The sequence below is a fragment of the Pleurodeles waltl genome, chromosome 4_1 (assembly GCF_031143425.1).
Source record: "Pleurodeles waltl isolate 20211129_DDA chromosome 4_1, aPleWal1.hap1.20221129, whole genome shotgun sequence".
Taxonomy (NCBI): Eukaryota; Metazoa; Chordata; class Amphibia; order Caudata; family Salamandridae; genus Pleurodeles; species Pleurodeles waltl.
This window is the reverse complement of record NC_090442.1, coordinates 596,421,045-596,493,133: the sequence shown is the minus strand read 5'-3', so window position 1 is coordinate 596,493,133 and position 72,089 is coordinate 596,421,045.

Here is a 72,089-nt window from a genome sequence, read left to right as displayed (position 1 = left end):
GAGGAACATCACAGCATTCTCTTCCTCTCACAGCACAGAAAAAACACAGGTAGCAAGCACACTAGAGTGAGTGAGAGGCATGAAAGGTCTGCTGTATGATTTCAAAAAGCAGACAAAACATACATGAGGAACAAAACTCCTGAAAGAAACAGCCAAACCTCTTATGGAATTAACACACATTAATGTACTCACATAGGATGATGAACACTCACCTACCTACTATGGTATGCTTCATAAGTGGGTTACATATCTTGTACTGGGAAGCATTCAAGAGTACTACTGTTCACTCTTTGTACATTTTCCAGGCTCTGGGTTCTCTAGTTTGGGTGAGATCAAGTCACTTATGTCGACATCTATTTTCTCCCTTTGTTTAACTTTCCGACATATTAAAATTGTATGTGGGTGATCCAAAAATACATTTTACTGGTGTCTCCCCACCACAAATGTGAAAACACAACAGCCAATCAATAGACCCTACTTATCTTTTCCATTAACATGTTTCGGTGCTTGAATATTGCCCTTCTGGGCCCAGGCGTCTTCCCCAGGAATACAGGTATTTCACCTCAAATATTGTGAAATAATCTATGCTTCATAGGGCATGTTCACCAGCTATAGAAGAGAGGTGGGGGTAATAGAGCACATTTCATCAGGGCCTATTCCTTGGAAAGGTCTTACAACATGATGTTGGTGACACTGTTGGCACATGCACCATGTTTCACAGGGCGAGTCAGTGTAGTCATAGCCTGCTTTATGAAGCAGGCCATGCCCACGTCATACTCACAGCTGACTGTGTATGGACAGAAGGAGAACTTAGGCCTTAAGAATGTGTACTATGTGCCCAACACCAAAGCATCCTCTAACTTGCTACTAGCACTAATAGAGCAATGGAAGTGAGCCAGTGACAGCCAGGCCCCATAATTCTCCACAGCCCCATCTATGTTGTAGCCTGTCTGGAAAAAATAGCAGTATGAAAGCTGATGAGAACAGCACTTTTGTCAGCCTGGATCACCTGCCCTGCTACAATTGTCATTGACTGCCAAATTATTTGTAACATTTACATATAAAAAAGTGCCGTTAGGATTGTTTCACTTTAGTAAAATTTGTGAACCACACCTCTCTACAGGGCCAATTTATCATTAACTCAAACGGCAAGTCAATTGACTTGTTTCTTCTATATAAGCCTATTTATTTTATATAGATGGAGCATCATTATGGGCTGCTAAACCATACACAAGAGAGGTTGTTGGACAGAGTGCAACTTGATCTATTTCAACGTGCTCTCAAATGTGGGGATCATGGAAAAGTATGTACTGTGAAGAAGAGTAAGAGCCTAGGGTGACACTGTTTGGCCAAGCCAGGATGTTTGTGGTTACCCGCCACTATGAAAACAATTAAACAAACTAACATACTCATTGGATGATGTCATCAGTGATGTCATCAGTAATGTCATCATGATGTCACTTGAGATGTCATCCGCAGTGTCATGAATGATGTCATAGAACATGTCAGGAGTTATGTAATATGTGAGGTCATAAGCAGTGCATGGAGGGTGCGCAAGTTATAGTTAGCTCTGCTAACTATGGGCCTGATTCTAACCCTGGCGGTCGGTGATAAAGCGGCGGCCAACCCGCCAACAGGCCGGCGGTAAAAAAAATGGAATTCTGACCCTGGCGGGAACCGCAACACAGCCCGCCGCTTTAACACTCCGACCGCCACGGCGGAACAAACAAACAGCGCGGCGGTCACCGCCAACAGCCAGGCGGCAGACAATGTACCGCCCACCCTATCACGACCCACCAATCCGCCACCTTTTCCGGGGCGGGAGCACTGCCGATAAAAACACGGCGGAAACAGACATTTTCAATGGAAAACGCTCACCTCGAGACACTCCACGCGGAAGGAGGACAGCATGGAACCCGAATTGAACATCATACCGGCTCTCGTCTACCTGCTCATCTACCACGAGTACGAACTCCGGTGCAGACGTCAACGGTGAGTACTGCACCTACGACACAGGGGAGGGGGGAGGACGAAAGGTTACGGGCACACACATATGCGTCCGCCCCCACCCCCCCAATATGTACACACCAATGCAGAGCAACAAGTCACAGTGACACCACACAAACACCCGTAAAAAATACAATGACACAACCAAATTTAGAATAAATATTTATGTACAAAAAAAGCTCCTGGAAATTATTGACCAACCGTGATAAATATATACAAAAACTAAAAATATATACACATCAGTGTATAACTAGAGTAACAAGTCCTGCACATCCTACGAATCTAGCATGTCCGTGGGCCAATGTTCTGCGAAACAAGGGCAAAGCCCACACACGAGATCTGAGTCCTTTGGAGAGAACACTGCAGGGGCATCTGATGACAAAACTACAGGCACCTCAGGGGGAAGGGAAGGGGGGGCCACCACAGCCACATGAGTCCACGACGCCAGATCCACGAGGAGCCACGCTGCCCACTGGACCATCCTGGGGAGTGCAAAGCCACAGTCTCTCAATGTCTCTACAGTGGGTGGGCTGCCCACTGGACCATCCTGGGGAGTGCAAAGCCACAGTCTCTCAATGTCTCTACAGTGGGTGGGCTGCCCACTGGACCATCCTGGGGAGTGCAAAGCCACAGTCTCTCAATGTCTCTACAGTGGGTGGGCTGCCCACTGGACCATCCTGGGGAGTGCAAAGCCACAGTCCATCCGGTGGATGACAGTCTCCACTGGTCAAGGAGGAGGCATGGTGGGCACAGTGACCATAAACAGTGCCTGAGACGGCGGTTCCCAGCGGAGCGGTGCTTGACAGGAATGGCCCAGCGGAGCGGTGCTTGACAGGAAGGGCCCAGCGGAGCGGTGCTTGACAGGAAGGGCCCAGCGGAGCGGTGCTTGAGACGGCGGTGCCCTGTTCAGCGGTGCTTGAGACGAAGGGCCCAGCGGAGCGGTGCTTGAGACGGCGGTGACCTGTTCAGCGGTGCTTGAGATGAAGGGCCCAGCGGAGCGGTGCTTGAGATGAAGGGCCCAGCGGAGCGGTGCTTGAGATGAAGGGCCCAGCGGAGCGGTGCTTGAGACGGCGGTGCCCTGTTCAGCGGTGCTTGAGACGAAGGGCCCAGCGGAGCGGTGCTTGAGACGGCGGTGCCCTGTTCAGCGGTGCTTGAGATGAAGGGCCCAGTGGAGCGGTGCTTGAGATGAAGGGCCCAGCGGAGCGGTGCCTGAGACGAAGGGCCCAGCGGAGCGGTGCTTGACAGGAAGGGCCCAGCGGAGCGGTGCTTGACAGGAATGGCCCAGCGGAGCGGTGCTTGAGATGAAGGGCCCAGCGGAGCGGTGCTTGAGATGAAGGGCCCAGCAGAGCAGTGCTTGAGACGGCGGTGCCCTGTTCAGTGGTGCTTGAGATGAAGGGCCCAGCGGAGCGGTGCTTGAGATGAAGGGCCCAGCGGAGCGGTGCTTGAGACGGCGGTGCCCTGGTCAGCGGTGCTTGAGATGAAGGGCCCAGCGGAGCGGTGCTTGACAGGAAGGGCCCAGCAGAGCGGTGCTTGACAGGAAGGGCCCAGCGGAGCGGTGCTTGAGACGGCGGTTCCCTGTTCAGCGGTGCTTGAGATGAAGGGCCCAGCGGAGCGGTGCTTGACAGGAAGGGCCCAGCGGAGCGGTGCTTGAGACGGCGGTGCCCTGTTCAGCGGTGCTTGAGATGAAGGGCCCAGCGGAGCGGTGCTTGAGACGGCGGTGCCCTGTTCAGCGGTGCTTGAGATGAAGGGCCCAGCGGAGCGGTGCTTGAGACGAAGGGCCCAGCGGAGCGGTGCTTGACAGGAAGGGCCCAGCGGAGCGGTGCTTGAGACGGCGGTGCCCTGTTCAGCGGTACCTGTCTTCACGGCGGGGCCCTCTTCAGCGGTGCTCTTCTGCACGGCGGGCCCTGTTCAGCGGTACCTGTCTTCAGGGCGGGGCCCTCTTCAGCGATGCTCTTCTGCACGGCGGGCCCTGTTCAGCGGTACCTGTCTTCACGGCGGGGCCCTCTTCAGCGGTGCTCTTCTGCACGGCGGGCCCTGTTCAGCGGTACCTGTCTTCACGGCGGGGCCATCTTCAGCGGTGCTCTTGCAGCATATCAAGGGAGTCAGACCTGGCCTGGACACCCTGCTCACTCGCCCTCCGAACGTGCAGGGTCAGGCCCCTTCGGGGACGGAGTCCTGGGCCCTTTGGTGTCGTCTCTTGCAGCCGGGATGGGGCTTGTGGGGCCCTCCTGCTCCGCGCTCCTGGTGGCTGTCCTCTCCGCCCTGCTGTCCTTCCGCTCCTTAGATGGGGCTCTCGGGCCCTTGCCTCCCCTGGCTGTTGTGGCAGGTGAAGTGGCCGGAGTTACCTCCTTGGGGGCAGCCGTCTCTGTCCGCTCACGGCGGCCCTTAACTTTCCGGGTCCTCTTGCCTGGGGGGGGCTGGCTGTCCCCTTGCTGCTCACCGAAGTGTCACTGCCGCCAAAGGGTGGACTCCACATGCCATGCACCACTTGCACTTTAGAAGCTGGGCTGGTGGTGGCTGAGGTGACCTTGGGACTTTTCCCAGTTGGAGGGGGTGGGTCAGGGGAGGGAAAGAGGTCAAGATTGGAGAGGTAATATTTCTTGGGACCAAGGTAAGGGGTAGGAGTAGTGGTGAGAGAAGTGGAGGAAGAGGATGTGGTTGTAGGAGAGTCAGGTGTGCTGTCCTTGGGTGCAGGTGACTGGGACGTAGGCTGTCGTGAGGTGGTTGGCTGTTGTTTGGGTGTCTGCCTGCGTTTATGTGTCTTGGAAGAGGGGGTGACAGACACAGTGGGTGAGGACACAGGGGACGTGTAAATGCCAGTGGGGGTGGTGACTGCAGGTGTGCGGACTGTAGTGGAGGGTGTGCTGGTGGTGGAAGAACTGGCTGATGTTGGTGTGCATGCAGGTGTGAGTGTAGACGTCACAGGGAGGGAGGAGGGAGACGAGGAGGACGGGGACACAGAGGTGGTAGTGACTGTTGATACGTCTGCATCTGTGTGTTGCTTGGGTGAATGCTTGTGTTTTCTGTGGTGCTTATGTTTGGATGAGCTGGCCTTGGGTGTTGAGGTGTGTGCAGGCTGGTCTGATGGTGTGGATGGGATAGGCTGAGGTACAGGAGACAGAGACAGGCTGGAGGCAGATAGAAGAGGGAGACTGGAGACAGGAACAATGGCTGCCGTCAGTGCTGAGGCCAGAGCAGTGAACGCTCGTTGATGGGCAGCCTGACCCGAATGAATGCCCTCCGATGCACCTCCCTTTCCACCCCCTGGATGGCATTCAGAAGGGTAGTCTGCCCAACAATGACCGTCCTCACCAGGTCAATGAGCTCCGCACTGAGGGCAGCAGGGGTAACAGAGGCAGGGGCTGAGGTGCCTGGGGCGAAGGAGACGCGCGCCTTCCTGGCCGAGCGGCCACGGAGCAAAGACTGAGGGGCTGCTGGGAGGGCGGTGCTGGTGCGCTGGGTGGCGGCTGTACCTGTTGTTGCGGGGGGCACAGATGTTGCCGCCACCGCTAGGGAGCTCCCAAATGAGGACGTGTCCGTGTCGCTGGTGTCTCCACCGGCCCCCGTTGTGGTGCTCCCCTCGCCCTCCGGATCACTGGTGCCCTCGGTGTCTGTGTCAGTGCCCACCGGGGCCTGGTGACCTGCAGCTCCCTCTTGCTCCGACGCCAAATCTCCTCCGCCTGATGATGCTAAAGCACAAGAAAACAAAGATTTAGGGTGGGGGGAGAAATAAAACAAAGTTGAGTGCATGCCTTATCAATGCCCTTTGCGGAGAGGACAGACACAGGTGCCTCATGCACTAAGTCGCGACCTAGGGGTACACTACTCAGTACTTCTGACTAGGCCAACAGGTCTAGGGCCAACAGACGCGCAAATGGGTGATGCTGGACCATGGGTAGCTGCGCTTGGCACCCTACAGAGGTGGGGGGCGGGGGCACAGGGCCATGCCTAAGGGAGAGGACTACACTACAGAAAGCGCCCTGGCCTAATGTCACCCACAGCCCTCCTCCCCCACCCAGACGCCTCCACTGCGCATACAGATAGGAGAATGTGCAGATGCTCACCCCCTTGTGTCTGCTGTGCTGTCCTCAAGCGCCCATCCAAAGCAGGGTAGGCCACCGCCAGGATCCGGGACATCAGGGGGGTCATGGTGCGACTGGCACCCCTCCTAGGTCGGGAGGCCATCCCCAGCAGTGTTTCTGCGGTCTTCCTCGTTCCGCGGCGGATGTCCTCCCACCTCTTGCGGCAGTGGGTGCCACGTCTGTTGTGGACCCCCAAGTTCCGGACCTCCTTGGCGATGGCACGCCAAATATCGATTTTCTGATGGGCGCTCACCTGTTTGACATGTACAGGGTGGGAAAGAGAAAAAGTCACATATCTGTCTGTTTGGAGTACATGCCCCCCCCTCCCCAACCTTGCCATGGGTCCCATTCTCTCATCTGTCGTGCGTTGCACTCCTCATTTCCTCCCCACCCCACCAACTTGCATCCCCCCCACACCACACAGGCATAACCCATTCAATGTGCACTGAGTGTACTCACCTGTTGGTCTGGAGGACCGTAGAGTAGCGCATACTGGGGGAGGACCCCGTCCACGAGCTTCTCCAACTCTTCTGAACTGAAGGCGGGGGCCCTTTCACCAGTAGCAGCAGCCGTTGTCACTTCCAGACCGAGTTCACAGCAGCATTTGCAGTATAGGTCCTCTCCTGTGGATGATCAGGTCTCGAGTGATTAAGCAGATAAGAAATGGCGGTCATGCCCGCGGCGGTGCGTACCGCGACCGCCGGCGCACATCGTCATTGGCTCCTGAAACCCATAGGCTTCAATGTTAACCAATGCGTCTTCGCACAGCGGTCTTCGACCGCCTACCGCCACGGTGTGTCCCGCCAGCGCAGTGACCTCACATCCCATTGTCCCACTTCACAGGTCAGGCAGCCGCCATTTCAAGGGCCCACATGGCTTAATTTCTACTGCGTCACACAGGCCTAGGCCTTGCTATGGCACACATACAAACATAGCAACCCATACATTTACCTGTACTGTGCAAGCTGTGTTGTACGTACCTGTGAGTGGATTGACTCTGTACTCCATATTCTCCTTCCTAGGCACCGTCCGCTGGGACTTGCGATGAGAAGGAGGAATCCTCGCGTGTACCGGCCGCTGGTAGACCTGTCGACAATGGAAGAACGCAATATAATACTACGATACCGACTTGACCGAGCCACCATCCATGAACTGTGTGGCCAGCTGGAGCCAGCCCTGATGTCCCCCATCCGCCAACCCACAGGAATTCCCCCTCTAGTGCAGGTTCTGTCAGTCCTCCATTTTTTTGCAACTGGCTCATTCCAGACAACAGTGGCCATGTCATCTGGGATGTCTCAGCCTATGTTTTCAAAGATCTTGTCCAGAGTGTTGTCTGCCCTGATGAAACTCATGCGGAGCTACATCATTTTCCCAGAGGAGGGTGATTTGCCTACAGTGAAAGCTGATTTCTATGCCCTTGGACACATCCCCAACATCATTGGTGCAATTGATGGAACCCATGTGGCTTTAGTCCCCCCAAATGACGATGAACAGGTGTACAGGAACAGGAAGAATTACCATTCTATGAATGTGCAGGTGGTCTGTTTGGCTGACCAGTACATCTCCCATGTAAATGCCAAGTTCCCAGGGTCAGTGCATGACACGTATGTTATGCGAAATAGCAGCATTCCCTATGTGATGGAACAGCTACAGAGACAGCGTGTGTGGCTAATAGGTGACTCTGGTTACCCCAACCTGCCGTGGCTATTGACCCCAGTGAGGAATCCCCGGACCAGGGCAGAGGAACGGTACAATGAGGCCCATGGGCGTACTAGGAGGGTGATTGAGCGAACCTTTGGGCTCCTGAAGGCCAGATTTAGGTGCCTGCATATGACTGGTGGATCCCTAATGTACTCACCAAAGAAGGTGTGCCATATCATCGTGGCGTGCTGTATGCTTCACAACCTGGCTTTGCGACGCTAGGTGCCTGTCCTGCAGGAGGATGGTCCAGATGGTGGTGTTGTAGAAGCCGTGGAGCCTGTGGAGAGTGAAGAGGAGGAAGACTCAGAGGACGACACAGACAATAGGGACAGAGTGATACAACAGTATTTCCAGTAACACACAGGTAAGAATCACCCACGCCATTTCACAATTGCTTATAGCCTCCTGCATCTGTACTTTCTGTAGTTCCCCCCAGATCTTTATCATTAATTTTTGCCTTTCCCTTCCCTTCTCAGTGCTGTCTGACTCAGTACCTGACTTCTGCTTGGTTTGCCCATGAACTACATCGTATTGACATTGGTATGTTGTCATCAGTAATTGACAGAACAGATATTGAACAGTAATATGTAATACATTTGTTAATAATACAGCATGACTCCAAACAGATTTGTGTGCAATATGTGATTTATTTACAGTGCTTGATATCGGTACATGTGATTCTAAGGGTGATGGGTGGGGGTGGAGGAATATCCATGGCAGAGTCCAGTTCTCAGTCTCACAGGTGCATTGTCCTTTTGCCTGTGGAAGGATGGAGCATAGGCAGTTCATGGTTGGACAGGGTGGCAATGTGGGACAGTGGGAAGACTTGAGGGGGTATGTCCTGCTGGTGGGGGTCTTGACATCCTACTCTGTCTTTTTTTTTGGTCTCAGGCTCCTCTTACGGGGTGGTTGTTCTTCAGCAGGAGGTGGGGTTCTGGGGGGCTGTCGTGGTGTTGGGGCCTCCTGTCCACTAGCGCCGGCGGAGGTGGTAGGCTGTTCCTGGTCCGGGCTAGTGACAGGGGCCCTGTGTGGTGCAACATGGTCCCGCAACGCGTCCTCTATCCTGTTGAGGGCCAGGACGATGGTCCCCATTGTGGTCCCGATGATTCTCAGCTCCTCCCTGAACCCCATGTAGCGTTCCTCCTGCTGTGCCTGGATCTCAGTGAACCTGGCCAGTACCGTCGCCATCGTTTCTTGGGAGTGGTGGTAGGCCCCCATGAGGGTGGTGAGAGCCTCTTGGAGAGTGGGTTCCCTGGGCCTCTCCTCCCCCCCCTGTCGCACAGCAGCCCTCCGAGCTGCCCGGTTTCCCCCGGCCTCTGTCCCCTGGACGGTGTGCCCGCTACCACTGCCCCCAGGTCCCTGTTGTTGTTGGGGTGTTGGGTTAGCCTGGGTGCCCTGTAGTGGCAGACACACTGCTGATTGACGTGTCCTAGAGACAGAGGCATGGGCCCGCTGGGTGGGAGCTGTGCTGGTGTTGGCAGAGGGGGTCGGGTCTGGTGTGGCCTGTGGCTGCCTGAGGGGAACCGACTGCCCAGAGGTCCCCGATGGTCCGGGCTGGTCATCAGGTTCACTGTTGACAGAGCTGCTATCCTCAGTGTGGGCCTGTTCCGGTGGTGGGATGGACACTTCTGGACCCTCCTGGCTGGTGTGTTGTCGTTCGGGTCCTGCATGGGGTAAGAGAGTTTGGTTATTGTTTCTGTGTGTGCAATAGCGTGCGTGTTATGGGTGCCCTTGTCCCCCAGTGCAGGCATTCCCTTGAGGGAGGTGTTGTGAGGGTAGTTGGTGGGGGGGGGGGTTAGTGCAGTGGTCATGCTTAGGTGATGGGTGTCCATGGTTTGTGTTGGCATGCAGCGGTTGGTGTTGGGATGGGTGGGTTGTGCTGGTGAGACATTGTCAGGGAGGATGTGTGCTGGGGGGGTGGGGGTGAGGGTGGGGGTGTGGGTTGGCATGCTGGTGGCGTGGGGGGGATATAGTAGTTGAGATTGGACTTACCAGAGTCCATTCCTCCGGCTACTCCAGCGAGGCCCTGAGGATGCAGGATGTTCAAGACGTCTTGCTCCCACGATGTAAAATCGGGAGGGGTGGGTGGGGGTCCGCCGCCAGTCTTCTGGACCGCGATGTTGTGCCTGGAGACCATCGATCGAACCTTCCCCCGTAGGTCGTTCCATCTTTTGCGGATGTCCTCCCTATTCCTGGGATGCTGTCCCACCGCGTTGACCCTGTCCACGATCCGCTGCCATAGCTCCGCCTTCCTAGCTATACTGGTGTGCTGCACCTGCGAGCCGAAGAGCTGGGGTTCCACTCTTAGGATTTCCTCCACCATGACCCGGAGTTCGTGGTCCGAAAAGCGTGGGTGCCTTTGGGGTGCCATGGGGTGGTGTGGGTGAGGTGTGGGGTGGTGTATGTGATGATGACTATGTTGGTGTGTGGTGCTTTGTGCTTCTATGTGATGTGTGTGATGGTGTAGTGTGCCTCAGTGTGTCTTGCTATGGTTTGTCTGCTGTGTCTCTCTCTCCTTCTCTCAATAATTGTGGTCGCAGGGGTTTGTGGGTGATGTGGGTGTGTGTTTTATAGTTGGTTGATTGTGTGGGAGTGGTGTGTGTATGTGTATCAGGTGTGTGTATTTTGAATTGTCCAATGTGGCTGTGTTTTGGTGCTGTGTGTGTATTTTGACCGCGGCGGTGTGTAGCGCCAATGGAATACCGCGTTTGAAAGACCGCCGTGTGGATTCGTGGGTCAGAATGGCATGGGCGTATTTCTGTTGGCGTGACGGTGGAGGTTTGGTCATCTCCAGTTTATCGCTGCCCGCTGATGTGGCGGACTGCAGTGGAGGTCGGATTTTTGGAGGTTTGGCCGTTGTGGGTCAGAATGACCGTGGCGGCTTTCCGCGGCCGCGGCGGTGTTATGGCGGTCTTCTGACCGGCGGTAAGCGCCTTTTACCGCCGAGGTCAGAATGACCCCCTATGTCTGGTGAATTTCTGTGTTTTTTTTTGTTCAAAAATGTAATGTTGTCACTGACATGTTCACCCAACTATAACATTATTTAAATCTTAGTTTTTTTCAGTGAATTTCTAAAGCCAACCCCCCACTACACACAAGCCTTATTAGGCCTTGGGAACCCCATCCCTCTGGACCACTACTTAAAATAAAGGGGAGGCCGTTGCGCAGTCCCCTTCTCGTGCCTCGTTAGACTGTGGGCACCTCATTCTCCAGGGCCACTACTAAAAGGAAAGGGGATGGGGGCATGTGCCCCCCTCACCAAGCATTGTATGCCCTGGGTACCCATGCCCCAGGGCTGTTTTTTACATTAAAGGGGAGGGGGCCAAGTGGCCCCTCTACCCAATCCTTGTTAGGACCCTGGGACCCCATCCCCCAGGGCCACTACTAAATTTAAAGGGGAGGGGGACATGTAACCCCCTCTCCCCAAGCCTTTTCAACCCTGGGGACCACATCCTTGGTGCACACTTTACTTATAGGTGGATGGGCTGGTGCCCACCTAGAGTACCCAACATATACTCGTTGGGGCCATGCGAGAGCCCCAGGGCCCCGGCGCCCCATGTGGACTCCCCGCGTACAGCAGGAACCAGCCTTTCTCCCGCCCAGAAAGAGCAGCTACTAATTCTAATCACTCTGGGAGGAGTGATCTCTTGATCTGGTTCCCTACCTACATCGTTGCGGGCAGCGAAACAGATCAAAAGTCTGCTCCTAGCTGGCGGGAGCATTTTCAAAGCTCCTGCCTGCTGACAGCAGACTTTGTGCTTGCTCCTGCTTGGCGGGAGATTCAAAAATGTTCCTGCCAAGCAGGAGCAAACACAGGTTTCTCTGCCCACGCCGGTGTGGGCAGGGAAACCACTATGTCCTGGGAGTGAGCGAAATTTACTTGCACAAAACCATAAAATTCAGCAGTTATATTTAGAGTTATTTCAAGTAACTATAACTCGCGGCCTAAGGTAACTATAACTTGTGCCCCGACATGCACAGTTTATTCTTCAATAACTTGACTGCTAATGTATTGTTTATATATTTTTTAAAATGACGTTATGGAAGTTGTCATGAGTGCTGTAATATCTGTGGTAATTAGCAGTGCATTGCGAGGGCGCAAACAATAGTTACCTTAGACTACTGAATTTTTATGGTTTTGTGGGAGTAAATTCAGAACCTAACTAAAAAGGTTCCCATAACCTCTGTTCTTTAAGTGAATTTCTATGTTTTTTAAAATTCCATTCCCTAACTATAACATTCCTGTAACCTTTGTTTTTTCTTTTTTTTTAACATAAAGTAATTTTAATTACTGTATGTTAATCCAACCACTGCTAGGCCCGGCGGCCAAGCCCTTATAACTGCCCAACACTTCTCTGCATACAGCCTTCAACCGTGTGCAGTGGGGGCTGGCTGGAGGGCCTGGCCTGTGGCCAGGCCCTGCTCCAAACCCCTATAATCACTCACCCTGCATCAACCCCAGGTGACTCCTTGCTATGCAGATTCCAGACATGCATGTGACATTCCACCCAAAGGTTTTGATGGCAAAAAGAAGTAAGTGTTCCATCACTAGGAATGTTTAAAATTCAAAATGCTACTAAATAAACAGACAAACTACCATGAAACACCAGGATTTGAACTTTCAGCCTAACAAGCAGAAAAGCTTTACCACTGCGCCACAAGAGACTCTCTTCTGCTGTGCCTCAAAACATAACTATAACATTTGCAACCAAACATCCTGCCAGTGTGCCACTTTGAAGTTATTGCATGGACAGACCATTGCAAAAACAATCTCTCTCTCTCTCTCTTCCATCCCTTCATGGGATGAAAGACAGAGAGTGACAGGACTGCGGGGGAAGCCTGAAGGCCCCCGCTGTCCTAGCCAGCCCCACATCATGCGGGAGCCGGCATTGCTCCCGCAAGCAGGGACCTGCTTGAATTAGCAGTTCCCTGCTTGCAGGAGTAATGTTTTCATCTGTTTCCCTGCATGCATAGTTCAGTGCAGGGAAAAAAATGAAAACTCCATCTGTTTGACAGCTCCTGCTTGCAGAAATTGCAGTTATGGCGCTCCCCAGAGCCATTCATGGCTTCACCGGGGGGCTGTGCCACCCCCTCCATAGTAGCACTTAGCCTCGGGGAGGTGGTGGTCCCTAGAGCAGTGGGTCTGAAATAGACCCCTACACTGATTTATTTCATCCCTAGGAAGGTGGAGGTTCCCGTGGCTTGGGTGGGCTACACAGCACCCCTTAATTTGAATGAATTGCCCTGGGGAAGTGGTGGTCCCTGGGGCTGTGGCGGACTGCAGGGGCTGTGTGGGCCCCCCACATTAATTGTATGTTTAGCCCCAGGAAGGTGGTAGCCCCCCGGCTGCAGAGGGCTGCACAGGCCACCCACACTAATTTAGTGTGATTTGCAGTCCCCAGGGCAGTGCAGCCGAAACACGAATGTTTTTGCCATTAAAGAATATTGAAATTAATGACCCCATGTGAGAGGTTTTTTTGAGGATATTATTGGAATTGTATATAGAGATATATTAAATATATCTTACCTAGTGGCGGTAACCACTAGTTAGTTATAGTTAGGACCTTTTTTCATAGGCGGAGCATTTTTTATTTTGTCAATAACTTTGGCGCTGCTTGACGAATCTTCATGAGATTTTCAAAACTTAGATTTTGGTCAGTTCAGCTGCTGTCTTGAAGGTTTCGGGGTGATCCGTCATGCGGGGGTTTTGATAAAAAAGGGGGTCCCAAAACACTTTTTCCTCATTTTAAGTGAATGGGATTTTTCCAAATGTTTAACATGACTATTGCCCGAACCTCTGAATGCAATTACACCAAATTTGAAAGAAAGCTAGATCTTGATCCAGGAAGTCTGCTTTTTGTGGTTGGCAGTAAATCCATTCAGTAATTTAGGAGCAATTTGAGTTTAAAAAATATAGAAATCTAGGGATGAGGATCCTCTGCGGATCCAACTGTCCCTGTGCTGATATCTGATTGAGTGCCAACACTTCAACTGGGAAGTGTTGGCAGCCACCCTGGGACTCTGCTTCAGCCAAGTCCCAGAAAAAAAGTAAAAAATCAGTAAAGAGGCCAAGGTAGGGTCACCTCGACCCCTTAGCTCTGGTGTCGGGGCCCCGGAGGTCACATTTTTTTAAAAAAAACTATCTCAGAAAAATCTGCAGATCTTGATCCACTGATTTTTCTGAGATTTGTTTTTTAAAAGGTCAGACTTCCACCCTTTTGTTTTATGTGACCCCAGGTGGGACATGTCCTGGGTGCATTCAGAAAGGAGTGGGGGCACGGGCCCCCCTCCTTGGCTTAAATTAGCTCCGGGGACCACAACCTCCACCAAGCAATTTATCTTATAGGTTTGGGGGGGCGCAAAGCCCCTCAGCACCACACAGACCATCACCTTCCTGGGGCAAAATGGTTTATTTGTGTGGGGGTGGCCCAACAGCCTCCTCCACATCTCCTGGGACCACGACCTCCCTGGGGCGACAGATAAAATATGTGCGGGGGCGACACAGCCTCCACCATGCCCTGGGGACCACCACCTCCCGGGGCAAAATGATTTATTTGTGTGGGGGAGGCCATCAGCCCTGGGACCACCCCCTCCCTGGGTCTTGGACTTAATATAATGCAGAGGGCCTCCCAGCTCCCCCTCAGCCCGAGTGGCCGCCACCTCCCCGGGGCATTATTAAAATTCAATGTGGGGGGGCACAGCCCCCCACAGCCATGGGGGCCACCACCTCCCTGGGGCTATTTCCTCGCTGCAGGGGGGCTGCACGGCCCCCCTCAAAGACTCATTAAAGGCTCAAACAGATCCCAACAAGCAAAAGCAAACAAAGTCCACTTTCTGACAGCAGTCAGAAAGCAGAGCTTTCATCTGTTTCCCAGCATGCAAATATGAGTGCAGGGAAACAGGTGACAACATTGCTCCCACAAGCAGGGAGCTGCTATTTAAAGCAGGTACCTGCTTGTGGGAGAAATACCGGCTCCCTTCAGGACATGGGGAGCCAGCTAGGACTGCAGGGCTTTGAGGCTCCGCCCACGGTCCTGTCACTCTCTCTCTCTTTCTCTTCCAGCGGCGGCATGGTGGGGAATGAGGGGTTGACAGAAACAAAACAAAAACTTTTTAAAAAACACTGGGACACCAGCACAGGCTCCCCAGCATTCCTGCCACAGCTTTCATGCTAGGCCTAGCATGAAAGCAGCGTCAGGACTGGTCCAAGTGGCTTGGACTGCCGCTCAGACATAGCCCTGGTGTCTCTGCAGTTTCTCCAGCCCATCTGTTAAACACAGCCAGGTTGGAGAAATGAAGTGCACATGTGGTTTAGCCTCTCACCTCCTCCTTCCTTCCATCTCCAGAGGTCCAGTCCCACCCCTTCCTACTAGCTGAGCCAGCAGATGAAAAACTAAATGATAGCAAGCGATGCCCCTCCGCCATTGTGGAGGAGCCACCCCTGCTCTCTTCCATCCCATAATGGGATGGAAGAGAGAGAGATTGTCATTGCAATGGTCTCTCCATGCAATGACTTCAAAGCGTCAAACTGGCAAGACTTTTGGTACAATTGTTATAGTTACGTGATATTCAGAGCAGAACAGGGTCACTTCTAGCCTAATGGGCAAGGTCTTGTGCTGTGATTCAGTAGGCTGAGGGTTCAAATCATAGTACTGCTTTGCAGTGTGTTTGTTTATTCATTAGTGATTTCACTGTTAAAGCTTCCTAGTGATGGAACATTCACATTTCTTTCCTATCACATGTTGGGTTGAATGTCATAGGTATGTCTGGAAGCATCCACAGTAAGCAGTCACCTATTGCCTAAAGGTTATGATCACAGACTCTCACACTGAAAGTTGAGAGTTCTTCTCCAGGTGTTCCTGAGGTAATTTTCCTTCTTTAGTTAAACTTCAAATGTATAAGGTTCGTACTGAAAGGTGATCTTACTCTTTCTAATTGACAAATACTAAGTAGATCTTTTATCAAAGCCTAAAAACTCTCTCTTCTCCCTCTCATTCTTTCTCTCTCTCTCATTCTCTCTCTCTTTCGATCTCTTTCTCCCACTCACACACACACACTCAGACCCTTATGCACCCACTCACAGCTACACTCAGACCCTCATGCACCCACTCAGACTCTCTCACACCCACTCACGGACCCGGTGAAACCCTCATGCACCCACTCACAGACTCAAAGGCCATGCACAGCGTTTGTTGGATTAACATATAGTAATGAAAATTACTTTACGTTAAAAAAACCACAGAAATTCACTGAAAAAAACAAAGGCTACAGAACATTATAGTTAGGAAACAGAAATGAAAAAACATAGAAATTCACTTTAAAAAAAAACAAAGGTTACAGGGATGTTACATATATATAGTCACATTTTAAACATACAAAACCATAGAAATTCATCTCATAAATTTATAGTTAGAGCTATCTCAAGTAACTATAACTCATGCCCTATGTTAACTATAACTCACGCTCTCGCCATGCACTGCTAATTACCACACAAATTATGGCACTCATGACATCTTTGATAACATAATTGATAATATCAATGTAATAGTTGCAGTAACATTTTTGACAAAAAAACTGTGCATGGCAAGTGCGTGCATTTGTGCCCTAAAGTAACTATAACTTGCATCCCCGCCATGCACAGTTTTTTAATCAGAATATTACTTTTTAATTCTATTTCCTAACTATAATATCCCTGTAACCTTTGTTTTTTTCAGTGAATTTCTATGTTTTTTTTAACGTATAGTAATTTCCATTACTACACGTTGATCCAACCTCCACTGTGGATGGCCTTCACCGTATGCAGCAGTGGTTGGCCACAGGGCCTGGCCTGTGTCCTGGCCCTGAGGCTAACACCTTGTGAGCACCCAACCTTGCACCGTGCATGGCCTTCGCTGGGGTTGCCTGCGAGGCGTGGCCTTCAGCCAAACTCTGAGGCCAATACCCCTAACCACCTATCTCCACACTGCACACAACCCTTTGGCAGTGCGTGGCGGAAGTTGACTGCAGCCTGTCCCTTTGGGTTTGAGAATAGGTGTAAGAGGGTGTATCTTGGGATGAGAGTAGCCGTGAGAGTATCTGAGTGTAAGAGTGCGTGTATTAGTGTCTTAGTGAGTATGTCAGTGTCTGTGCAGGTCTGTAAATGGGTGCATCAGGGTGTGAATGGGTCTGCGAGTGGGTGTTTGAGAGTCTGAGTGGGTCTGTGAGTGGGTCTGTGAGTGTCTGAGTAGGTCTGTGAGTGGTTGCGTATGGGTCTGGGAGGATGTAGGAGAAGTAGATTGAAAGAGAGAGAGAGAGAAAGAGAGGGAGAGGGAGAGAGATAGAGAGTTGTTTAGGCTTTGATTAATGATGTATTTACAATGAGATATTTCTGCACAAATAGAAAAGAAAAATGTATTTGTCAATTAAAAAGAGTAAGATCACCTTTCAGTATGAATCTTACACATTTCAATTGAAAAAAAAATAAAGGAGAGAAATCACCAGTGGACCCTGAACTCTCAGTGTGAAGGGCTGAAACCTTCATACTTGTGCTAATGATTTTTTTAAATGTATTTTTTTAGCCCTTTATGGGCTGTCTGGAACCACCGGTGAGCCTCAAGGCCTCCCCCGTGATCCCTTCTTATTTTTTTAATGATGTTTGGCCCTTTATGGGCTATCTGGAACTGCCGGGGGAGCCGTCGGGCCTCCCCCATATCAATAATTAATTTAGCCCCAGGGATGTGGTGGTCCCCGGGGCTGGGGGTGGGGGGCTGCACAGCTCCCCACTCATAATTACAGCTTTCCTCTTGGGAGGTGATGGCCCCCGGGGCTGCGGGGGAGCCAGGTGGCCCCCTACGATCATATTAAAGAATATCCCTGGGACTTGCCCACCAGTGGCTTAAAAAAGATAAAGCACGGAAGCCCAGGCTTTCTTTTTTTAAAATTTTATTTGCCAGATCCATGGATCCGCAGCGGAACCGTGAAAATGTAAAAAAATATATCTATACTTTTTAGCCTTAGGGTGGTCCCTCTGGGATGCCACCACCTGACCTGAGGATCAGGGTATTTGTACCCTGACCCCTTTTCTTTTTTTCACATTTTTTCTGGGACTTGGCTAACGAGTCCCAAGATGGCTGTCAACCTATCCTGGTTGAAGTGTTGACAGCCAATCAGATCTCAGCATGAGATCAGGAGGGACATGAATCCGTTGCATCCCTATATTTATACATTTGTTTTCCCCTTAATTTCTCAAACACTACTGAACTGATTTAAACCAAAACAAACAAAGGTTGCTTCCTGGACCAGGATCTACCTTTCTGCCAAATTTGGTGTAATTCCATCCAGTAGTTTCACTGTTAACGCAGTTCAATTTTCCTGTGGAATAATGAATAGGGAAAAAACTGTTTTGGGGCATTGTATTCTCTTGGAAAATGTTGTGAAGATTCATCATGCTGAGACAAATTTATTAGCAAAACAAAAAAAGCTTTTTTTATAGATACTTGGTCCTAACTATAACTACCTACATATTACAAATATATATTACAAAGTGGCAACAACCCAATAGGCATTCTGTAGTTATAGATAGCTAGGCTTGCCAGACATAGGAATTCCTCAGATTTTTGCCCCATAATAACTTTGCACTCATTTGAGAAATCTCCCCAAAACTTTCCAGAACTATTCCTCATTGTACATTGGTGGATCATTGGAAAGTTTCAGGGTGTTTGATCAAGGGGGTGCAAGAAAAAAGGGGGTTCCAAAAACATAATCAAATCAATCAATCAATCAATCAAAAAACAATTATAGAGCACGCTACTCACCTGTGAGGGTCTCAAGGCGCTTGGGGGGGGGTAAACGGGGGGGGGCAAGGAGGGTCACTGTTCGAAAAACCATGTCTTGAGGTTCTTTCTGAAGAGCAGGAGGCCTTTGGTTTTGCAGAAGTTGGTGGGGAGGGAGTTCCAGGTTTTGGGGGCGAGGTAGGAGAAGGACCTGCCTCCTGTGGTGGTGCGTTGGATGCGGGGAACTGTGGCTAGGGCGAGGTCGGCTGATCGGAGGTTGCGGGTGGGAGTGTGGAAGTTCACTCTGTTGTTGAGGTAGGTTGGGCCAGTGTTTTGGAGGGATTTGTTTGCGTGGATGAGGATCTTGAATGTGATTCTCTTGTCTATGGGGCGCCAGTGAAGGGATTTGAGGTGTGGTGAGATTCGTTCGTGGCGGGGGAGGCCAAGGATGAGGCGTGCGGCTGTGTTCTGGATTCTCTGGAGTTTGCATTTGAGTTTGAATGTGTTGCCGGCGTAGAGGGCGTTACCGTAGTCTAGTCTGCTGCTGCTGAGTGCATGGGTGACTGCCTTCCTTAATTAGACCCTAATTAATTTTATATAGACTTTTTGTATTGAACGTAGTTACAAAATGGCAGTGCAGATTTGAATTAAATTTCATAGAATTGTACAGTATACTATGTAGATGATCCTTTTTCATATGGCAACTAAATTGGTTTAGTGGTTCTTAAGTTATAAGGCAAAACAACTTAGTGATATCTGCAGTCATGGTAGTCCCACAGGAGTACCATGGTAGATAGTGATGGCATCACAAAACATGATTGGCTACTGGCAGATAGTTCACAGTGGAAAGGCAGCCATGTTGGATTAGCAAGAGAGGTTTGGTTGTGCGCTGTATATTAATAAAAAAAATAGGGAGAGATAGGTCATGAATGTACTCTAAGTAGGCTTCAGAAAGCCCACATAAGGTAGTGTCAGGAATAAGGCTGTGCGCGGTCCAGGTCCCGCTCGAAACTCCGCTGCGTGGATTTGCAGCGCTTTGTGCGCACCACTTGTCATCCCCTCTTGTTCCAAAAGTGGCCATCAGTGTCGTCTGCCCTGTGGTAAAGCTCATGTAGCTGCAGGGTCAGGACATAGGTGGGCAAGATGCATTTATCAGTGCTATTCTATGAAGGGACTACAATTTCCATGTTCTTAGAGGCAGCAACCATCTTGGGGTTTGGCAGGCCTATAAAGCCCAGCCACACCCAAGCACGTTGCTCACTATTTTGAAGACTTCGATGCAGTCAAACCTCGTGGGGGTTCCTCTGAAGAAGAGCAGATTTCCTGCATGGCAGATTGACGGCAAATCAGAGTATCCTTGTTTCCATGGTGAATTCAGATACGAGTAGGTCGTACTCATTGCGGTAAGGTCTTGATGAGCCCAATCTTGAAGGGAGTTGTTACTTCCAAAAGGTAAAGTGCCCCTTAGCACAACGAGCATAGCGTTTTCAGTTTTCAGAGTAAAGCAGCCTTGGAGCGACGATCAAAGTGCTTCGGAGCACAGAAGTAAAGCGCTCCCTTAGCACAACGAGCAAAGTGCTTCAGGACACACATGTAAAGCGCCTTTGGCACAGCAATCAAAGCGCTTCAGTCCACATGAGTAAAGCGCCCTTGGCACGGCAATCAAAGCGCTTCAGTCCACATGAGAAAAGCGCCCTTGGCACAGCAATCAAAGCGCTTCAGTCCACATTAGTAAAGCGCCCTTGGCACGGTAATCAAAGCGCTTCAGTCCAACTGAGAAAAGCGCCCTTGGCACAGCAATCAAAGCGCTTCAGTCCACATGAGTAAAGCGCCCTTGGTACGGTAATCAAAGCACTTCAGTTCACATGAGTAAAGCGCACTTGGCACGGCAATCAAAGCACTTCAGTCAACATGAGTAAAGTGTCCTTGGTACGGTAATCAAAGCACTTCAGTTCACATGAGTAAAGGGCCCCTGGCACGGCAATCAAAGCGCTTCAGTCCACATGAGTAAAGCGCCCTTGGCACGGCAATCAAAACGCTTCAGTCCACATGAGTAAAGCGCCCTTGGCACAGCAATCAAAGCGCTTTAGTCCACATGCGTAAAAAGCCCTTGCCACAATAATCGAAGTGATTCAGGCCACATGAGAAAAGCGCCCCTTAGTATGACGAGTGTAGCGCTTCAGATAAGACAAGTGAAAGCGCTTTCTGGCATAAGGAACAAAGCGCTTCATGTATAATCATCAAAGCGTTTCAAGAACAAAAAACAAGGCGCTTTTGCCCAACGAATAAAGCGCTTCAAGTTCAATGAGTAAAACTTTCAGGCCTATAGTTGTAAATGTGAAAGCATTTTTGGAGTTAAGCAGATTATAGTTTCATTGTTTTTTGGAAAGCATAATATGTAATAAGCATATTTAAGTCTTTGAGAATTTCTAGGCTGTGATCAAACGTTTATGTTATGAATGCATAGTTGTTACAGGATTGATATTCAGAGTATGACCATAGTCCAAAGCTCTAGCCATCTCTTGGTTTTAAGGTTGTAGTTTGTTCTTGTTCCATGATTCAAAGAAGGGGCTTTGCCCTCACTTCAAAAGGAGTCTCAATCTGATATCACGGAGACGCCTTTAGTCAAGAGTCTATTGATGAGATATACCACTGTGAATGAGTATATGCATATTTGTTCTAACCTTTTCTTTTCAGATCTCTCTTCCTGCAGTTCCCTACCCTAAATCTCTTCCCCCCGCCTGGCTTCATCATAACTCTGTGCTATAATTGCTTTCTGAGTTGGAGACGCCGGGAGGTGGGCCTTTTGTTCAGCGACGTACCGATCCCGAGGAAAGGGCACTGTGACAGGTAGTAGGGGTAGGGAAATGCCATTTACTATGTGCAGTTTCTAAGAAGTACACTTGTACCAGTAAAATTGAAAAAAAAACGATTTCACATGAAATTATATTTTACATAATATACGGTGGCTCTCACAAGACCCTTCGGTTGTTTGGAAAATAAACTAAACTTATATATGTCGGATATGCTAATATTTCAGGTTTGAAAGGAAGATATCAATGCAACTTCACTCTATGCCACTCCACTCTATGGCACTATACTTTACACTACTCCCCTCTACACCACTACACTATAGGCTATTACAGTGTATGCTACACCACTTTACCCAACTCCACGGCACACCACTCTACTGTACTCCGTTCAACAGCATTGTACTTCACTCAATGCCAATCTACGCCCCTCTGCTCTACCACACTAAACTCTACCTTGTAGCACCCCACTGTACAACAACATATTCCTGTCAATGTCAGTCAATAGCACTCTAGTGTGTGGGACTGTACAACACTCTACTCCACTGTACGACACTCTATGCAACTCTCTCTATGCCATGCCACCCCACTTTACTGCATTCGAATCAATGACACCCTACTCCACTCAATCACACTTTCCTCTATTCCATGCTCCTCCACTCCACCATACTTTACCACATGCTACTCTACTCCACGCTACTCTACTCAATACTGTGGAACTCCACTGCACTCCACTCTACAACACTTTCCAACATTTTACAACATGCCAGACCACTCCACTCTACAACACACCATTCCACTCTATGACACTTTGCACAGATGTATACTACACCAGGCCACTCTGGTCCACTCCACTCTACGCCACTCCTCTCTATAACATAACGCTTCACTTTATGACAGTTAGCTTCGCTCTATCCTACTCAACTCCACTTGACTCCACTTCACTTCACTCTAGTCCACAATACAATGCTTTACCCCACCCTACACCAATGGTCAAAACTCCACTCCAAGCTGCCCCACTCTACAGCTCTCTCCTCCAATCTATGCAATTTTACTCCACAAAACAGTACTACACTCTGTGCCTCTCCACGGGACTCTACTTCACTCTATCCCCATACAATCCTCTGTACAACTCTGTTCTCCACTCTATCCTAGGACACCCCACTGTGCAGCACTCTACTCCACTCTACGAGACTTTCCAGCACCTTATGACACAGCACTCCACTGTACTCTAGAGACCACACGCCAGTTTACGGCACTTTACTCAACTCCACACTAGGCCACTCCACTCTATTGCACTCCACGCTTCTGTACTCTATGAGATGCTACTCCACTGTATGATGCTTTACTCCACTATACACTACACCACTCAACTCTACTCCACTCTATGAATCTACACTCTACAGCACAACTCTACACTCTACAACACTGTCCTCCACTGTACTGTACAACACTCTATATAGCAGCACTCCACTCTAAGACATTGGAGTCTATCATTTGAAACACATTTAAAAACATTGAAATTCAATTAAAAAACCAAATGTTAAAACGTAATTATAATTAGGAAAACTTTATTTATTCTTTCTATACAAACCAAACTTAAACACAAACATTAGAAATTCTAAAGTTATAGCTATACCTTAAATTTCTAATGTAAGCACCACATTTAAATTACTGTAACTTTATTTCTTCTTTCTCTATAAACCAAAGTACATAAAAAATAAAAATGTTAAACTTATACCTTAAATAAATTTACAACTTATGCACTACCTTCACACTATTATAACTAGTACTACTTCAGACACACTGTTTTCAGCTCAATAGATACTCAACAATAACTATAACTCACCACTCTATCATGCACTGTGTACTCAGAAATGATGAGATTTGACATTTCAAAAATGTTGTTAGAAATGATAAGTATGCTACGATTTCAGATTGCATAAGTGATGTAATATGCAAGTCTACAAGGGATGATTCTTAGTGTTATTTTGAATTCCTTTAATGTTAGCTGGACTCTGATATTCTGTGGGAGACGTCCGAGTAAATGGGCCCAAAGGGCATCGAAAGTCTAGACTCCAGACAGTTGTGATGCAGATCCAAGATGTTGACTGGTGAATGTTAAGTTGCGTCAAGTGATATCTTGGGATACAGTACCAGAAAGTTAACCTGAGGATAATCCATGGATGTCTTTAAAGATTGGCATGCACCCAGCCCATTTGCTGTGATGCTATCAGACTTCTGTGTACAATACATTTTCCCTTCTTCAGAGTAACAACTAGATTTGATGTGGGTGAAGCAAAAGTTCATGCAAAAATGGATTCTCAATGTTATGTTATACTTTGCTTTGTTATATTGTTTTATGAACCTTCTTTAAAGTCATGCTGCCGTTGAGGCTGATATGAGTGAGACTTGGCTCACAAATGAGTCTTGTCTGCCCTTTTGCTTTAGCTGCAAGATGATTAAGTGAGCTAAACCTGCGTGCTGCCCACTCCTGTGGTCTGCCGCCCACAAGTTTGAATATCAGCATTGCCAACATACACTTCCATCCTTACAGGTATGGCACTGGCAGAAGTACGGCATGAAGTTTTGTATACAAGACAAGTTACTATACCTTTGAAAGCAGCAATTCATAAGCATGATATTATTAAATTGTCATAACAAGGTATGTTTGGTTTATACTATTTTCTGTTCATGTCTCCATGTGCATATGTATCAAGCGCTCCATGGCATGTGTGACACGTCCATCAAGTTCTAGCTTCTTAGACAATAACACATTGCATTCTTGCTCTGGGACTTACAATTTTAAATCTACCATTATAAGCTTAGTCTTAAAATTCCCAGCCTGTATGATCTGCTGGCAAAAACCAGGACTGGCCAAATCCATGACAAATTCATGACATCTCCCCTTTGGCACATCGACTTGTTCAACCCAATTGTATATGACTGTGTACCCCAATTGTGCCTCACCCTGTAGCACATCGTTCTGTGCCTCCATAACATTTGCAGCACCTTGCCCCTGACCTGTATAACATCTGCTGCTTGTCTTACACCCAGCGTGCTGTGAAACACTTCGCTTAATGCTCACTTGAGGCACGTCACTCAGTTTTCCAATGAGGGTCTTCTCCCATTAGTCCTCTGAGGTCCCTCATCCAATGCTCCTCTGAGGTACATTACTAATGTTTCTAGGGTCCACATCATATTGTACTCCGCTGCTGTACTTCATCTCGTGACATTGGCTGCAGATGATCCTCTGCCCTAAATGCACATCATTCTTTATGACTGTGGGTCCGGGTTCAGTGACATCTGGGTGTTTGGTGGTTTAGTTCATGTATTCTAGATGCATGCAAAGTTAAATAGTTGAGCACCTTCACAATTTCTGTTGTGAAACTTTTTTTAAAATAAGAGGTTCAGTTTCAGTGGCTCTTCACATCAGCTGGAAATTGAAACCTTTCCTTCTGCCACAAGAAATAGTGATGGGAATTCGTTGAACTGCTGTAACTGGTAGCCAATCCCAGTGAGAGCCCTCACTACCCTACCCTTACTCACCCTTTGCCCCTCCCAGCATTCCCTTCAGCCTTAAGCCGTTACCTTCCAGCAAGGCCCCTTTTCCACATTCCTTCTTGTACCATTTCCAGAGCTCCAAAGCCCCCAACACCGCACTCCATATTCCCATCACTTGCATTGTCCTCATCATACCATGCATCTTGCGGTTCCCGCCATTTTCCATCTGTAATCTGGCTCATTGTTCATGGGCAGTCGTGTAGTCCAGAGGGAGGGCAACTTCAATTCAGTGAATTTAGGTAAAGTCTAAAAACTTCGCCGGGCTTCAAATAGACAGTTTCCAAATTTGCCCGACTTTAGCAGCATAGACTTTCCCTTCAGTTCACAGGAACCTTTGCCGGACTTTCTGACATTAGTTGTTTGGCAGTGTGTTGGCGAGTGGGCATGTCTTTTCTTTTGTTATGTCACCGTGTTCATGCACCATACAAAAAACAAATATTTGGTTTTGTTAATTGTTTATTTTGAATTGTAATTATATCCCAGTTTATTTCCAGAACTTATTGGAAGTAAAAAATAACAACACACGCTGAAGTCTCAGCAATAGAATAGAAAATAGAAATGCTGGTTGAGATTCCACTCCTCAGGCAACCTGGATATATGGAACACAGTTTGAGTGACTGTTACAATTTCAGATCCAGCAAGAGCGTGCTTGTCCTTTTGCTCTATAACTGTGATCGTCAAACACAATATTTCATCAGAGAAACATAAGTATCTTCTGCTGACAGATGAGATCCCCCTTGCTCTCCTTCTGAAGTTAGAGAGAGGGGGCTTTGCACCAGGAGGACACATTTGCAGCACTGAGATGTCACAGTGTGAATGACTGCTTGGCATCCCTGTTTGTTGCTTCCTCTGGTGCGCCTGCCTGGTTGTTACAATGACGAGAGAAGACATGACAGAGGTGGGTCAGGGCAGCAAAGGTCCACTTTGAAACAGATGAACTATCACCAGGTGTCACCTTCCTTCTCGCTGGAACATCTCATTTGTCAACCTGCCCAAGATAACACTTTTACTGTTTTGACTCCGAGGTGGTGTACAACGCATGAGTCCTGGTACTTATTCTTCGTTTTTATTCTTCTGTCTTGGAGTCGAGTGTCATTAGATATTCAGGGCTCCGAAATTAGGGCAAAACCTTTCCGCAAAATAAAGCTTCTCAATCAGTTCTGCCTCCTGTAATTATAATCAAAACAGTGACACACTGTGACCGCAGCAGAGGCATCTCTTATCCTTTGAGCCGAACAACGAATACTGTCATTTGTACTTTGTCACTGGCCATGGAAGGGTACAGAGTTGCACAGGAAATGTGAGGGAAGTTATAGTTTATTTCTGCAACTCCTAGTTTCTGAAAATATTGATGAGAACTGTTTGTTGCTAATTCACTGGGTCGTTCTTCCAGTCGAAGGACACTTTCAGGTTAAATTCTACCGCCAGAATGCTAGAATGGCCATTTATTTGAAATGCCTAAATGCTTTTCTTCTGAACATATGTCTACACACTGAAAAATACTATTATTCTGACATTTTCGCTCCATTGCAAAATGTGAAAATCTCTGTAATTCGCTAGTTATGGTACCCTAAGCGAACCATAAAGTCTGCTGTTCCATTCACTGATCAATACCTCACATATGACATCACATTTAGTATCACTGTAGTAGTAAACTTTATTATTTAGTTAATAAAAAACATAACAACTAAATGTAAAAAAAGTAAAAGACAGTTCAAAAAAATTAAATGTGCATAATGTGTGTGTATTTAACCTGCATTCCCCAGATCTTCCTCCGGCTGCCCAGGCCGGATTAAAGTCTTTTATTAGAAGCACTAAAAGCCTCATGTGCAAAATCTGTCTACGTGTTTGCGCATCTATGGCTTCTAGAAGATATGGTTGCATCATTTCAGCCTGGCAAGAAACAGTCAGAGACTCTATCTGCCCCGACTCCCCTAGTGATGATAAATCTTGCTCCCTTAAGGTCTCCTTCAGTTGCCGATTTATCGCTTTTTTCCAGGCTGAGTATGGGACATCTCCTCCTCAGAGGGCTGCTTCCTCAATCTGGAGAGACATAGGGCCAGATGTAGCAATGTCAGAATTTGCGATTCTGAAATTGCGAGTCGGTGCGACTCACAATTTCAGAATCGCAAATCCTGATGCAGAACGCTGTCTCAGACACGTCTGCGACTCGCTATGGGGTCGCAAAGACCCACCTCATTAACATTAATGAGGTGGGTCGCATTTTGCGACCCCATAGCGAGTCCCTGCACTCACAGGGATGGTGGCCTGCTGAAGTCAGCAGACCTCCATGTCTGTGACTGCTTTTTAAATAAAGCAGTTTTTTTATTTATTACTTTATTTATTTTGCAGCCCGTTTTCCTTAAAGGAAAACGAGTTGCAAAATAAAAAAATAACGAAACCTTTTGGTTTCGGTTTTTCAGAGTAGGCAGTGGTCCATTGGACCACTGCCTGCTCTGAAAAACCCTTTTTGGCAACATTCACAAAGGGGAAGGGGTCCCATGGGGACCCCTTCCCTTTTGCGAATGGGTTACCACCAGTGTGACACTGGTGGTAACTGCGAATTGCGATGCGAGTCGCAAATAGGAAGGGAACACCCCTTCCTATTTGCGAGTCGCATTCACAATTTGCGAGTCGGTACCGACTCGCAAATTGTGAATGTGCATCGCAAAAGGCTTTTTGCATGGCGCAAATTGCGATTTTTGCAAACTGCAATTGGCCCATAATGGCGCTCGTAACTTGATTGATCCATTGATTGCCTGGGTTTTCAAAAGTGGGCTTCAGATAGGCCTTGAGTTAACTAATTAAAGCGTTCAATGTCCTTATGTAATATTTCAACAGTGAGGCTTTGCAGTCTAAAGATTGGGTCACAGGGCCAAATTCTAACCTTAATCTTGGGTGACATGTATATCGTGGCTGTTGGAATATTTCTTTATAGGTGGTGCAGTGAATTTGCTCCAAGGCTGAGTCTAGAGCACCTGGGTAAGCGTGATGGCCATACTGCAAGGCTGGGAGAAGTGTTGCCTTCATTACCCTAAGTACTGGAGCAGTAGATGCACTACTTAATAGCAGGTTAAGTTGACTAATGCCGTAGGTGATGGCAGCACCTTTCTTTTTGAGAGACCTCATATGTACTGCAGGTTTGCTATTTCCACTGAACCAAACACCTAGATAGTTGCATTTCCTCACTGTGTAGATGGTCATGCTGCGCAGGTGCCAGGTTAGATTCTTTTTGTTGCAGTATCTTCCAAATATAAGGACTTTTGTTTTGTCTTGATATACCTGAAGGTGATTGGCTGTGTTGCAGATATTCAGAACATTCAATGAGCATTGGATACTTGCTTTGGTGTGTTCCATGATCACAATGTCATCTGCTTATTGAATGGCGTGCAACTTGGTGCTTCCTAACTCGGGAGGAACCAGGCAAGCCAACTCCATGCATTTCTCTAAATTGGTAGTATATAAGTTAAAAAGCAGGGGGGCCAGGAAGCAAAACCCTGCTTTAATCCTCGATTGGTGTTGATTTTACATGTGCCTGTATTGGGTCCTGTTTTCACACGAACACGAACCCATGTCCCAGTGTGTAATGAGGATATTGCTCTTAGCAGAGTTGGGGATATGTCTCAAGAATCAAGCTTCCTCCATATGGTTGCCCAGTCAATCCTATTAAATAAAGGTCTGCAATTGATGAAACAGCAAAACCACGGTAACCTGTTGTTTTGTGCAGCTTGGTGTCTCAGGTAGGATAGTGCTAATCATGTAATCCACTGTGGATGCCGCTGCCTGAAAGCCTGAATGGAAAAATTGTAAGATTTCCTGCTCTCGCAGCCAGGCTTCTAGCTTCTTCAACAGGAAGGGGGCATAGTCTTTAGCCTGTGTGTCCAGAAATGAAGTTAGGCGATAGTTTGAGACTATTGTCTGATCCTCCTTCTGAAACATGGGGCATAAGGTAGATCCTCACCAGGCATCAGGGATGGTTGCAGTTATAAAGGCATGATTGAAAAACGGTGTTAACAACGTAGCCCATTTGTCCAGGGCACATTTGAATATACTCACAGGGAGGCTGTTAGGGCCCAGAGTACCATAATTTTTCAAGTGCCTCTTGACCTTAGAATTTGTTATATCTGAAATGGCACTCTGGGGCCTGTCAAGATATAAATCCGAATCATGCTCTGGTTCTGCTCTGTTCAGGAATGTGACCGATTGTTGACTCTGCAGTGGAGTTTGATTAAGATCCACTACCATAGACTGGCTCCTACACTGAAGGTCGGAGGACTATTCCACATATATAGTATCAATGATGATATCAAATATGACATCACTGAGAACAACACATATAACGACACCAATATTTGAAGCCAGTGGATCTGCTCCTGCTGGACCACAGCAATAAATAGAGGCCAAATATCTAAATGTTTTAAGAAAGGGTAGAAGCCCAAACTGTGTACATTTGGAAGGAACAGGTGAAAAGTAAGAGCACCAGGAAATGTAAACAGTCAGTATTCATGTGGCCACTACTTGCTACAAAACACCAACTGAGTGTGTTGTGTGTCATGCAGTACCTCTGCTAAATCTATTATCAGTATTTGCAAAAAGAGTATATGCTACAGCAATGAGCACAGCATGCTTTACACATCAGAAGCCTGTCTATTGATTGTGAAAATCAATGGAGGAAACACTCGACCCAGTGTTGGTCAGGAATGGGGTGTGCCTATGTGGCACAACACAAACAAAGACATTGTGTAAATGGCTGGACGTGCAATCTCTATAATTACATTCAATATTTGAAGCCTGTAAATTATCCAGGCCCCTTATAAAGAGCATTTTGCTTGGTGTTGTCACAAAACATGCTCAACATGGAATTATTTGAGAATTATGTGGAATTGTTTGAGTATAAAGGAAGGCAAGAATGAGCACAGTAACTTCACAATGAATTAGAGATCCACCATGATGAAAACCACAAGAAATGTTCATTCATGATGAGTATTTTTTTGATTGATTTTCTTTTATTGAAACACCAAAGAAAATATAAAATAAACAAAAAAATCACATAGAATTTACAGTTCAGCCAGGCAGGGCCTTGATATAGTTGCTACGAGCGTAGGTTTTACATATTGGCAAGTAAGTACAGCAATATAATGTACGTCAGGGTTCCTGCATAACTAGTCTACATATGTATCTTACTGTTTATATGACCACATACTAAGCAAATAAATCAGATTCAAAGATACATGCACAGACATCCATAATTCTTGAGGGTCATGTGCTTCATTAAGTACATTCTTCATGTCTACTGCTGTCTCCGTCTGCTGGGGGAACAGCCCTATCGTCCGCTTCCCCTGTTTCTTTGCCCACAAAATAGGTCTGATATGGGCCTCAGTAGTTCTTAGGGCAGTTCTGTGGAGGGGTAGTTCATTGTATGCGTCAGTTTGGGTGTCGCAATATATCATGTCTGTGTGCCAATCCTTTAGGGTTGGTAGTAGACCACAATCCCAACTCATAGATACTCTATGTTTTGCTAGCATCAACCTAATAGCTACCAAACGTCTGCCTCACCCTAAATGTCCTTGTCATATCCGAGTAGTGCTAATAATGAATTGACTTCTAGTACCATCCCAGTGATATGCTCCAATGCTTGAAATATTGCTTCCCAGAAGTTATGTATTCCAGGGCAGACCCATGCCATATGTAGAAATCCAGCCTCTCTCTCTCCACACCTTGGACAGTCTGCGGTTCCCCTTAGGTCGTACCGGAGTAAGCATTCCGGAGTGTAATATACCCGATTCAGATATTTAAAGTGTATCAGTCTGTGCCTGCTGTTTAAAGATATAGGCCTTCATTACAACTTTGGCGGTCTTCCATGAAAACCGCCAAAGCCACAGGTGCCAGGAGACCCCCAGTGCTGACGGTCTCCCACCTGACATATCACGGGTACTGCCAGATTTCTGCCACACTTTGGGCAGAAATCTGGCAGTAGTCGAGCTGGCGGGTGGAGGCATTCTGGCGGTTCCACCACCAGACCCACCCTGCCAATAGGACACCACCCGCGATATTATGGGCCTGGCAGTGTCCTGCTAGCGGGGTGCTGCCGGTGGTGGAAGCGCCCGTGCCGTTCCCTTGTGGGCACATTTCTCCCTGGAACAGGTAAGGTGATCGTCCAACAGGGGAGGGGGGGAGGGGGGGAGGTAGGGCAGGGGGTGTTGTGTGTGCGTGTTTGTATGGATGTGTGTATGCATGGTTGTATGTGTGTCTGAATATAAGTGTGTATGCATGTCTGTTTTGCTTTCACTTATGACGAGCTGACAAAAATCTCTGGAATGCACTTCTCAGTTCAAAGAAGACATTTATCATTAGTTCACCACAAGGTTCCTAAAAAAGGAGTTTAGTAGCTTGAAAGTACATGTTTAAAAATAGTCACAGCAATGAAAGGAAAATATACCAAAATGATTCTCAACTGCAATGTACACAGCAAATATATGTAGTTATGATAATATTATGCAAAGCAAATAAGGAAGTAAAAATTAATCACCGTAGGGCCTGCCAAGCTCTTCATCTTTCTCATGCCAGCAAGAAGATGACCTCGTTCAACTGCGAGAAAGAAATCTCCACCCTCACGTGACAAGTGTCAAGCATTTTACGTCTAAGCCTGACCAAGGTCTTGGAAATTTAACTACTACTGAGCAGGGCCGTCTTTTTATATCTTAAAGAACCTGAGAAGGGCTTTCTGGAAAAAACCCTCCCATAAAAAAACAATATTCAAACATGCTGGCTAATGTAGGTCAGAGTTGAAAGAAACAGGTTCCCAAATTGTCTCTCCCAAGCCCAAACTGTTCCCTGCTTGCACTAAAAAACATCAGTCTGGTACATTCCTATTGTGCTGACTGCCTACCTCCTCCACATTATGTACTAGCTGTTCGGTGATCATATGTCCTAGCTCTTTGGTGAGAAAGAATACAAAAACAAGCACAGTTTACAATGTGGAATAATACTAACACATTAAACATGGCAGTGTCTCAACCTGCGATAAAGTCAATAGGCAGCTAAACTGAATACAAAATGTAATCTGCAACTGGTGAATACTAAACAGCTAATCCAGGTGCAAAGGGGTGCAACACAAAGTCAGTGGTCAAAAACACATAGGCCCTCATTCTAACCCCGGCGGTCTCAGCCAGGGTCGGCGGGAGCACCGTCGACAGACCGGCGGTGCCCCGCAGGGCATTCTGACCGCGGCGGTTTGGCCGCGGTCAGAAAGGGTAAACCGGCGGTCTCCCGCCGGTTTACCGCTGCCCTTAGAATCCCCCATGGCATGGGCACGGCAGGGGCCCCCGTAAGAGGGCCCCACAAAGTATTTCAGTGTCTGCCTAGCAGACACTGAAATACGCGACGGGTGCAACTGCACCCGTCGCACCTTCCCACTCCGCCGGCTCAATTCTGAGCCGGCATCTTAGTGGGAAGGTTGATTTGCCCTGGGCTGGCGGGCGGCCTTTTGGCAGCCGCCAGCCAGCCCAGGGCAAATCCCAAAATACCCTCAGCGGTCTTTCGACCGCGGAGCGGTATTTTGGTGGGGGAACTCACCCCCATAGTTCACTACAGTGTCTGAATGTAAGTGTGTGTGTGTGTGTGTGTGTGTGAGAATGCGTGTTTGGATGGGTGTGAATATGCGTGCATGAATGCATGTATGGATGTAGCTGTGAATGCATGTATGAATGTAGTTATGGATGCGTGTATGAATGTAGTTGTGAATGCATGTATGAATGTAGTTGTGAATGCGTGCATGGATGAGTGTGAGTGGATGCGTGTATGTAAGTGTAGGTGAATGGGTGTGTGCATGGTACGCGTGTGTGTCTGTGCATGTATGCAGGGTGGGGGGTGCCATGTCAGAAAGTGGCGCAATGTCAGGAGGGGGGCGGGAGGCGCTATGTCAGAAGGGGGGTTGAAGGGGTAGGGGAGGGGGCCATGTGGCTGGAGTGGGGTCTAGGGCTTGCTGAGGGGGGTGGGGAGCCATCTACCAGTGACAAGGAAGGAATTCCCTGTCACCGGTAGCCCTTCCTCCATGTTTTTTGTGGCGGTACTACTGCTACAGAAACTATGTCGGAAGACCGGCACCAAATACCTCCGGCGGTCTCCTGTGGACCTCCTGGGCAAAGATGATCATCAGATGCCAACCCACCACAGTCACAATGTGGCGGTCTGCATCGGCAGCCTGTTGACGGTGGGACAGCCAAAATGACTCTCATAGTCTGCACTTCTGAACAGCAATATTTCCATGCATTATCAGTGAGAGCAATGCCGAGATCTATTTGCCATTGGAGTCGAGCCTTAAGTCAGTTTAGGCCTTCTTGCTTTCTATGTAAAGGCATATAAGGCCTCATTTTGAGGCTGGCGGTCTTAAGACCACCAGCCTCGCGATGGCGGTTGGACCGCCACAGACAGGACGGTCCGACCGCACCATTATGACTGTGGCAGAGCCGCCATGGTCAAACCACCGACACCGCCAGACTGCAGCCTGGCGGTCTCGGTGGTTGTAATCCACCAGGGCAGCGTTGCAAGCAGCACTGCCCTGGGGATTACGAGTCCCCATCCATCAGCCTTTCCATGGCGGTAAAGGCTGGTGGAATGGGGGTGTAGGCAGCACCTGGGGGCACTTGGCATGGGCCGTGCAGGGGCCCCATGCACAGCCCCATCGCACATTTCACTGCCAGAATTATGGGCAGTGAAATGCGCGACGGGTGCTGCTGCACCTGGCACACCACAACATTGCCGCTGGCTCAAATACGACCTGGCGTCAATGCTGTGGTGAGTGTTCCACTGTTTTCGCCCCCTTGCCCAGCGGAACACTCCTAATATGGCGGGCAAAAGACCTCCATTACTGGCGATCTTTTGCCTGCAGCGGCTTCGGTGGTCCTGTGAAAGGACTGCTGAAGTCGTAATGAGGCCACAGTCTTGCCACTAATCTATTCAGGGTTTCCTCCTGTATCAATGTGGATAGTGCAGGCTTGTCAGGTGGTTCTAGAAGATTGTCTCCTAGGAGTGTCTGCAGTGAATGTCTAGCACTATAGTAGTTATATCTAGTGAGTGCAATGGGCATCTTATTTCATCCTTGAATTGTCTCCCAGGTGCACATTGTGCCATCTTGAAAGAAATCCCCCATGGTATCGATCCCTAAGATCTGAAAGGCATGTAGGGCACCCTTTTTCCGACCCATGGAGAACCAACACCAGGACACTTGAGCATCTTGAACGTATGGTGACTATAGTATGGAGCCAGCTTGCCGCTCTATAAGGCTATGTCTTGCATGTGTCATAATGTTTAGGGAATCAAATGTGCCATTTGGGGGTATCAAACAATGTATAGGGCAGTGTGTGGGGCTCTGAGGTGTCCCTTTCAAATGTAGATGTGGTAAGTCTTGTGGCCTGTGTATCCAGTAGTGATTGAACATGCATTGCACTCCTTTATAATATGTCTCTAGATCTGGGGCACTGAGTTCACTCATATCGTAGAGCAGTGTGAGTACCTCTCAATGGACTCTCTGTTGTTCACCCGCCAAAGCTAATTTGATCAGGAGGGAGTGTAAATTATCGAACACTGTTCCAGTAAGAAGTATCAAGATTTTTGGAACAAGAATAAAAATCTTGGTAGTACCACCATCTTCACGATGGCTATTGGTCCAATTAATGATAGTGGTAGTTTAATCCAATGGGTAGCAGCCTCTGATAACTTATGTATTGCTCTCCCATAAAGACTGAGAAGGACCACTGATGGGTCCGCATGTATCTGAATCCCCAGATACTGTATTGAATCAATTTGCCATTGAAGGGGAAAAACTAATTACATTGGTTTCATGGCTGGCATGAGTGGAAACCTATTAGATTTGTCCCAATTGATCCATAAACCCGATAACCCTCTGAAGTGCACTACTTTGTGCAGTATTGGGGGAAGGTTGTGGTCTGGGTTGCGGAGGTATAGTATTTTATCGTCTGCTGAAATTATGAGGTTATACCTTGGAAAACGGAGACCCCTATGCCCGTGATATTCACGGAGTGCACATGCCAGGTGCTCAGCTACTAAAGCATATAGTAGTGGTGATAGAGGGCACCCTGCTTAGTGCCTCTGGTTATTTCTATAGGGGTGGATACAACCCTGTTGACTTGAATAAGGCTGTTGGGAAAGTGTAGACTATCTTTACTAGGTGTATAAATACCTCTCCCAAACCAATGTGCTGGAACACAGCTAGCATGAACCCCCATTCGACCGAACCAAATGCTTTCTCTGTATCCAAGAAGACCACCGCCGCCAAACCCCTGGATCGATCCTCTGAGTAGTGCTGAATAGTGTTCTAAGGTCAAATGTCAGGCTGCGGCCGGGGACAAATCCTGCTTGCTCTGTCTGTATCACTCAAGGCAGGAGGGGTGTCAGTCTATTGGCTAGGATTTTGTCATAAAGCTTGGTGTCCACATTTAATAGAGAAAGTGGTCTGTATGACTAGCACTGACTCAGTGATTTGCCTGACTTAAGTAGCATTACGACAATGGCCTTGCACATAGAGTAGGGCATAGCCCAGGTATCAGCCATCTCCTCAAACAAAGTGACCAAATGTGGGATTAGTAAATCTTGGTAAGCTTTAAAAAAAGGCTACAGTGAGCTCATCAGAGCCTGGGGCCTTCCCGGATTGCATGTCTTTAACCGCCAGTTGAAGCACTGCCATTAAGTGTTCTATGTGTTCATTGGAGAGCCTGGTCGTGGCTATGTGCTCCAAATAGTCTGTAGTCTGGGAGTCGTTATGCATGAGTTTCGATTTATGTAAGTCTGCATAGAAACTACGGAACCTGTCAGCTACCTGTTTAGGATCATGAATTAATTGACCATGCTCGTCTTGTATTTCTAGGATTACATCTAATCATCTGTTTGGGCCTAATAATGCCGCAAATGTGGCAATAGAGCGCTCTCCCTCTCCGTAAGAGCAGGCTACTGCATACTTCCCCAGATGCCAGATTTCACTCTGTGCCATCTGTTGTAAAAATTCTATTTTTATCTTGAGTGGCCACAGCACACGAATGTCTTTTGTATTCTGATGTTCCTGCTCTAAGTCTGCTATCTCCCTCTTGAGGAGGTTTAAGCGTCCGCTTAGGGACTTAAGGACTCCTTCATGCTTAGCTATTGAGACACCTCTAATATATACGGTGGCAACAGTTCCCACATTAGAGCGGGAAAATTCCTCAATAGCTTTGGCCAATTCACTTTTGAACACTGTGGCCCTCATTACAACCCTGGCGGTAAATGGTGCCTACCGTCGTGCTGACGGCCGCCAACATACTGTGACTGCGGCGGTAATCCGCCACAGGTATCATGACCCACACAGAGAATACCGCCACAATACAGATACCCACACAAGTCCGCCACACCAAAGGTCAGTGATAAACTGGCGATAGCAAAACTCACGCCGTCACGCCAACAGGAATACGCCCACAGCATCACGACCCACGAATCAACGCGGCGGTCTTTCAACCGCGGTAAACCATTGGCGAAACACACTGCTGCGCTCGAAATACAGACACACTTACAAAACTACACCACATTAGGCAATTCAAAATACACACAGCTGACACACATACACACATCACACCACACACCCACATCCCTATAAAACACCCACCCACACTACCCACAACCCCTCACAACCCCAAAAAAAAGACGAAGCACAGAGATAAGCAAAGAGCACACAGTCACTCGGAGGCACAGAACACCATCACTCATACACCATCCACGCACATCACATTAAACATCCCAACACATCACCCCACACATCACCACACACATATCACTCACACCACATCATGGCACCTCAAAGACACCCCAGGTTTTCTGAGGAGGATCTAGGGGTCATGGTGGAGGAAATCATCCGGGTTGAGCCACAGCTATTCGGATCACAGGTGCAGCAGACGTCCATTGCAAGGAATATGGAGCTATGGCGGAGAGTCGTGGACAGGGTGAACGCCATGGGACAGCATCCAAGAACCAGGGATGACATCAGGAAGAGGTCGAATGACCTACGGGGGAAGGTGCGTTCCATGGTATCAAGACACCAGATAGCAGTACAGAGGACTGGCAGTGGACCCCCACTTCCTCCCCCACAACTAATAACATGGGAGGAGCAAGTCTTGGCAATCATGCATCCTGAGGGCCTCACAGGAGTAGCAGGAGGACTGGACTCTGGTAAGGCAAATCTTTACTACTTTATCCCCCCACCCTACCTGCCTGCTATCACATACCCCCACCTGTACCCTCACTCCCATCACTCCATCACCTCACATCCACCCCACCATCACAATCCACACATCCCAATACCAAGCCCTGCATGCAACAACAATGCATGGACACCCATCATAGCCCTGCATGGACACCCATCACCACAGCATGCCCAGTAGAGAGACCCACCCAGCCCACACAATCAGCAATCGCACAAGACCAAGGTGACAGGGAAAGCACAATTCTATGAGGGAAACACACCCATTGCACAAGATGGCACACACAGATGTAATAACAATGCATTTGCATCCCAAAAGGACCCCTACCCAATGTCACCAGACAGGAGGTTCCAGCTACATCCAATCCCCCCAGAAGAGGCCCACAGTGATGACAGCAGCTCTGCATGCCTGGATCACGATGACCAACCTGGCCCATCTGCGACCTCTGGACAGTCGGTTACCCTGCCACAGTCCCAAACCACCACAGAGCCTCCCCCCTCAGGAAACACCACCACAGCACCCACCCAGCGGGCCCATGCCACTGTCCCCAGGACACGCCAATCAGCAGTGTGTCCACCACTACAGGGACCCCAGGCAACCCCACTAACCCAGGACGATCAGGGACCTGGGGTCAGTGACAGTGGGCACACGGTTCATGGGACAGATGCACAGGACAACAGGGAAGCTGGGAGGACTGCTGTGCGACAGGGGAGGACAGGCCCAGGGAACTGACCCTCCACAAGGCACTCTCAAACATCATGGGAGCATACCACCATTCCCAGGAGACCATGGGCACGGTACTGGCCAAGTTTCAGGAGGCCCAGCGGCTGCAGGAGGGACAGTACATGGGGATCAGGGATGACATCACAAAAATATACACCATCCTGGTCACCATAGCAGGGGTGCTGGCTGATATGGGCAAGACCATGAGGGAGGCAGTGGCACAACAAAGGGCCCCTGACACCAGCCAAACCGATGAACAGCCTTCCACCTCCGCCGGTGCTAGTGAACAGGAGGCCCGCCACAGGACCAACAGGCCACCAGCACCCCACCCCCTGCAGAAGGAGGACCACCCCGCAAACGGTCCCTGCAATCCAGGCAGAAGACAGAGAACATTGCCGAGACCCCCGCCAGGAGATAGGACACTCCTGATTGTCACCCTTCTGTCCCACTCTGTTACCCTGTCCACCTTGAACTGCCATTGCTCCTCTTCGTATGCCCCCTTGGTCAATGCACCTGTGATGCCATGAGACTGGACTCTACCATGGACCTTCCTCCACCATCACCCCAGCCCCTTGCACATACCCCTGTACTTATTAGCACCTTAAATAAACACCCTTGAAACAAATACCAATCTGGAGTCAGTCTGATGATTCAGAAATGTATTACTACAACATTAGCAACTCATTGCAAGGTATATGTTAATTTACTCATACCAATGTATGACAGTTGTTGGGCAGCAGTACACATAGCAGAATCCAGAATGGGGTACACAGATCTGAAAAAAGGAAACCCAAAGGGAACAGTCTCTTACCTGTGTGTCACTGGAAGTACTGTATGATAATGTGTGTTCTATTGTCAACATCTTCTTCGTCTGCCTCCTCTTCCTCACTGTCCACAGGCTCCAACGCTGCCACAAGACCATCACCAGGCTCATCCTCCAGCAGAAAAGGCACCTGGCGTCTCAATGGCAGGTTGTGCAACATACAGCATGCCACAATGATCTGGCAGACGTCTTGGGTGAGTAGCACAGGCATTCACCTGTCAGATGGAGGCACCGGAATCTGGCTTTCAGGAGGCCGAATGTCCTCTCAATAATCCTCCTAGTTTGCCCATGTGCCTCATTGTAACGTTCCTCTGCCGTTGTCCTGGGATTCCTTACTGGGGTCAGTAGCCATGACAGGTTGGGGTAACCAGAGTCACCTGCAAATATTGAGGGACAATTGTGAGACACACACTAACCCTTAGGGACAACCCCATACCCAGACACCTACTCATACTGTGTGGGGACCTTGGGCTCACCTATTAGCCACACCCAGTGCCTCTGGAGTTGGCCCATCACATAAGGGGTGCTGCTATTTTGCAAGATATAGGCGTCATGCACAGAGCCTGGATATTTGGCATTCACATGGGAGATGTACTGGTCCGCCAAACACACCATGTGCAAATTCTTTGAATGATAGTTTTTTTTTATTCTTGTACACTTGTTCATTTCTGCGGGGGGGACAAATGCCACATGTGTACCATCAATGGCACCAATGATGTTGGGGATACGTCCCAGGGCCTAGAAGTCAGCTTTCACTGTGGCCAAATCCTCCACCTGGGGGAGCACAATGTAGCTGCGCATATGTTTCAGCAGGGCAGACAACACCCTGCTCAACACGTTTGAGAACATTGGCTGAGACATCCCTGATGCCATGGCCACTGTAGTTTGGAAGGAGACACATGCCAGGAAATGGAGCACTGATAGGACCTGCACTAGAGGGGGGATACCTGTGGGCTGGCGGATAGCTGACATCAGGTCTGGCTCCAATTGGGCAAACAGTTCTTGGATTGTGGCACAATCAAGTCTGTATGTGATTAAAATGTGTCTGTCCTCATTTGTCGACAGGTCCACCAGGGTTCTGTACACCGGAGGATACCGCCATCTCATCATCTGCCTCAGCTGTTGTAGCCTATGGAGGAGAACGGTGAGCAGAAGGTCATTTACCACATAGATAGCACAACTGTGTCTGAATTAATGTTACAGAAGCAGTGTGTGAAATCGAGAGTCAGTATATGTGCCAATATGTGCTGTGATGCAGTTAGGTGCCATGCCATGTACCCCCCCTGAAATGGCGGCTGACTGACCTCTGAGGACGGACAAGGGGAAATGAGGTAACTGGGCTGGCGTTGTGCAGCATCGCGGTAGGCGGTTGAAGACCGCAGCGCAACTCCGCATTGGTTATCATTGGGCTCTATGGGTTCCAGGAGCTAATGGCGATGTACGCTGGCAGTGACGGTACGCACCACCATGGACGTCACCGCCATTTTCTACCCATTCACTCACTTGATACCTGACCATCAACGGGAGAGGACCTACACTGCAAGTGCTGCTGTGACCTGACTCCGGAAGCGACAATGGCTCATGTGTCTGGGGAAAAGGGCCCCTGCCTTCACTGGGGAGGAGTTGGAGAAACTGGTGGATGGGGTCCTCCCCCAGTACACACTACTCTATGGTCCTCCAGACAAACAGGTGAGTACACGGTGAGCATGATGCGTGGGCAATGCCTGTTTGGAGTGGTGTGGATGTAAGCCCCATGTTGGGGGGGTGCTAAGGCATCCTGGCCTGACTGCTGCATGAGAGGTGGTCACTGTATGTGCATCAGGGCATGGGTGGGAACTGGTGGGCAATGAGTATGATGGTACGGACGGGTGAGTAATTACATTTTCCGCTGTCTTTACCCTCTAGGTCAGCGCCCACTAGAAGAAGGGGATTTGGCATGCCATCGCCAAGGAGCTGCGAACCCTGGGGGTCTATCACAGGCGGAGCACCCACTGCTGCAAGAGATGGGAAGACCTGCACCGCTGGACCTAGACGGCGGAGGCCCAGCTGGGGCTGGCCTCCCAACGTGGAAGGAGTGCCCGTCGTACCATGACCCCCCTGATGTTCTGCATCCTGGCGGTGGCCTATCCGGAGTTGGATGGGGGCTTGAGGGCATCACAGCAGCCACAAGGGGGTGGGCACAGTTTCAGAAAGCTGAGTTTGCACACCTTAGGAACTAGATGGCTGGGGGATGTGGGCTGTGGGTGCCCCTAGGCCAGGGCGATCATGCCAGGGTAGGTCACTTGTTTGCAGACTCTGAAGCACCCCTACACCAATTGTACAAGTGGCTAACTACTAGTGTGCAGGCTCCTGTGGGTGTCAGGTGTGCAGGTGCTGGTGTTAGGCATTGTACCCCATGGGCTGGTGACTACCTTAGTGAGTGGTTGGGCATGGCCTAGTGCATAGGACAGCTCAGTGTGTGTTGTGTACACCAACTGTAGTGGTGTTGCTAGCATTGACCATGTGTGCCCTCTGTCTATCCCCCCCCTTCTTGTTTTGTCACCCTGTCCTTGTGTGCATTAGCATCATCTGGCAGAGGAGCAGATGCTCCGGCGACAGAGGGAGATGCATCCCACATGGCCCATGAGGGTGAATCCACGGAGGGTGAAGCCACCAGTGGAACGGAGGGTGAGGGGAGCTCCACAACGGGGATAGGAGGGGAGACTAGTGACAGCGACTCCTCCTCTGATGGAAGCTCCCTGGTGGTGGCGGACACCTCTCTGCCCACCCCAACAACAGGTACAGCTACCACCTCCCCCCCTTCCAGCACCACCCTCCCAGCAGCCCCGTAGTGTGTTTCCTGTGCCCGCTCACCCAGGAGGGTGGGCATCTCCTTCACCCCAGGCACCTCAGGCCCTGACCCAGTCAGCCCTGCTGCCCTCAGTGAGGAGGCTATTGACCTCCTGAGATCCCTCACTGTTGGGCAGTCAACCATTCTGAATGCCATCCAGAGTGTCGAGAGGCATTTGCAACAAACAAATGCATACCTGGGGGGCATTCATTCTGGCGTGGCGGCCCAACAGAGAGCATTTCAGGCTCTGGCCTCAGCAATGACGGCAGCCATTGACCCTGTGTCCAGCCTCCCCCCTCCAACGTCCACTATCCAGACCAAATCCCCTCTACCTCACCCTATCCCAAGCACACCTTCAGACCAGCATGCACACACATCAGCACACAAAAGTCGCTCAGGAAAACATAAGCACCACACATCATCACACAGGCACTCACACAAGCACCATCCGCATGCACACATACCAACATCCACTGCCTCCACTGTGTCACCCTCCTCCTCTTCCTCTACCTCCCTCCCAGTATCGTCTCCACTCACACCTGCATGCACTACATCATCAGACACTGCCTCCATCACCAGCACGCCCATCACAACACACCCCTCACGAGCAATCACCAACCACACAACCATTCACATGTCCCCTGTGTCCTCTCCCAGTGTGTCTGTGAGCCCTCCTCCCAAAGTACACAAATGCAGGCACACACCCACTCAACAGCCATCCACCTCACAACAGCCTCCAGCGGATGCACCTTCACCCAAACTCAGCAGACGTACACCTCCTACAAACACTACCTCTTCCTCCACTCCCACACCCCCTCCATCTTCCCGTCCCAGTGTGTCAAAAAAAACTTTTCCTCGCTAACGTTGACCTCTTCCCTACACCTCCCCCGCCACCTGCAACGTCTCCTGCCCCGCCATCTGCACAACCCCCTGCACTGCCGCTGCCACAATGTCAGTCGCCAGCATCCTCCACAGGGATCAGCCGTCCGAGGCTGATGGAGACGGTCTGGTGTCTCCCTCCACTACTGCAGACACCTGCATCACGGGCAGCATCTCCGCCGCAGCCACCGCCCTTGCACCGCCACCTGCACCACCATCTACACCGGCACGTGCCCAGCCGGTGCCACTACATCGGACATCAGCAGCATCCCCAGTGGGCAGCCGTCCGAGGCTGCAGGTGAAGTCCTGGACCCTGCACACACCACATGAGGCACCACCACCAGCACTGGCACTACCAGCAGTTTGCAGCCTAAGTCGCCGCAGAATGGAGTGTGGCTCTGCCTCCATGGAGTATCATGCTACCTGTTCCTTGCACATCTCGTAGCTCAGACACCCAGGTGAGGGTATGTGAACTGCCACACTCCAGGTGCAGCATCACTGGACACAATGTCCCCTCCAGAACCAGTGGAGAGATGCATCCACTCACCCCCTCCTTGGCAGGATGAAGCACACTGGGCACAACGCCCCCTCCAGAACCAGTGGAGAGATGCATCCACTCACCCCCTCCTTGCCAGGATGAAGCACACTGGGCACAAGGCCCCCTCTAGAACCAGTGGAGAGATGCATCCACTCACCCCCTATTTGGCGGGATGAAGCACACTGGGCACATACCCCCCTCCAAAACAGGTGGAAGAAGGCATCCACTAGGGAGACTGTGGCTTTGCACTCCCCAGGACCAAGCAGTGGGCAAACCACCCACTAGGGAGACTGTGGCTTTGCACTCCCCAGGACCAAGCAGCAAACCACCCACTAGAGAGACTGTGACTTTGCACTCCCCAGGACCAAGCAGTGGGCACACCACCCACTAGAGAGACTGTAGCTTTTCACTCCCCAGGACCAGGCAGTGGGCATGAAGCCCCCTCAAGGAGCAGTGGCGTAGTACCATCTTCCGGCTGAGGTGCTCCCCTTCCACTTTCCCCTGAGGTGCCTGTGTTTTTTCGACCTGATGCCCCTACAGTTTTCTCTCCATTTTGAGGCAGGTGTCATGTGTGGGCTTCACCCATGATTTTTGGGACCACTGGTCCAAGGACATTTACAAGGGACAGTGTACGGCCTTCTGTACATAATGTAAATATTTGTCTATACTGATTTATTTTTATTCGATTGCTGTATCTGAATGTTCCAAAATATCACTGGTTAAACTCATTTCCTTTTGTCCTTGCGTTCTTCCAGGGGTGGGGTGTATCTGTCATGTTGTTGGATGTGTTAGTGTGTATGGTGTTGTGGGTGAGGGTGGGTGTTGGGGGTGTTGCGTGCCACGTGTGTGTGTAACTCTCTTTTATCTCCTCCCCTGTGTACTAGGTGCAGTACTCACTGTCGTTGTCGCCGCCGCCTTCTTTCTATTTCCTGGTGTATTAGTAGATACACCAACATGGGGAGGACCTGCAGTCCTGGCTCCATGATGCCCTGGTTCTTCGTGGAGTGTCGGAAGGTGAGTGGTTCCCCTTCAGTGTACTGTTTCCGCCATGCTTTTGATGTTGTTGGTACCGCCCCGGAAAAGCTGGCGGATTGGCCTCTCATAATAAGGTGGGCGGTACATTGTCTTCCGCCTGTCTGTTGGCGGTGACCGCCGCGGTGTTTGTTGCTACTGCCCTGGCGGTCGGAGTGTTAAAGTGGCTATCTATGTTGGCGGTTTCCGCCGTGGTCGTAATTCAATTTTTTTTACCACAGGCCTGTTGGCGGTGCTACTGCTGCTTTAACACTTTCCCACCAGGGTTGTAATGAGGGGCTGTATCTAGTAGGGAGTATGGAGGGTAGCGCCATGCACATGGTGCTGCTCTTTGGTTACGAAATTCTAGCTCTAGGAGCACTGGTGAGCATAGTTCCCTCGAAACTGCGCGCCTGAGCGGGAACACATACATAGGTTTTCTTCCACACATACCTACAATCAGCGCGCACTACAAAGGATTCAATTAAATACTTCATTTGATCCTTTGTAGTGCCGCTGTTGTTGAAGCTGCGCTACTAAATGCATTTTTAAAGACAGTGTTTTTGTCTTTACAAATGCTAATGGAGGCTAGTCTTGAAGGAGCAGGAAAGAATCACCAAAGCTTTCTCTGCAGCCTCAGGCCAGTGTGCCACTTCCCTCTGCTCACCCCCAGAGAACAACAAGGCGAAATGAGGCAATTTCATCACCCATTCAGTTTTTTTTTTTGTAGTATCTGCCTGGGCCTCTGGTTTATGTTTTCTATTTTGGACTGGATGGTGTGTAAGGTGTGAGGTCATTGTGCACCAGTTTGGGGAGGATACAGACTAGCATTGCATGCTACCTGTACGTGAATTTCCACCTTCTCCCTTGTGACAATACAAACTCAGACATACAAGTTTTCCGAGTTTCTTAATTTGAGGAGGCAGAGGAATCATTGTGTGTGTGTGTGTATGTGTATTGCCCGTGCATCATGTTAGTTTAAGGTTGATTATTAACCTCTCCCACAGCAGGTGCTTCGAATGATAGTAACAGAGTGCACTTTAACTGGTGACTGAAAATACATGCCCATGGACTAGGTATCTGAAAGCGGTGACTGAGAAAATGAGCTTGTCAGTAAGCAAATGAGAGTTTGAAAAGGTTAGTGCGTTAGTGTAGAAGTGCTTGAGTGATTCATAAAATCAGTGAGTTAAAATACCGTGTTCCACGGAAGAGTGTCTAAACAGTGTAACAAAGTGAATCTCTTAGCCAGACTGCCTCTACCTCAACCATGAAATAAGATGAAGCATATTTTTCACAGAAGAATAATACAAAATTATGTCGAAATTCTCGTGATTAGACATTATTTGATACCATCTTTGGATTGGGAACATTTGATTAAATGTTCTGCAGAAAACTCCCTAGCCACCCTAAAAATAGAATACAAAAACATGTGAAACTAAAATATAAGGCAGTAAAACTTAGGGGTGTATAAAATTCACATACCTACTCACAATTTGGGGAAAATTATGCAGAATAAATCCATAATTCCACAAAATGCAAATTCGGCATTTGTGTAGACAGCTATAATTTTGTACATATTTGTAATTTTATTGCAGTATACCTGATGTCCGCCTTGTAGGAAAGCTTATACTCAATATAGTTAGTCTGACTTGATTACGGTGAAGAGCCAATGACAAATGCTAGGGACCTGACCTGTTCATTCGGAAGAGTTATTCAGGTGTCATAGGTCTGATCTGTCTCATATATGAAAAGGGTCAGGGAGACCAGATCCTCGGGGCCTGTGCATGTTCACAACATGTCCACCACTAGACAGCTCCAAAACTCTGATAGAAGTATCACAGAGTGTGAGACAGTCCAAGTGGGGGAAAAGGGGATTAGGTAGGGAACAGCTGGGAAGGAGACCTGTAGGAAGCAAACGGTTAAACAACACAATATCAAGATATGATCACAGTGACTGTCACTAGACTATGGTTCTAAGCGTTCTCATACTGTAACCATGGATAACCTAAGAAGTGACTTTTACTAGACCTTAAGAACTCTGGGTAATACAATGTTTCATATGGGCTTTTCATGAAATGTCACATACTGTCTAGGAGTGCAAGAACCTTCTAGAACAATGTTTCAGAACAAACATTGCATTTTAAAACATGAGGACAAAGGCAATCTGAAACATTCACAGGAAAACAATAGGAACTGTACTAGGAACTTAATTTGCACAAAGAATGTCACTCTTTGTATTTAGCGTCTTCACAGAAAATCCAAAAGCCCAGGATAAATGTATACACTTCAACAAACACTACACATCAAAGTTTTAATTGCCATGAAATGATCGCGCGCACTGTTGCCGATCTGAACATCAAGTTTTACATGTTGGAAATGAATCGCGCACACTGCATATTCGAACAAGACTATGCAAATGCCATGAAATTATAGCTCAATCTTTTGCCGATCTGAACACCACGTTTTACATGCGGGTAATGAATCGCACACACTGCCGATTCGAACAAGAATATGCAAATGCCATGAAATGATCGCGCAAGCTTTTGCCGATCTGAACTCCAAGTTTTACATGCGGGAAATGAATCGCGCACACTGCCGATTCGAACAAGAATATGCAAATGCCATGAAATGATTGCGCAAGCTTTTGCCGATCCGAACATTAAGTTTCACATGAGAGCAATGACTCGCGTACTCTGAAAGTTCAACGAGTAGGCCCAAAACTCAAGAGTCTTTGCGAACGGGGTCGGGGGCCCAGCCCGACCTCCACCTTACCACCCTGCTCAAGGATCACCAATATAATGTGGGGCAGGCCTCGAACATCAAGGTAGGCCTCCGGAACAGGAGCTCAGGAAGTTGCTGCTGCTCTGCACCGGGACCTCTGAATAGTGAGCACGTGGAGCTGGGCTGGCTCCCTTATATAGAGTCTGGCCCAGCCCACAAACCACACCCAGTCATGCTGCAGGGAAAGCTTCTAGAAGGTCCTAGAAAGGGACCACACCCTAACACACTCAGTAAGCCTGCAGCAATACATTGCAAATGAACAGTTATTGCAAACATCATTAATAGTGTTTTTCAAGGTTAAAGTCTGCAATGCAAAAGGTTAACATACTGCATATAAACACAATGCATGAATTATGCTCTTGCATAAAGGCTGGGTTTTTGCATTTTTATCGCCCGTAATCCTGATGTTGACAAAAGGTATGACAAAGACAGTAGATGTTTTTTTTTTATATATGAAACACCTGTTAACGTCAATAGGCCTTTACAGATAGATTATTAGTGCGCCCTGTTACAGCCTGCAGATGTATTTTGTTACTTGGAATCTCCCAGATTACAATTCTTAGGATAGGAATTTGGTACTGATTACCCTTTTTAATAATCGTTAAGGGTTCAAGATTTGAACTGTAATACTTCCTGCTAGAATCTCTTCAAAAGGCCTGACAGGTTACATTGTCTTCCAGGCTCCCATAAAGAATAGTAATTTAAAAAATAAGTACATACAAATGTATGTCCAAAAAATAAAGGGGCATTTGGCCAGCCCTCTTCTCCCACTGGTCTGTACGAGTATAATTTACACTCTCCTTCCATCCATGACAGCTTAAAGCATGAGCAATAGGTAAACTCACTTCAGTCATTGGCTCTCTTGCCCTGTAAGTGATGGGATTTGTCTGATCAGATGTGCACGTCCATCAGAAAATGAGTGCGCTTCAATGCCAAAGCTGGTGGGCCAGTCTTTTAATTTTCAATTTTTTACCTATAGGTGCCTTTTATTTATTTCCTTCTCCTCTTTTTCTTTTAATTTTTAAAGCATGCTAAAACAGTACAATGCTAACTGGCTACTTGCTTGACGCTCACTTCACCTGCAGTGTACTGAAACCTACACAGCAGCTGCATCTAAATTAGCTGACCATCATGGAATGATATTATTCATACTGTATTCATTGTGTTTAGTACAGTTCGAACATGGAGTCAACTGGAACTATACATCACTATGTACAATACCAAGCAAGATTTACACATTCTTCTTTGTTTAATGGTGTTATTGCAAGAATACATCTGCGATCTTAAAACAATAGCATGTTTTCTTTTTTCTACTTTTGTTTTCCTTTATCTTGCATGTGTGGCTGAATTTGTGTAAATGTTGTATTGTGGTTGTTTAAGTGGACGAATGCAAGAATTAATAAGTTGTTAAAGGATGCACAAGTGCAAGGATGAGTGACGAGTGCATGTGTGATGACTTATTCAGTGCCTAAACCGATCAGTGACTAAGGAGTAACTTCAATTTTAAAGCCAGACCCATTGGATTGCCAGTATTTATGATCTACCTTTAAGTGGTTCTTATCAATATGCCTAACTGCACATCTCATCACTTGGTTGTGCACACAAGCAAGAAAAGTGTGCACACAAATATTCTATTGCCGCACATCAGGAAGAATAATTAGAGGGAACATTCCTGATGAGTAGTCTGAATAGGGCCTGGGTCACAGTTGACAGGCAAAAGGCTTCTATATGTGATCCGGAAATCAATGCAGGTATGGGTGTCATATGTTAATTTCATCTTCATGTTGAGGCACTATGCTGCATCCACGGCTCTGCCAAGTTCGTCTGGGGCAGGCCTAGTCACCATCGCCAGGCCACCCTAATGCGAGAAGATCCTGTGTGTCCAACCAGCATGTGATTACCCTCTATCTGCCGCTGCTGTTTCGCCTCTCTCAACAGGCCTGGGCAGGGTGGTCCTAATGGGACCCTCCTTACTGTACTGGGCGGTCCAAGTGCAGCTTCTGAGTCGGTTCGCCAGAAGGCCCAAGTGCAAGCGGGAACTCCTTTTCTCCAGACATCTTCACCCGATCATCAGGATTCACCACTGATAGCACCAAAGCAGTCCTCCTTCGCTCCTGGTCAGGGTTGTATCATGGTGGGGGATCTATTCTTCTAAGTGCTGGTCACTGCTGTGCAGCATATGAGGCTGCAGGTCCACTGTAGGCCTCCTGGTGTCAGAGAGCAAGTGCGATGTTTGTGGGCCCGTTCGACACTCCAACAAGGGTGACGGATTAATTAGCGATTATTTACAAATCCGCTTGGAATGTATATTAGTTATGGGGCATGAGGATTGAGTAGGATAGTTGGGTGGCCACCGGAGCGTGATCAAGGCATGGCTGTTTTCCAGCCTGGCAAGCTCCGCCCCCCATCCATGATGAGTATTTACCATAACACAAACCAGAACATGAACAATAACCATATGTTTGGAGCTAGAGATTTAGGGGCATATTTATACTCTCTTTGCGCCGAATGTGCGTCAAAATTTTTGATGCACAATCGGCGCAAACCCTGCCCCATATTTATACTTTGACGTCCGACCCCGCAGGCGTCAAAGTTCCACCATGTGCGTCATTTTTTGGAAGGGGGAACCAGCCTTGCGTTAATTATAGGCAAGGTAGGCGTTCCCTTCCAAAAAATGACTTTAAGGCCTGTGCGCCTTATTTATACTGTGACGTCATTTTGACGCACAGGAGGGGGCAGGCCTTAAAAAACGGCGCCCAGCCTGAAGGGCGCCGTTTTTTAACGCCTGGGTCAGGGCAGGCGTTAAGGGACCTGTGGGCTCAGAAGGAGCCCAGAGGTGCCCTCCCATGCCCCCAGGGACACCCCTTGACACCCTTGCCCACCCCAGGAGGACACCCAAGGATGGAGGGACCCATCCCAGGGAAGAAAAGGTAAGTTCAGGTAAGTTTTTTTTTCCGTATTTTTTTTGTGGCATAGGGGGGCCTGATTTGTGCCCCCCTACATGCCACTATGCCCAATGACCATGCCCAGGGGACATAAGTCCCCTGGGCATGGCCATTGGGCAAGGGGGCATGACTCCTGTCTTTGCTAAGACAGGAGTCATTTCAATGGGGGTTGGGCGTAAAAAAAAATGGCGCAAATCGGGTTGAGGCCTGAATTTTGCCTCAGACCTGACTTGCCCCATTTTTTGACGCCCAAGCTCCATTTTCCCCTACGCTAGCGCAGCCTGCTGTGAGTCATTTTTTTTGACGCACACCAGTCCGCTGCACCGGCTAACGTCATTCAATAAATAAGGCGCCCGCATGGTGCTTTGGAATGGCGTTAGCCGGCGGTAAAATTTTTGACGCACAACTGCGTTGGCGCAGTTGTGCGTCAAAAAGTATAAATATGGGCCTTACTTTTTCTGTCCCACAGGTGTTGCACAACAATTAAAGTAGAGTTTGATTCTTTGAAGTTGTAGGGTGAGGTGAGGGTATGGGCAAAGAGAGAAAAAGTCACAAAATATGTATTTGACCTGCTGGAAAAGGGTGGCATAGACTCTGTGGAAAGAGAAAAATAAATTGACTAACACACATAAGCAATAGGTCAGGCTCAAGAAGAGAAATTAGACTAACAAGGATAGAACTTTAACCTCATTGTATTGTAACATTAATTTTATCATGTTACTCTTATTTCGCACTTCTAGTCATAAAACAATCAATGTTTGTGATCCTCTAGCATATTTACCCAGTTCAATGCAGTGTAAATGAAAGTTCAAATTGGACTTTCAAGCTAGATAAATGACAACAACCTCACCCATTCCAAGTTTCTTGTCAACAATTTTTCCATTTAGGGACTTGTTTTTACAATTAGAAGCTAGGACTGCCTCGTTCCTACTGATTGCATAGGTGAAGTTAAGGTATCTGTCTCTGGTGTTCAGAGGCAGTCTTTCTAGACCTGATCATCACCATTGGTGACACAGGCATAGAAACCAAGTACACAACAAGACCATGGAATATAACAGCCTATTACTGTATGATGGCTTTCATCCGAGGGCCCTACGTGAAAATCTTCCAGTGGATTAATTCCTGAAAGTTAGACCCAATTGCTCTACTCATGAGGCCTTTGAAACAAAAGCCACAATCTTGGAAGAAAAATTGGTTGCACACAACTACCGTAGGAAAATGGTACAAAGAGCCCATAAACACAACAAGAACAATAACAGAGATGCCCTTCTAGAGGAAATTCCAAGAACTAACATGGATAGAATCTCATGTGTAACTACATACACCCCCATCTCTAAGGAAGTGTAAAACATCTTTCTGAAACATTGGAGGATACTGAACAGTGGTACCAAACAATGGCTCTGTCCTATGTTTGCTTACAAACACAGTGCCAGCATAAGTGATATGCTAGTACACACCAATGTCCAAAAGACCCCAGTACCGCAACAAAACACACTCTGGGAGGAGTCAAGCCCCAATGGGACATTTCCCATGCAGGAATTGCATAGCAAGCACATTCATCACACAAACTAAGGAAATGGACATAAAAACTGGGAGACCCTGGAGACTGAAGTCATTGACCGACTGTGACAGTAAAAAAATGATTAGAATCAATGAACATCGTAGCACTATATGATGCAGAAGGAGTACCACCAAACTGACACGTCATTACTTGGAGGCCAATCACACAGACAACTAACTACTGTGGGTTGTGTTGGAAAAAATGACAACAAATGTCCCAGACGTGGCTAAGAAATTGTTCATCAATAAACAGAGATGGGCGCATTGTTTAAAAACATAGGAGGTGGGCGTTAATGATGAAATACTGTGGCTACAGCTGTGAGGAACTGGCCCTACTCCCCATCCCTAACAATATTGAATTTTGAAATACATAAATGTTAAAATATTAATTGAGGTACATCCAATGTATATTTTCTGCCTTTCTCATTAAACACTTTTATTTACACATGAAGCAGGCTGTAATTATGAAGGTCATCCAGAGACATCCTTAAGACCCTTTGGGAAGGAGGGCCATTAAACAACGTGAAGAGACAATTCCAAAGGGTTATAGACTATTTGAAAAGGCAAAACTGAAAGGGCTTTAGAGACATGCACGCAAATTATATGTTCCAGAACCCCTCTCTGGGCATTGGCTGATGACATGCTATTTCCCAACAACATACTGAAGTACTTAAGACACAGTAGCATGCAAACTCTTCTTTCGCTGCACGCATTCTCAATGTCTTTTGAATATGAATTCAAGACTACAAGTATTTCTGTTCTGATCACACAATAACAACTGAAGCACTTTAACTACACTTCCCAGACCTCTGTGTCTTGGGCATGCTCTCTTCAGGCGGGGTGTGCCGCGCTCAGAGAGGGTGCGCGCTCTTAACTCACCTAAGGGTGCCTATTGCACAAGTGTGTTTGGGACTAACACTTATCCCCTCCTGTGGATGAGTTTCTCACACAGCTGACTCTTGCTGCATAAATCAGTTAGCGATCGGCATCCACCTTCAATCACGTACAGACAGCTGCAACAAATAAGCAAATGGCTGCGAGTAATTAAACACAGGTGCGACCCCATTGGGTATTTAAGGAAAACACACAGTGACTCCCACAATCATCTGGAGAAAGAGCGTGTACGAGCTGGTGGACGGCGAGGAACGTACCTTGGTGTAGTTAGTGGGTAATGGTGGGAAGAATGACTTTTAACAATTAATTTTGACTATTTGGAGTGAAAATCCTTTCCTCTCCTATTTACAGTGTGACTACAGAGGTTCCTGGGACCTTTCCCCATCAACCCCAGATGCCCCTCAATTAGGGAAAGAGTGTGTGAGCTGGTTCTCACAGCATGACACTACATAATATTGTATGGGTGTGATACATGAGTGCAGTGCCTTGTCTATACCGCCTGCAATGTTCCTAAATGAGATTGAGGGACTTTAGTTCCAGTTTTACCAGTCAGTAATTTGTAATGCACATATGTTATTATTGTTTTCCAGGTAACCAGGGAACCTATGAACTGTAGGTGGTAGCAAGTATTATGCCACTATTGCATTAATGTATACGAAGACTATGGCCCTCATTACAACCCTGGTGGTCGGTGTTAAAGTGGCGGTAATACCGCCAACAGGCCGGCGGAAAACAAAATGGGATTACGACCACGGCGGAAACCACCAACATAGACAGCCACTTTAACACTCCGACCGCCACGGCGGTACAAACAAACAGCGCGGCGGTAATCACCAACAGACAGGCGGAAGACAATGTACCGCCCACCCTATCACAAGATGCCAATCCGCCACCTTTTCCGGGGCGGAACCACCGCGAACAAAAACACGGCAGAAACAGTACACAGAAGGGAAAACACTCACCTCTCCACACCCCACGAGGAACCAGGACACCATGGAGCCAGAACTGCAGGTACTGCCGGGGCTGGTCTTCCTGCTCCTCTATCAGGAGCTCCATCGACGGCGGCGACGACCACAGTGAGTACTGCACCTACAACACAGGGGAGGGAAAAGAGAGTGACACACACATGCAACACACAACACCCCCACCCTCACCCACAACACCATACACACAAATACATGCTGCAACATTACATATACAACCCAGACCGCCCTTGAATAACGCAAGGACAAAAGGAAATGAGTTGAACGATTGTAATCAAGAAAAATCCAGTAGTCAAATGTCAAAATCCAGTATATACAATTATGTACACCAAATACACAAGTCCGGATAGTGCACCAATCATTGTCCGTGGACCACTGGGCCCAAAATGCATGGGTGAGGCCCACACTAGATACCTGACTCCAAATGGAGAGAACACTGGAGGGGCATCAGATAGAAATGAAACAGGCACCTCAGGGGGAGGGGGGGCACCTCAGCCTGATGAATGCACGATGCCACTGCTCCGCGAGGGGGCTCCATGCCCACTGCTGTATCCTGGGGAGTGCAAAGCCACAGTCTCTCAAGTCTTTCCAGTGGGTGGTTTGCCCACTGCTGTATCCTGGGGAGTGCAAAGCCACAGTCTCTCAAGTGTTTCCAGTGGGTGGTTTGCCCACTGCTGTATCCTGGGGAGTGCGAATCCACACTCTCGCAAGTCTTTCCAGTGGGTGGTTTGCCCACTGCTCTATCCTGGGGAGTGCAAAGCCACAGTCTCTCAAGTCTTTCCAGTGGGTGGTTTGCCCACTGCTCTATCCTGGGGAGTGCAAAGCCACAGTCCCTCAAGTCTTTCCAGTGGGTGGTTTGCCCACTGCTGTATCCTGGGGAGTGCAAAGCCACAGTCCGTCATGTCTTTCCAGTGGGTGGTTTGCCCACTGCTCTATCCTGGGGAGTGCAAAGCCACAGTCTCTCAAGTCTTTCCAGTGGGTGGTTTGCCCACTGCTCTATCCTAGGGAGTGCAAAGCCACAGTCACTCAAGTGGATAACAGTCTCCACTGGTTCTGGAGGGGGCTTTGTGCCCAGAGTGCTTCATCCTGCCAAGGACTGAGGTAGTGGATGCCTTTCTCCACTGGTTCTGGAGGGGGATTTGTGCCCAGAGTGCTTCATCCTGCCAAGGACTGAAGTAGTGGATGCCTTTCTCCACTGGTTCTGGAGGGGGCTTTGTGCCCAGAGTGCTTCATCCTGCCAAGGACTGAGGTAGTGGATGCCTTTCTCCACTAGTTCTGGAGGGGGCTTTGTGCCCAGAGTGATTCATCCTACCAAGGACTGAGGTAGTGGATGCCTTTCTCCACTGGTTCTGGAGGGGGCTTTGCGCCCAGAGTGCCTCATCCTGCCAAGGACTGAGGTAGTGGATGCCTTTCTCCACTGAAAGTGATGCTTCATGGAAGCTGCCCAGGTTCCTGGAACTAACCACCAGCCTCGGACAACTGACAGCTGAGGATGGCAGCCATGTCTGCGGTGGTGCCACAGGATCAGGATGTCGCGGGGCCGCTGGCGGTGCTTGCGGCGGTATCAGTCGCGGCGGTGCTTGTGGCAGGCTCAATGACAGTGGTGCTGGCGGCGGGCTCTGTGGCGGCGGTGCTGGTGGCGGGCTCAATGACAGTGGTGCTGGCGGCGGGCACTCTGGTGGCGTTGCTGGTCACGGGCTCAATGACAGTGGTGTTGGCGGCGGGCTCTGTGGCGGCGGTGCTGGTGGCGGGCTCAATGACAGTGGTGCTGGTGGCAGGGTCTGTGGCGGCGGTGCTGGTGCCAGGCTCAGTGACAGCGGTGCTGGTGTCGGGCTCTGTGGCGACGGTGCTGGTGGCGGGCTCTGTGGCGGCGGTGGTGGTGGCGGCGGGCTCAATGACAGTGGTGCTTGTGGTGGCCTCAGTGACAGCGGTGCTGGCGGCGGGCTCTGTGGCGGTTTAGGTGGCGGTGCAGGTGGCAGTCTTTCCGCCGTACAGGTTGGCGTCGACGTGGGCAGAAGGTGTGACACTGGTTCCTCAGTCGGTGCCACCATGCCCTCTCCTGACCTGCCCTTCAGTTTCTGGCCCTTCTCCACCTTGGATGGTGGCGCAGCTGTCTTGCCACTATCGCCTTTTGTTTTCCCTGAGCCCTTGCTGGCAGGTGTTTTCTGCTTCTCCCTCCGGGATGTGGGCAACTTTTTTGATTTGCAGGTGGCTGAATGTCCTTGCCCTCGTTCCATGGCACACTGGCAGCCCTGATGGTTGGCGTACTCCAGTAGACCGCAGTTGCTGGTACCACTGTGCCTGGGGATGTGCCTGGGGATGTGGTGGCTAAGGTGCTGGGTTGGGACCTGGAAAGCCTGGCCCTAGGGGACGGATGAGGGGAGGTGTAGGGAAGAGGTCAGTATTAGCCAGGAAAGGTTTTTTAGACACACTGGGACGGGAAGATGGAGGGGGTTTGGGAGTGGAGGAAGAGGTAGTGGTTGTAGGAGGTGTACGCCTGCTGAATTTGGGTGAAGGTGCATGGGCTGGAGGCTGTTGTGAGGTGGATGGCTGTTGGGTGGGTGTGTGCCTGCGTTCGTGTAGTTTGGGAGGAGGGCTCACAGACACACTGGTAGAGGACACAGGATGTGTGAATGGTAGTGGGGGTGGTGAGTGCACATGAGTGGTGTGTGGTGATGGGCGTGCTGGTGATGGTGGTAGTGGCTGAAGATGTAGTGCATGCAGGTGTGAGTGGAGACGAGACTGGGAGGGAGGAGGGATGTTGGTATGTCTGCATGGGTATGATGCTTGTGTGAGTGCCTGTGTGATGTGTGGTGCTTATGTTTGCCTGAGCCACCCTTGTGTGTTGAGGTGTGTGCATACTGGTCTGATGGTGTGCTTGGGATAGGCTGAGGTACAGGGGATTGGGTCTGGGTAAGGAAGTTGGAGGGGGGAGGCTGGACACAGGGACAATGCTATCAGTGCTGAAGCCAGAGCCTGAAATGCTCTCTGTTGGGCTGCCTGGCCAGAATGAATGCCCTCCAGGCATGCATTTGTTTGTTGCAAATGTCTCCCAACACCCTGGATGGCATTCACAATGGTAAATGCCCAACAGTGAGGGATCTCAGGAGGTCAATAGCCTCCTCACTGAGGGCAGCAGGGCTGACTGGGGCAGGGCCTGAGGTACCTGGGGCGAAGGAGATGCCCACCCTCCTGGGTGAGCGGGCACAGGACACACGCTAAGGGGCTGCTGGGAGGGCGGTGCTGGTAGGGGGGTGGCGGCTGTACCTGTTGATGCGGGGGGCACAGAGAGGCACGCCACCGCAAGGGAGCTCCCATCAGAGGAGTAGTCGCTGTCACTGCTGTCACCTCCTGTCCCCGCCATGGAGCTCCCCTCACCCTCCGTCCCACTGGTGGCTTCAGACTCCATTGTTTCGCCCTCCAGGGCCAAGTGGGATGCAGCTCCCTCCTGCTCCGGTGCCACTGCTCCTCCGCCTGATGATGCTATTGCACACAAGAGCAGTGAGACCACAAAAAGGGGGGGGGGAGACAGAAGAAAGAAATGTTCAGTGCATGCAACACCACTACCGTTGGCGGACACTACAGACACTGCAGACCTCTGCACTATGCCAGTGCACTTATAGTTCCTTGATTATTCACAGGGACATGGGGTACAAGGCCTATGCCCGATTGCTGCACACATGGAAGTCACAGGAGCCTGACTAGGTGTAGATGGCACTAACCACTAGTGGGGTTGGGGTGCCACTGAGCCTGCCTCACAAGGGACCATGCCAACCAAGCTCGCCCTGGCCTAGGGGGACCCACTGCCCACCTCCCCCACCCAGACACCTCGTAATGCGTGCAGAGTCAGATGATTGTGACTGTACTCACCCCCTTGTGGCTGCTGTGATGCCCTCAAGCGCCCATCCAACTCCAGATACACCACCGCCAGGATCCGGAACATCAGGGGGGTCATGGTACGACGGGCACCCCTCCCACATTGGGAGGCCATCCCCAGCTGGGCCTCCGCCGTCTTCTTGCTCCAGCGGCGAATGTCCTCCCATCTTTTCTGGCAGTGGGTGCTCTGTCTGTGGTGGACCCCCAGGGTCCGGACGTCCTTGGCGATGGCACGCCAAATATCCTTCTTCTGGTGGGCGCTGACCTAGAGGAATAGTAAAGGGGAAAAGAATAATCTTTACCCGTCCGGACCGTCATACTCATTGGCCCACGTTCCCACCCTTGCCCAGACGCACATACACTCACCGTCTGCTCAGGCAGGCCCCAGTCCCCCCCATGTATCTTCCATCCACACCACTCCAAACAGGCATTGCCCATGCAGCATGCTCACAGTGTACTCACCTGTTTGTCTGGAGGACCAAAGAGTAGCGTGTACTGGGGGAGGACCCCATCCACTAACTTCACCAACTCCTCCAAAGAGAAGGCAGGGGCCTTTTCCCCAGACACATGAGCCATCGTTGCTTCCAGACCCAGGTCACAGCAGCACTTGCAGTGTAGGTCCTCTCCTGTCGAAGGTCAGGTATCAAGTGAATGAACAGACAGAAAATGGCGTTGAACGCCAGCGCAGTTTCCTCATATCCCCTTGTCCCACCTTACAGGTCAGGCAGCTGCCATTTCAGGGTGCCACATGGCATAAATAAAAACTGTGTCACACCTATCTAGGCCTTGCATACACACAGTAACAGGCACATTGCAGATTAATAAATGTGTGCAAATGACATTTTGTAATACCTCAGAGTTGGCTGACTCTCTGCTCGCTGTTCTCGTCCATAGGGCAAGTCCGCTGGGGCAGGTGATGAGATGGTGGCATCCTCCGGTGTACAGACCGCTAGTGGACCTGTCAACAATGGAAGAGAGACACGTAATAGTCACCTACAGACTTGATCGTGCAACAATCCATGAGCTGTGTGCCCAGTTGGAGCCAGACCTGATGACAGCTATCCGCCATCCCACAGGGATCCCCCCTCTAGTGCAGGTCCTGTCAGTACTCCATTTCCTGGCAAGTGGGACTTTTTAAACAACAGTGGCCATTGCATCAGGGATGTCCCAGCCAATGTTCTCTAACGTGTTGTCCAGAGTGCTGTCTGCCCTGCTGAAACACATGCACAGCTACATCGTTTTCCCTCAGGTGGAGGATTTGCCTACAGTGAAAGGTGACTTCTATGCCCTGGGACATATCCCCAACATCATAGTTGCCATTGATGGGACACATGTGACCTTGGTACCCTTCCCGCAGGAGTAAACAGGTGTACAGAAACCAGAAGAGCTACCATTCGCTGAATGTGCAGATGGTGTGTTTGGCCGACCAGTACATCTCCCATGTGAATGCCAAGTTTCCTGGCTTAGTGCATGACGCTTACATTATGAGGAATAGCAGCATCCCATTATGTGATGGGGCAACTCCAGAGGCACCGTGTGTGGCTCATAGGTGAGGACAAGGACCCTATACCCTGTGAATAGTTGTCTGGGTCTGGGGTTGTCCCTACGGGTTAGTGTGTGTCTAAAAGTTGTCCCTCAATATTTTCAGGTAACTCTGGTTACCCAAACCTGTCATGGCTACTGACCCCAGTAAGAAATCCCAGGACAAGGGTAGAGGAACGCTACAATGAGGCACATGGGCAAACTAGGAGGATTATAGAAAGAACCTTCGGCCTCCTGAAAGCCAGGTTGCGGTGCCTCCATATGACAGGTGGTTCTCTCTACTACTCACCAAAGAAGGTGTGCCAGATCATATTGGCCTGCTGTATGCTGCACAACCTGGCTTTGCGACGACAGGTGCCTTTTCTGCAGGAGGATGGTCCAGCTGGAGGTCTTGTGGCAGCTGTGGAGCCTGTGGACAGTGAAGAAGAGGAGGCAGAAGAACAGGATATCGACAACAGAAACAACGTTATCCAGCAATACTTCCAGTGAGACAGAGGTAAAAAATATCACTGCCTCCCACATCTCATACTATTGTTTGACCTATCATAAGTCTGTCATTTTCGCCCAGTGTATGGACCCTGACTTGTCACTTTGCCTTTCCATTTAACAGATGTGGGTCCCAATTTCTGACCTCTGCTATATTTCCTCATGGACTAGAGCTGTGTTACATCGGTATGTTGACATTTAAATTAACATTGCTATATATTCCATAGTTATTGCAATTACACATTTGTGAAAGCACAGACTGACTCCAGATTGTTTTGTGATTGATGTGTTTTTATTTTTGTGCAAATAAGTGGAGGGGGTTGTAAAATGGTCAGGGGTGATGGTAGAGGAATGTCCATGGCAGAGTCCAGTCTATGTGTTTCACAGGTGCATTGTCCAAAGGGGCATGGGAAGTGGAGCAAGGGCAGTTGAAGGATGGACAGGGTGACAAAGTGGGACAGAAGGATGACATTCAGGGGGGTCTCATTTCCTGGTGGGTTTCTTGGCAATGTTCTCTGTCTTGTTCCTGGATCTCAGGGACCATTTGTGGGGTGGTTCTCCATCTGCAGGGGGTGGGGTGGTGGTGTCGTGGTCCTGCGGCGGTGCCTCCTGTCCACTAGCGCCGGCGGAGGCAGTGGGCTGATCATCATCCAGGCTAGTGTCAGGGGCCCTTTGTTGTGCCACAGTGTCCCTCCAGGTGTTGACAAGGTCCTGCAGCACCCCAACAATGGTGACCAAGGTGGTGTTGATGGACTTGAGTTCCTCCCTGATCCCCAGATAGTGTACCTCCTGCAGCCGCCGGTTCTCCTGAAAGTTGGCCAGTACCGTTGCCATCGTCTCCTGGGAATGATGGTACGCTCCCATGATGGTGGCGAGGGCCTCGTGGAGAGTGGGTTCCCTGGGCCTGTCCTCCCCCTGTCGCACAGCAGTCCTCCCATTTCCCCTGTTTTCCTGTTCCTCTATCCCCTGAACTGTGTGCCACTGCCCCCAGGTCCCTGATTTTCTTGGGGTGGTGGGTTTGCCTGGGTTCCCTGTAGTGGTGGACACACTGCTGCTTGATGTGTCCTGGGGACAGAGGGATGGGCCTGCGTGGTGGGTGCTGTGCTGGTGTATCCTGAGGGGGGAGGCTCTGTGGTGGCTTGTGACAGTGTCAGGGAAACCGACTGTCCTGAGGTCCCAGATGGGCCGGGCTGGTCATCTTGATCCAGTTGTGCAGAGCTGCTGTCATCACTGTGGGCCTCTTCTGTGGGGGGACTGGACATGTCTGGAACCTCCTGTCCGGTGACGTTGGGTAGGGGTCCTGCAGGGGTGTAAAGGCATGATTATTGCATCTGTGTGTGCCATCGTGTGCAATGGGTGAGTGACCCTCTACTCCAGTGCTTGCATTCTTGTCTAGGTCCTTGTGTGATATTTGGTTTGGGGTCTGTGTGGGAATCTGTTGTGGACATGCTTTGGTGATGGGTGTCCATGCTTTTGTGTTGCATGCAGGGCTTGGTGTTGGAATGGGTGGGTTGTGATAGTGGGACATATGTGAGGTGTTGGAGTGATGGGGGTGAGGGTGAGGGTAGGGGTATGTGATGGCATGCAGGTAGGGTGGGAGATATAATAGTTAAGATTTGACTTACCAGAGTCCATTCCTCCTGCTACTCCTGCAAGGCCCTCAGGATGCAGTATTGCTAAGACTTGCTCCTCCCATGTTGTTAGTTGTTGGGGGGGGAAGGTGGGGGTCCACTGCCAGGCCTCTGTACTGCAATCTGTTGTCTGGAGACCACGGAACGCACCTTCCCCCGTAGGTCGTTCCACCTCTTCCTGATGTCATCCCGTGTTCTGGGTTGCTGTCCCACTGCGTTGACCCTGTCAACGATTCTGCACCATAGCTCCATCTTCCTAGCAATGGAGGTGTGCTGCACCTGTGATCCGAATAGCTGTGGCTCTACCCGGACGATTTCCTCCACCATGTCCCTGAGCTCCTCCTCAGAGAACCTGGGGTGTCGTTGAGGTGCCATGATGTGGTGTAGGTGATGTGTGAGGTGGTGTGTGTTGTGATGTGTGAGGGGATGTGTTTGTGTGTGTTGTCTGAGGTGCGTGGATGTTGTGTGAGTGATGATGTTGTGTGTCTGTGGTTGCTAGTGGTGTTTCTGGTCGTGTCTCTCTCTGACCTTCTATCTAAATTTTGGTCATAAGGGTTTGTGGGTGATGTGGGTGTGTGTTTTATATTGGATTGGGTGTGTGGGAGTGGTGTGTGTATGTGTATCAGGTGTGTGTATTTCAATTTGTCCAATGTGGTTGTGTATTGTAAATGTGTGTGTATTTTGAGCGCGGCGGTGTGTACTGCCAATGGAATACCGCGGTTGAAAGACCACCGCGTGGATTTGTGGGTCCTAATAGTGTGGGCGTAATCCTGTTGGCGTGACGGTGGAGGTTTTGTTATCGCCAGTTTATCACTGACCTTTGGTGTGGCGGACTTGTGTGGGTGTCTGGATTTTGGCAGATTCCGAGCTGTGGGTCGTAATAGCTGTAGCGGAATTCCGCCACCGCAGCGTTGTGTTGGCGGTCTTCTGCACGGCGGTAAGCGGGATTTACCGCCAGGGTTGTAATGAGGGCCTATATACTTAGAGTGGATCCTACATATGACAGCGCAGTGTAAGTGAGGATAAGTGACAAAAGTAAGTGCAAAAATATATACAGTGCGCAAAACACAAAAGGTGTCTCAGCAAACAGCACTAAATTTCAGATATAGAGAAATAGCAATTCAGTGGCTTAGCTAAGTGTTAAATAAGATCTTTAAATCCAACAAATGAGGAAGAGTAGAATAGATGTGAAGAAAATATCTCTTTATTCCAGTAGAAATACTAGGAACTCATGAACGACCCTCCGCGCTGCTCAGCTGTTCAAGGGCAAATTCCAACTTGCCGTTGAACAATCCAAACAGTGACAGAAATGCAGAACATGGAACACATTTAATAAATACACATGCTACATAGCTCCTGATGTCAACCTCAAGACCATAACAATAAAGGAAGAACAGGTTAACAGGCATACCACACTAAGCTTTGTCCCAACCCACAGACTGATGAGCGATGTTGCAGCCTTGCAGGAAAGCACAATGATGATTATTTATATGTTTCATGTGGTTCTCCCTGATTTATGAGGAGATTTTTTACCATGTGCCCTCGGCTACCCTGCTTCTTAATTGATGCTCTTATTTGCTAGACAGTACTTCATGCTTGGTCAAGTTGGTAGATCTGTCCTAAGGAAGACCCTGTTAAATTATGTCTTTGGGGTCAAAACGTCAACTACGATGTCTTAACCACACATACAATAATGAAAGGATTAAATTGGAAACAAAAGCGTGGATTTTACTGAATTGCTGTTCCTCTATAACAGATATTTTGTCCTCTTGGTTGAGGCACCTTTCGTGTTTTGCGCCCTGTATATATTTTTGCACTCACTTTTATATCTTATCTTCACTTATTCTGCCCCATTATATGTAGCACCTTACCTTTGTCTGGAACTGACACTTGATTAATATAAGTAATTGTACCATTAAAACAAAATATTTTTTTCATATTTGTTATTTGTTGAAAGCAGGATACATTTTGTTTTACGTCCCTGCCTATTCATTAAGTTTTACTTAAATCATTGCCTTTTGAACATCTCTTATATATTAATGTTCTTTATACCGTAATTCCATTGGATTATTGGGTTTTCTCCGTGCTATATTTGATTAGATGTGCAAATGAAGCACATGAAAAGCTAGAAGAACTAGCTGATTAGCAAAATAAAAAATGTTAAACAAAATTACAAATTGGATTTGACTCATGAAGAAATCGGAGAAATGAGCTTCACTACTTTAAGGGCTCACATTAAAGATTTAATTGAGAAAATTAAACATTAGAGTGATTTAAAGAAAGGGACAGTGAGTAAAAAGAAAGCGAAGCAAACAGAGGTAAAGGGAACAGTAGGTGATTCAGAAGCTGGAACGGGAACAGTTCTGGAGTTTCCTTTGAGAGAGAGGTACAGTACATGGAGGGAATCTTGTGCATATGCCATGGACAAGGGCAGATCTTTATGCTTTTACTTACAATTTTCCAAAGTTGCGAGAAGAGCAGGGGATGTGGTATAAACAGGAACACAGATTAACAAACATATCACTAATGTGGACTGATTTTAATTCCTGTTTTTGATTGTAGTTCAGAGTGAATTGTGGGCAGAGTGTAAAGCTGTAGTTGGATGACCAAATGCAGAACCAGCTAGAGTGGTTCCTAATAATGCTCCAGCTGTAGAGGTAGCTGAAAAATATAAGGCTGTATCGGAGTATTTGAAAAAAACGAGTTCCTGAAAAAGATATTAGCTGGCTAAAGATTTTGAGAATTACATAAAAGCTGAAAGAGTCTGTGCATACTTTCTATGAGAAGCTTATGCAGATTTTTAAGCAGCATAGCGAAGTTGATGACTCTGAAAAAGGTGTCAGTGGTTTTGTGTCTGCCTTAGTAACGGGCTTAAAATCAGTGCTTAGTATTCACATTCAGTCGAGTGAATTGTGCTGGCGAACAAATAGCATAGATGAGACCTTGAAGCTGGAGAAGTATAGTAGTGATAACTTTGATGCAAAGCAGAAAAAGATTAAGAAGTTTATTGTTGCTCAGCCGAATCAATTTGAAAAAGGATCTAGAACCAGATAAGTTCAAATATGAATTTTGGCCAATCAAGAATGGATTCAATGAATGGTACTGTAACGGGGCATGGGAATGGAATGATGCAGATACTAGGAGGTGGAAGAGGAATGGTAAACAATGATGGGATGATTGTGAGTGTTGAAATGATGAAAAGAAACACTGTTTGTCAGTCCGGTGAAAAATCAGGCACTGGAGGCAGGATTGTCATCAGAATCCCAATAGAGTTCAGGGTGATGGTGTTCTACAAATACAGATGCAGAGAAATTCGATGGTCCCAGTAGTTCCAAATTCTCAGCAGAAAAAGTCAGAAATACTTTCAAATTTCAATGCCTTCAGCTCATGTGATACAGCAAACATCAAAAACAAAATGCCATACATTGCAGGGTACCATCGGAATCCATTGATTCTGAATGATGCGTTGGCAGGGAGCCATTCACAATAAAGTTACCTGAGGTGAGAGGAGGATTGTATGCTTGGAGCAGTCGCAGAGGTAGACCAAAGTGGTCCATATGTTGATAGTGAAGTCAATGACCATTCTGTTTAATAATTAATGAATATGGGGGGCTACACATTCTACAGTTCATTCTGTGGAAGTTCCAAACCTACCCCTCTTGGGAAAAGAAGTCCAGGTTGTTGGAATCAGTAATAAACAAATTGTTAATCAGGGTACAAGAGATGTCCCAGTTAAAACTGGACAATTAGAGAATAAACACCAGTTCATTTTATGTGATTGAAGTCCTGTGAAGCTCTTGGACTACATGATTAATTGTGTGATTTATTGCACACCGGATGGTGTTGCTATTGTAATACAGGATGAGGACTTAGGGCCAGATGTAGGTAGGCTTTTGCACCTCGCAAACGGCGAAAAACGCCGTTTGCGAGGTGCAAAAGCCCTCAAGCGATGCAGAAACACATTTTGCGAGTCGGAACCGACTCGCAAAATGTGTTTCCGACTCGCAAATAGGAAGGGGTGTTCCCTTCCTATTTGCGACTCGCACCGCGATTTAAGTTGATTTGTGACTGCGAAAGCGGTCGCAAATCAACTCGCAGTTACCATCCACTTGAAGTGGATGGTAACTCATTCGCAAAGGGGAAGGGGTCCCCACGGGACCCCTTCCCCTTTGTGAATGCTCACAAAATTATTTTTTCAGAGCAGGCAGTGGTCCTATGGACCACTGCCTACTCTGAAAAAAAACGAAACAAAAGGTTTCGGTATTTTTTTCTATTTGCAGCTCGTTTTCCTTTAAGGAAAACGGGCTGCAAAGAGAAAAAAAAAACTGCTTTATTTAAAAGCAGTCACGGAGATGGTGGTCTGCTGTCTCCAGCAGGCCACCATCCCCGTGAGTGCCTAGACTCGCTATGGGGTCGCAAACTGCGACCCACCTCATAAATATTTATGAGGTGGGTCTTTGCGACCCCATAGCGAGTCGCAGAAGGTGTCTGAAACACCTTTCTGCATCGCGAATTGCGAGTTGCAATTTGCGAGTCGCTTTGACTCGCAAATTGCAACTTGCAATTTGTGTTCTACCTACATCTGGCACTTAGTATTTAAAATAAATTCTCAAGAGATTAAAATGCAGTTGTTTCCTGCTTTGACAAAAGATAACCTGCCTCCTGATTTAAGACATAGGCCCTCATTATAACATTGGCGTTAAATCCTGCTTACCGCCATGCTGACGGCCGCCAACTTACTGCGGCAGTGGCGGATATCCGTTCACCATATTATGACACACACACACACCAATCCAACAGAATACAGCCACAGACACAAATCTGCCAGCCCATAGGTCAGTGATAAAGTGGCGGTATCAAAACCCACACCGTTATGCCAACAAAACAACGCCCACCACATTATGACCCACAAATCACCACGGCGGACACTCAACAGCGGTAAACCATTGGTGGTACATACCGCCGCGCTCACAATGGACTCCCACAGACAAAACAACGCCCACCACATTATGACCCACAAATCACCACGGCAGACACTCAACAGCGGTAAACCATTGGTGGTACATACCGCCGCACTCACAATGGACTCCCACAGACACAGACAAAACAACACCACATTGGACAATTCAAACAACACACACCTGACAGCCATATACACACCACACCCACACCACTATAAAACACCCACCCACATTATCCACAACCCTTTACAAATACAAATCATTGGCACAAGACTGACACCAAGACCACTGCCTCAACTACATACACACACCACATACACCCATACATCCCTCACCCCCCCCACTTCATACACCCCAACACATTACCAAACACACCCTCACCAACACACATCACATAACACCCATGGCACCACAAAGGCACCCCGTTTCACTGAGGACGAGTTAAGAGTCATGGTGGAGGAAATTGTCAGGGTAGAGCCACAGCCATTTGGAGCACAGGTGCAGCAGATATCAATAGCCGGGAAGATGGAACTATGGAGGAGAATCGTGGACAGGGTCAACGCCGTGGGACAGCGTCCCAGAACAAGGGATGACATCAGGAAGAGGTGGAACGACCTACGGGCGGGGCGTACCTTCCATAACAGCAAGACCCTCACCTCCTCCCCCACAACTCACAGCATGGGAGGAGCAAGTCTTGGCAATACTGCATCCTGAGGGCCTAGCTGGAGTCAGAGGAGGACTGGACTCTGGTAAGTCAACTTTCAACAATTATCACCCCTCTACCTGCATGCCATCACATACCCTCACTCTCACACCCATCACTCCACTACATCCCACACACTCCACCATCACATCTCACTAATCCCAATGCCAAGCCCTGCATGCTGAACCAATGCATAGACACCCCTCACAGCCCTGCATGGACACTCATCACTAAAGCATGAACAGCATAGGGAAACTAACAATCCCAACATACACCAACATACACAAGTAAAAGCTGGTAGGGCAACACCAACCATAGAGGGGAAGCCAAAGATGTACAGTATGTCATACACCTAAAGCATAATACATAATTTAAATCCCCACAGGTACCCCAGCCAATGTCACTGGAGAGGTGGTGCCAGCACTATCCAGTCCCCCAACAGAAGAGGCCCACAGTGGTGACAGTAACTCTGTTCTTCAGGATCTGGATGATCTACCTGGCCCATCAGGGACCACTGGACAGCCGGTTACCCAAGCCCAGTCACAGATCACCACAGAGCCTCCCCCATCAGGAAACAACACCACAGCACCCACCCAGCATACCCAAACCTCTGTCCCCAGGACACGTCAATCAGCAGTGTGCCCACCTGTACAGGGACCCCAAGCCACACCTCATACAAAAGAAAATCAGGGACCTGGGGTCAGTGGCAGTGGGAACACAGTTCAGGGGTAGAAGCACAGGCCAACAGGGACACTGGAAGGACTACTGTGCCCCAGGGGGAGGACAGGACCAGGGAACCGACTCTCCAGGTGGCGCTCTCTAAGATCCTGGGAGCCTATCAACATTCCCAGAACATGATGGGCCAGATCCTAGACAACGTGCAGGAGAACAGGCGGCTGCAAGAGAGACAGTATCAGGGGATCAGGAAGGACTTTCAGGCCATCAACAACATCCTGATCTCCATAGCAGGGGTGCTGGCAGACATGGCAAACATTATGAGGGAGGCAGTGTCACACCACCGGGCCCCTGCCACTAGCCAGTCATCGGAACATCCTTCCACTTCTGCTGCTGCTAGTGGCCAGGAGGCCCCGCCACAGGACTCACAGGCCACCAGCACCCATCCCCCTGCAGAAAGTGAACCACCCCGCAAATGTTCTCTGTGATCCAGACAGAAGCCAGAGAGACTTGCCAAGACTCTCCTGATTGTCCCCCTTGTGTCCCACCAAGTCACCCTATCCACCTTGAACTGCCATTGCTCCCCTTCCTATGTCCGCTTGGACAATGCACCTGTGCTACGAACAGACTGGAACAATACCCTGGACTTTCCTCCATCATCACCTCATCCCATTGCACTTCGCCCTCTATATATTAGTACTACAATAAACACCCTTTGATATAAATCGATTTAGAGTATGTCATGTATTTCAAATATGTATTGATTGAAACAGGTACAACCAGTGCAAATGAACTGTACATAGAATGAGCATAGAATCAATGGCCTGTAGCTGGCTGTTGTGATCACATCAGGAGTATTTGTCAAATCACCAACATCTGCAAAATGAATAGCCAGAGGTAACAGTAAATGGGCATAGAAGTGGGAAATACCAGTATGCCAATGCCACACAGAATACAACCAAAGTCCTTGAAATGTAAAGTTGCACTGTCTCACCTTTGTGTCATTGGAAGTACTGACGGATTACAGATGTTCTGTTGTCCACATCCTCATCCTCTGCCTCCTCATCCACTGGGTCCACTGCCGCTACAGGGGCATCTCCAGTCTCCTCCTCCTGCAGGAAAGGGACATGGTGTCTGAGGGCCAGGTTGTGCAACATGCAGCATACCACCACTATCTGGCAGACCTTCTTGGATGAGTAGCACAGGGATCCACCTGTCAGATGGAGGCACCGAAACCTGGCCTTCAAGAGGCCAAAGGTCCTTTTAATGATCCTTCTGGTTTGCCCATGTGCCTCATTTTAATGTTCTTCTGCCCTTGTCCTGGCATTCCTCACAGGGGTCAGTAACCATGATAGGTTTGGGTAACCAGAGTCACCTGCAAATATTGAGGGACAACATTTAGCCACACACTATCCTACATGGCCAACAGCTTAGGCATACACCAACATATACTGGTTGGGAACCAGGGCTCACCTATTAGCCACACCCTCTGCCTCTGTAGTTGGCCCATCACATTTGAGATGCTGATATTCCTCCGGACAAAGGCATCACGCACCGACCCAGGATACTTAGCATTGATGTGGGAGATATGCTGGTTCGCCAAGCACACCATCTGCACATTCATAGAGTGGAAACTCTTACGATTCCTGAACACCTGTTCATTCTGGCAGGGAGTGGGTGGGGGGACAAATGTGTGAGTGTTCCGTCAATCGCCCCATTGGTCCCATTGCATTAAACTCAGCCTTTACAGTGGCCAAATCCTCAACCTGGTGGAATGCTATATAGCTTGTGTTTTATCAGGGCAGACAACACTCTTGTCAGACGGATAGCAGATATCAGGTCAGGCTCCAATTGGGCACACAGCTCTGTGATTGTGGCCCTGTCCAGTCGATAGGTGAGGATGATGTGCCTGTCCTCCATTGTAGCCAAGTCCACCAGGGGTCTGTACATGGGGGTAAGTCTCCATCTCCTATTCATCCACAGTGGTAGGTATCTAAGGGACAAAGAGTGAGGAGGCTGTCACAAACTGAACAATGGAGCCACAACAGTAGTCCGCATTGTGCAAACGTCATGGGACAGTGTAATTTGTCAAGTATGTGCCTATTTCTCCTGTGACGCAGCATTATTCCATAAGCCTGCCACCCTCTCCCGAAATGGCGTCCGCCTGTCCTGTGTGGAGGGACAGGTGGAAGTGAGGTAATGCCGCTGATGTTGTGCGCCATGGCGGGATGCGGTAGGGAACCGCCGTGAAATTCCTCATTGGTTATAATTGGGCCCTACAGTGGCCAATGGTGATCTACGCCGGCGGTGACAGTATGCACCGCCCCGGACGTGGCCGCCATTTTCTATCCGATTCCTCACTTGCATCCTGACCTTCCATAGGAGAGGATCTACACTGCATGTGCTGCTGTAACCTGTGTCTGGAACCTACCATGGCCCATGTGACCGGGGAAAGGGCCCCAGCCTTCACTTGAGAGGAATTGGAGATACTGGTGGATGGGGTCCTTTGCCAGTAAGGACTGTTGTATGGGCCTCCAGACCAACAGGTGAGTACATTGTGGGCACAATGCATGTGGCATGAATGCATGGAGGTGTGTGTGAAGGCATTGTGTAAGGGGGGGTTGTCCACTTGGCTGGGCACATGTTGAGTGCTGGGCTATGTGTGTGCCAGTAGTGATGGAAATGGATATGGTGGCCCTGTCTGTGACAGGCTGGACTGTTTGTCTAATGGTGTTCTCCTGTCTGTATTGCCTCTGTAGGTTAGTGCCCATCAAAAGAAGGGTATATGGAGTGCCATCGCCAAGGAGGTGCGGACCTTGGGGGTGTATGGCAGGCAGAGCACCCACTGTCGCAAACAGTGGGAGGACCTGAGACGCTGGGCACGGAAGATCATGGAGGCCCGGCTGGGGATGGCCTCCCAACAAGGAAGGGGTGCCCGTCGGACCTTGACCCCCCTGATACTGGTGGTGGCCTATCCAGAGCAGGATGGACGCTTGAGGTCATCACAGCAGCTACAAGGGGGTGAGTACAATGGCCATCATTGAAGGAAATGGCTGGAGGGGTGGTATCCGGTTGGTGGTTGTGTGTTAATGGGTGCCCCTAGGCCAGGCCAGACATAGCAGCGTAGGTCCTCTAGTGGCTAAGGGTCTGAAGGGAAATACTGCCTACCTAGCTTGTTAGCATCCACTACTGGTCAGGACTGCGTGGGTCCCAGGTGTGCTGCAGTTGGCGGTGTGTGCTCCTCCTCATGCCTTGGTGGCTAGCAATATCTCTGGTAGTGCAATGCATAGTGCGTAGGCCTGTTCCCTGTGTGTGAGGGTGCTGTGTATGCCAACGGTGGTGTTGGTGCAGTCATTGACCCTGTGTATCCTTTGTCTCTCTCCCCCCTTTCTTGTTTTGTCATCCTGTCCTTATGTGCATTAGCGTCATCTGGCGGAGGAGCAGAGGCACCGGCAAAGGAGGGAGCTGCGTCCCACAGGACCCAGGAGGCAGAGTACACCGACGCTGAGGGCACCAGTGGGATGGAGGGTGAGGGGAGCACCCTGGTGGAGACTAGACGGGATAATACAGACTCAGATACATCGTCCAATGGGAGCTCCCTGGTGGTGGCGGACACTTCTGTGACCACCCCAGCTACAGGTACAGCCGTACCAGCACCGCCCTCCCAGCAGCCCTTCAGCAAGTTGCCCATGTCCCCTCATCCAGGAGGGTGGGCATCTCCTTCGCACAAGGCGCCTCAGGCCCTGCCCCAGTGAGCCCTGCTGCCCTGAGTGATGAGGCTATTGACCTCCTGAGATCCATCGCTGTAGGGCAGTCAACCATTGTGAATGTCATCCAGGGGCTAGCAGCCCAGATACAGCAATCTAATGCATTCCTGGAGGGCATTCACAGTGGATTGGCGGCCCAACGGAGATTGATTCAGGCTCTGGCCTCCTCTCTGATGACAGCAATTGTCCCTGTTTCTACCGTCCCCAACCCATCCCAAGCACACAGCCAAATGAGCATGCACACAAGACAACACCCAAGAGTGTCACAGGCAAACACAAGCACCACACTTCATCCCACATGCACTCACACAAACACCATTCAGTTGCAGACACAACAACATCCACTATTTCCACTGTCTCCCCCTCTTCCTCCTCCACTTCCCACCCAGTTATGTCCACACTCACACCTGCATGAACTACATCATCATCCACTACCTGCATCATCACACCACAAAGCAGAACACACACCTCACTGGCAGACACCTCTACAACATCCATGCACTCATCCCCTGTGTCCTCTCCCACTGTGTCTGTCCCCCCTCCTAAAGTACACAAACGCAAGCACTCAGACACCCAACAACCATCCACCTCACAACAGCATACAACCCATGCACCTGCATCCTAATCCATCAGACAAACACCTCCAACAACCACTGTCTCATCCTCCACTCCCATTACTTCTCCCTCTTCCTGCCCCAATGTCCCTAAAAAGCTTTTCCTTTCCCAGATTGACCTCTTCCCTTCCCCTCCCACCCCTGTCCTGCACGTATGGCCAGGGTATCAAGGTTCCAGTCAAGCACCTTAGCCAAACAGTCCACAGGCCCAGTTTCAGCAGCACCTACTCGTGGTGGAAAGGATTCCAGGCCACAGATACTGAAGGGGAATGAGCCTGCACCAGCCAGCAAGAAGGGGAAGGAGCCTGCACCAGCCAGCAAGAAGGTGAAGGAGCCTGCACCAGCCAGCAAGAAGGTGAAGGAGCCTGCACCAGACAGCAAGAAGGGGGAGGAGCCTGCACCAGGCTGCAATAAGGGGAAGGATCCTGCACCAGCCAGCAAGAAGGGGAAGGAGCCTGCACCAGCCAGCAAGAAGGGGGAGGAGCCTGCACCAGCAGCTGTCACAGAGACCACACCGCCAGCGGTGGTCGTGCAGCCGTCAGAGAACACAGGGACTGAGCAGGATCCTCCCATGACCACCACCACAGTGCAGCCAACGGAGGGTGCAGGGGCTGAGCTGGAGCCTCCCACAACCACCACCACAGTGCAGCCATCGGAGAGTGTAGGGGCTGAGCAGGAGCCTCCCACGACCACCACCACAGTGCAGC